Here is a 72,089-nt window from a genome sequence, read left to right as displayed (position 1 = left end):
GTTGCTGCTCCATTTTGCATTTCAATAAGCAGTGTATGATAGTTCCATTTACTCTACATCCCAGCCAAAGTTTGTAACCTTCCCAATTTTTTATTATAGCCATTCTCTTCATTAGTTGTTAGAGAAATGGAAGTCAAAACCATAAAAAAAAATAGAGTTGTTTTTTATGGTTTAGACTTCCATTTCTCTAACAACTAATGATGTTCAACATCTTTTCATCTGTTTTTTGTTCATCTATATGACTTACTTAGATAAATGAAGAAATACATTATATATTTTTAATTATCTTTTTAAAAATTTATATTATTTTTGGCTATATTGAGTATTTGTTGCTTCACACAGACTTTCTCTAGTTGTGGTAAGCGGGGGCTAGAGTTGCAATGTGTGGGCTTCTCATTGATGTGACTTCTTTTGTGGAACGTGGGCTTTAGGGCACACAGGCTTCAGTAGCTGCAACTTGTGGCCTCTAAAACACTGGTTCAGTAGTTGTAGGTGCATGGGATCAGTTGCCCCATAGCATGTGGGATCTTCCTGGACCAGGGATAGAAACAGTGTTCCCTGCGTTGCAATGCATTCTCAACCACTAGACCCCCAAGGATGCCCAATTAGGTTGTCTTTTAATTGTTGAGTCATAAGAATTCTTTAAATGATCTTAGGTATTAGACCCTTTTAGATAATATACTTCACAAGATTATTTGGAATTTTAAGTATTGTCTTTTCCCTTTCTTGAAAGTGTCCTTTGAAAGACAAAAGTCATATTTATCTTTTTTTTCTTTGAACTTTTTTTCTGTTATGCCAGAGAAACTATTGTTTAATCAAAAGTTATAAAAATTTCCATTGAGTCTTTTCTTCTAGAGTCTTATAATTTTAGCTCTTACATTTATGGCTTTCGTCCACATTGAGTTAAATTTTGCATATGGTGTAAAGCAGGCACTCATATTGCATCTGTTGAATGTGAATATCTTCTTTGCTAGCACCATTTGTTTCTTCTTGAATTGTCTTAGCAATTTTGTTGAAAACTGGTTGACTATAGATGTATGACTTTAAGTTCTCAATTCTATTTAATTGAACTATATTTATCTTTACTCCAGTAGAATAGAGTCATCATTATTGTGTGTGAAAGTTGCTCAGTCATGTTCCACTCTTTGGGACACCATGGACTGTAGCCTTCCAGGCTCCTCTGTCCATGGGGATTCTCGAGGCCAGAATATTGGAGTGGGTGGCCATTCCCTTCCCCATGGGATCTTCCCAACCCAGAGATAGAACCCAGGTCTCCTGCATGGTAGGAGGATTCTTTATCATCTGAGCCACGAGCAAAGCTCAGTCATCATTATTATAGCTTGGTAGTAAGTTTTGAAATAAAGTGCTAGTTCTCCAACATTGTTGTTTTCCAAGTTTGTTTAGTTATTGGGAGTTTCATGAATTTTCACATGAATTTTTGAATCACCTCATCAATTTTTACAAAAAGGTCACCTGAATTTCTGATAGATTGCAATGAATCTATATATAGGTCAGTTTAGGAGCGTTTAACAATAGTTGCTCTTCCAGTCAGTGAACATGGGATATCTTTCCATTTATTTAAATGTTTAATTTTTTTCAACATTGTTTTATAATTTTCAGCATAAAATTCTTATACTTTTTGGTTAAATTTCTCATAAGTAATTTGTTTTCGGTGCAATTGTAAAATTGTTTTCTTAACTTCATTTTATGATTGTTCATTGCTATTATGTAGAAATACAATTAACTTTTATATTTTGTTCTTGTATCCTTCAATCCTACAGAATTCGTTTACTAGCTCTAAGCTTGTGTGTGTGTGTAGGTTTGCAAGTTTTGTGTTGTAAATGAATTTCTAAGGAATTTTAATACATAATATCACATAACCTGCAAGAAGAAATGATTTTACTTCCTTTATAATCTATGTGCCCCAATTTTCTTTTACTTCTTATTTTCTCAGCAAGAATCTTAGTAAGATATTGAACATGATCAGTGACAACAGACATATTTTTCTCATTCTTGATTTTACAAGGAACATTTTCAGTCATTCATCATTAATTATGTTAATTGTGCGGTTATTTCATAGATGACCTCTATCAGATTGAGGATGTTGCCCTATATGCTTAATTTGATGAGCGTGCTTTTTATTTTTTTGATCATCAAAGAGTGCTCAATTTTGTCAAATACCTTTTCTTTACCAATTTAGATAGTCATGTTATTTTTCTTTTTAATATGTATAGTACATTGAGTATTTTTTAAAATTTTATTGGAGTATAGTTGATTTACAATGTTGTGTTAGTTTCAGGTATACAACAGAGTGAATCAGTTATACATATACATATATACACTCTTTCTTTAGATTCTTTTCCCATAAAGGCATTACAGAGTATTGAGTAGAGTTCCCTCTACTATGCAGTCGGTTCTTGTTAGTTAATCTATTTTTTGTACAGTGGTGTGTATATGTCAATCACAATCTCCCAATTTGTCCCTCCCCATCTTTTCCCCTGGTAACCGTGTTTGTCTTCTACATCTGTGACTCTACATCTGCTTTGCTATTAAGTTCATTTGTACCTTTTTTTAGATTCCACATGCAAGTAATATCATGGGAAATTGATATTTGTCTTTCTGTGTCAGACTTACTTCATTCAATATGACAATATCAAGATCCATCCAGGTGGCTGCAAATGGCATTCCATTCTTGCTTATGGTTGAGTCATATTTCATCATATATATATATAGACATTAAGGACATTTAGGTTGTTTCCATGACCTGGCTTTTATGAATACTACTACAATGAAATCGGGGTACATGTATCCTGTAGAACCATATTTTTCTATAGATATGTATGCCCAGGAGTGGGATTGTTGGGTCATATGTTAGCTCCAGTTTTCATTTTTTTAAGGAAACTCCATACTTGTTTTCATAATGATTGTACCAATTTACATCATCACCAACAGTATAGGAAGTTTCCCTTTTCTCCACACAATCTCCAGCATATGTTGTTTGTAGATTTAATGATGGTAGCTATTCTGATTGGTATGAATTGATATCTTGTAGTTTTGATTTGCGTTTTTCTAATTAGTGATGCTGAGCATCTTTTCATGGTTTTGGTATCAGGATGATGGTGACCTCATAGAATGAGCTTGCAAGTATTCCTTCCTCTCAATAGAGTATCCCTATGCAATTTTTGGAACAATTTGAAAAAGACAGGTGTTACCTCTTCTCTAAACATTTGATAGAATTTGCCTGTAAACTCATCTTGTCCTGGACTTTTGTATTTTAGAAGAGTTTTGTCATACTTTCAATTTCATTACTTCTGATTGGTCTGTTCATATTTTCTATTTCTTCTTGGTTCAGTCTTGGAAGATTGTACATTTCTAAGAATTTGTCCATTTCTTTTATTCATTTTATTGGCATATCCTTGCTTTTCATAGTTTCTGAAGATTCTTTGTACTTATGTGGTGTTCATTGTAGTTTCTCTTTTTTTCATTTCAAATCAAGAAAATTCATAATTTGAGCTCTCTCTTTTTTTCTTAAGGAGTCTGGCTAAAGGTTTATCCATTTTGTTTATCTTCTCAAATAGCCAGCTTTTAGCTTCATTGATATTTGCTATTGTTTACTTTATCTCTATTTACTTCTGCTCTGATCTTTATGATTTCTTTCCTTCTACTACCTTTGGGTTTTGTTTCTTCTTTCTCTAGTTGTTTTAGGTGTAAGTTTTGATTGTTCATTTGAGATTTTTCTTATTTCTTGAGATAAGATTGTATTGCAAAAAACTTCCTTCTTAGAACTGCTTTTGCTATTTCCCATAGGTTCTGGATCACTGTCATGTCTCTAGGTATTTTAGATTTCCTCTTTGATTTTTTCAGTCATCTATTGTTTTGTAGGGCACAAGGCTGTTGTTTAGCCTTCACATGACTGTGATTTTTTTTTTTCTTTAGTTGATTTCTGATCTCATAGTTCTATAGTCAGAAAGTGTATTCTGCCAATTTATCTGGTCTGTTATGTCATTTAAAGCCTGCCTTTCCTTATTTCTGTCTGGATGATCTGTTCATTTGTGTAAGTGGAGTTCCCCACTATTATTGTGTTACTGTTGGTTTTTTCATTTGTGGTTGTTAGCATTTGCCTTATGTGTTGAGGTGCTTTTATGTTGGTTGTATAAATATTTATATGCTTTTCTTAGATTGATCCCTTGATCATTATGTACTCTCCTTTGTCTCTTGTACCAGTCTTTATTTTAAAGTCTGTTTTAACTGATATGAGTGTTGCTACTCCATTTTGATTTCCATTTACATGGAATAGTTTTACCATCCCATCACTTTCAGCCTGTATGTGTACCTAGGTCTGAAGCTGGTCTCCTGTAGAGAGCATATATGGGTCTTGTTTCTGTATTCATTCAACCAGCCTGTGTCTTTTGGTTGGAGAATTCATTCCATTTACAGTAATTTTCAATATGTATATTCTTATTGCTATTTTAAAAATTATTCTGGGCTTGTTTTTGTAGATCTTTATTTCTTTCTTCTTCTTCTTTTTTTTTTTTCCTTGTGATTTGCTGCCTAATTTTAGTGTTATGTTTGGGTTTCTTTTTCATTTGTGTATATATTGTAGATTTTCAGTTTTCAGTTGCCGTGAGTTTTTGATATATCAATAAATATATAAACAAGATTGTTTTGAGCTGCTGGTCTTTTAATTTCCAATGCATTCCTGATATCCTGCATTTGAACTCTCCTCTTATCATGATAGAGTTTCTGCTGAAAAACACCTGATAAACTTATGAGGAGTTGCTGTATTTCACTTGTTGCTTTTCCCTTGTTTCTTTTAATATTCTTTTTTTGTCTTTAGTTTTTCTCAATATGATTACTATATATCCTGACATGTTCCTCCTTGGGTTTGTCCTGCCTGGGACTCTCTGCACTTCCTTGACTTGGGTCACTGTTTCCTTTTCCATGTTAGGGAACCTTTCAGATAATACTTATGCAAATATTTTCTCTCTTCTCTTTCTGGGTCCTTTCTCTCTCTTATCCTTCAAGGACCCCTATAATGTGAATGTTGATGCATTTAATGTTGTCCCAGAGGTCTCTGAGACTGTCTTAATTTCTTTTCACTGTTCTTTATTCTCTTCTGCAGCAGTGATTTCCACTATTCTGTCTTTTTTATTTCAGTTATTGTGTTATTTATCTGCTTGTTCTTTTCATCTAGGTGTTTTTTAAACAGTTCTTTTATCTTCTCCATTCTTTTCCAATATCTTGAATCATCTTTACTATCATTACTCTAAATCCTTTTCCAGGAAGACTGACTATTTCCACTTTACTTATTTGTTCTTTTGGGGTTTTATTTTATTTCTTCATCTGGGACCTATTCCTCTGCTGCCTCATTTTTTCTAAGTTTCTGTGATTGCAGTTTCTGCAGGCTGCAGGTTGTAGTTCCTGCTTGTGCAGTCTGCAGCTTGGTGAATGGGGTTAGTTCCCTTGTGCAGGCTTCATGGTTGGAGAGATTTGTTTTGGTTCACTAGTGGGTAGAGTAAGGTATCTTTCCTCTGATGGGCAGGGCTGTGTCAGGGGTATGTTTAGTGGATAGCTGTGCGTTCAGGAAGACTTAAGCAGCCTGTCTCTTGATAGGTGGAACTGTGTTCCCACCCCAGGCCTGAAGCATCCCAGCGCTGGAGCCTAAAGGCTGTTGAGTGGGGCCGGGTCTCAATGAGAAAATGGTGGCCTCCAGAGGACTCATACAAATGAAATACCCCTAGAACTACCATTTCTAATGTCTAAGTTCCTGCAGTGAGCCACCTCCACCCCTGCCTCATTAGGTAACCTTCTAATACTAGCAAGTAGGTCTGGCCTAGGGTCTTCTGAGGTCACTGCTTTTTCCCTTGGGTCTTGATGTGCATGAGATGCTATGTGTACCCTCCAACTGCCCTCTTTGTTCCCCAGTCCTATGGAGTTCCTCTGATCAAACCCCATTGGCCTTCAAAGCCAGATTCACTGGGTATTCATTTTCCCATTGCTGGCCCCCTAGGTTGAGGAGCAGACATCAGGCTCAGAACTTTCAATCCTGTGGAAGACCTTCTGTGATGTCTCTTCCAGTTTGTGGGCCACCCATCTGGCGGATATCAGATTTGATTTGATCATGATCACATCCCTCTTACTATCTTGTTGTGATTCTTTTATGTCTTTGGATACAAGATATCTTTTGGATCATTTCCATCCTTCTTTGTTGCTGTTGCTGATGGTAGTTTGGCTGTTTGCTGTGATTTTAGTGTCTTCCTAAGAAGCGGGAGCTCGCATCTTTCTATTCTGCCAACTTGTTTCATTCTATAATTTATTTTGTTATACATTTTGTGTTTTCTTCCCTGTGATTACTTGAATTATTATAGTATAATTCATACTATTAACTGAATTTCAAGTGTATAGAAAAATGATTCCAATATAGCTGCATTCCCTCTTCTTTGCATTTTTGTGTTCATATATATTATATCTGTATGGTGTTTCCATGAACATGTATTTCTGTACTGTCTAATGTCCTCTTGTTTCACCCTACCAACTACCCTATTTTATGCCCTCTACAGAAGCTTTGATAGGGACTAGTTTTTCCATTTCTTGTTCTTCTTTACATCTTAATTTCTCTCTGATTTACATATATATACATAGTTTGGATATAGAATTCTTAGTTGACAGTCTTATTTGATTTAACATTGTAAATGTCATCTCACTGCCTTTGGTTTCCATAATTTCTCATGAGAAAGCAGTTTTGAAATCAGAAGTCTTATTAAGGAGATCCTGAATGTGATGAGTAACTTTTCTCTTTTTGTTTTCCAGATTCTTTCCATGCCATATATTTTGAGACTTTGTGATGTATCCTGGTGTGAATCTCTTTAAATTCTTCCAATATGTAGGTCATTGAGCTTTACAGATGTGTAGATTGATATTTTCACCTGATTTTGGAAATGTCAACTATTTGTTTCCAATTATTTTTTTCTGTTTTTTGTTTGTTTGTTGCTTGTTTCTATTTTGTCCGTTTGGAACTCCCATTGTGTACCTATTGGTGGATTCAATTTTCACAGATCTCTAGGATTTTATTTTTATTTTAAAAAATTATTTCTTCAGACTGGATAATCTCACTTGACCATTCTTCAAGTTTGCTAATTAATTCTTCTATCTAGTTAAAACTGGTGTTCTGCTTTCTAATGAATTTTAAAATTTCAGTTATTATAGCTTTCAACTTAAGGATTTCTTTCTGACTTTTATGGTTTCTATTTTTTATGAAATTCTTTATTTGCTGAACCATCATTCTCATCCATTCCTTTAGGTCTTAAGATAGTTTCATTCTGTTCTTTGGATATAATTAAAATAAACAATTCAAATTTTTGTCTAGTAACTCCAATATTTGAGCTTCATGGGTTTTTCTTTATTACTTCTTTTTTTTCTGAGTATGGAATATCATTTCCTGCTTCTTTCAATAACATAATTTTCTGCTGAAAATGAAATTGAGCAGTTTCCTTTAAATAAATAAGGCTCAGATTGTTGCAACTCTAAATTCTAGAGTTCTGGAAAAAAAATAATTCTGACAAATTTCTTTCCAGTGTTCTTAAATTGGTTTTACAGATGACAAGAATTTTTATGGTCCTTACTCTGTTATAGTCACTGACATCATTCTCAAAATAGTATAATTGAATTTAAATTCCTTTAGTCAGATGTTGTAAGAGAAACTTTCACTATTCTTTATTGCCTTATGTATTGTACTTACTCATCCTACACGACCAGTCTATGAGAACTTTGAGTGTGCAGCTCTTTGTGTCTAGTATGAATGGTAAATTTCTAAATTACTATTCAGGTAATTTACAATCCAAAAATTATGAAGGTATCTACCTAACCACACACTTCCTAAAACTTAACACTATATATATAATTTTAAATTTTGCTAATTTGAAACTAGAAATGCTGTCATGCCTGCTTAAATTTGCATTTATGCAAGAAAGATTGGATTTGATGTGTTAATTTGTAACTTGTTTCTGTTTATGTTAATTGCTTGATCATACAGGTAGTTTTTTCTATAGTCTTAATTTTTGTTCATTTTATTCTATTAAACTACAAGATCCAAATTACAAACTATATTGTCAAACAGGGGTTATTGAATTACTACACAGAGAAATGTTTGAGAAGTTTCAAGCTAAATTTCTCAAAAACTCAAATTTGTAAAATATTTGGCATATTACAGAAGACATTTGCATATGAAAGCAGTCTGATGCCCCGACAGTATATATAGTAGATTGCTCTATTCATGACCTTGTTCTTCTACTATTTAACATCCATATTTTTTTCCTTTGCCTATTCTACTCTTTACTGATTCTCTAGCACTCTTTTCTACCTTAAGACTTCTGCATCCTCAGGGTATCTGTTGCTCTGTTCTGTTTGATACCCTCTATCTTTGTGTCATTCTCAGCAGCAGTTCATGTATTTCATTTAGTTGATATTCAAGCTAAGCAAGAGATATTTTATATGGAGAAGACTATAACACCCCAATATGAATCCTGTTTATTGCATAAAGTTTTCATAGTTTTCTGCCTCATAAGTTAGTGGCCATTATAGACAGTAGGATTTGTTAATGTGTCTTAACCAGGCAGTTTTTGTTAAGTCACTATGATAAAGTTAGGGTACAAAAGCAAAATGAAACTGTCAAATGCAGTAATAAGCAAACTAATAAATAAAATATTTTTATAGGATTGCATCTTTCATAGCACATCTAATTGTAATAATTATTTACTTGAGAATGTATACATGTGCACACTCAAATCAATACTCCTATTTATTGTATTTATATTATTTTGGTGAATAATAACTCTACACATTGGCGTAAAACAGCAACCACAATTATCTCAGTTTCCGTAGGTCAGATGTATGAGAATTAATTAGCTGTGTCCTCTGCGAAGTGTCTCATCAGTCTGATATCAAAATGTTGGCTGAGGTGATAATCTCATCTCAGATTTGAGATCTTCTTCCAAACTCACTAAATATTGATAGAATTCTGAAAAAAAAAAAAAAATTCTGCTATTGAAGTCTCTATTTTCTTGTGAGATATTGGCAAAGGACCACTTGCTATTTGCCACATGCCCCCTCCCCATAGGTCCTCCAACAACATCATAGCTTACATATTCAAGCCCAGCAATATAACTTCTTCTAACTCTGCTATAATAACCTTATATGTCATTATTCAATTATGGAAGTGTCTACCCCATTACCTTTGTCAAATAATGTAACTTAACCAAGGGAGTGTATATACCTATAAATTAACAGGGCCACCCAAACTCAAGGAGGTGTAGTTACATGAAGCATGTATACCAGGAGACAGGAATCTTTAAGGGTGTCTCTTGGACTTCCACCTATCAAAACTGTGTTTTTATTTTTCATCCATTATAATTTTATGTACAAGTTTAGGTCATTCCTTACCATCACTACAGTTGTCATTATGTCTCTCACAATATAAATGACCCCCTATTACTCTTGTTTGAACTCTAAAGTAGTTCTTTATTCCTTGATTTGTCTAAAGCTTCTTCATGCTGTTTAGAATGCCAAACACAACCATATCTACATGCTGTATGCCATCTAAACTGATACAATCTCCAAAAATTGCTTTCAATCTGATCGTAACTGCAGCATTTGAAGTACTATTTCAAATATGTATATTCAGACTGTCAGGTTAAAAAAAAAATGTGGAAAAGGAGAGTTATAAAAATGAGAAACTTAATGTCATTATTTTTTATCTTCTCTCTACAAATATAAATGTCTTAAACTTGTTATGAACTAAAACAAATAGGTATGGGTACAAAACCACAATTCTGGCACTAAATCAGTCTTCACAAAGTGAACACACAGATATAACCACCAACTACACTGAGAATATAATCCAGAATTTGTACCCCAGAAACTTCATTTGAGATCTATCCTATTAGTGTATTATCCAGAAGTAGAAACCATTTTAAATTCAAGGATCACAGTTAAGTTTATTTATCTTTATACTTTATGATATAAATGAAAATGAAATGATGGAGTATATGCTCTTTCATACCTGGTTCCTTATATTCAAACTTATGTTTATGAGATTTCTTTTGTCTTTTAAATACAAAGATTATGTTAAAGGGAAAAAAAGAATATTTCATTGTTAATTAAAATTCACCTTCAAAAATGTCTAGGACTTAGACAAAGGTCTAAGAGGACTTTCGTTTATCTCATTTTATTCCTTAGTTCCAGATCTCCAGTCTAATTTTAGCCTAAAGAGCATTCTGTTTTGTATTTTGTGCCAGGCAAAGGTAAGCAGTGTTAGAACAACTGTTTGTTTTCTACATGCTCTCTTAATAGAGTGAGGAAAATGTGGCAGAATGAATTATGTGTTTTTCCTTAGCCCACTAAACTCTACTTGTGACCAGTACTACATCAGAGAGACACAGAGTGGCTTTACACCTAGAAAAGTCATTAACTTTATTAATTAAAATGAGTGTTGTGTCATATTCCAAAGAGAAGTTTTGGTAGTTAAGAATAAAATTTAAAAAAAATACAAATTATTTCAATTCTGAAATTTATGTCAAGGCTGTCAATGCTCTTTTCTTAGAAATAGATTTTGTCCAGAAAATCAATTACTGGCTTGGCCAAAATGTTCATTTGTTATTTCTTTAAAGTATTATAGAGAAACGCTAATGAACTTTTTGGATTTTAAGAAATATATTTTTCCCTTAGTATCAAAACAGTAATAGTTAATATTTCATTTCTTTGTCTTCTTTTTCAAAAGGAGATTACTTACTACCCCTCATAAATTTTATCACTGGTAAGTACAACCTTCTGTAGAGCCTTAGAAGTGAATAGTTGCTATATATGTTAAAGGAAAGACATGTTACACATAATTTTTTATTTCTGCTCTTCCCTAGCAAGTTGAATATTCCCTAGGCTTGACTGTAATATAAACAAATCCAAAGGATACAAAATAGGTTTTTCTTCAATATCCAAGCTGATAGAGGATGTTATCCTTTTCTGATACTTTCAAAGATATAAAGCCATTAGCAAACAAAGTCAGCCTTGACGTGCTATCCAGTGTTTAGAAAAGCAACCACAATGCAGTAGTGAAGAGATTTGGTGGCTGAAAGATACTGGAAAATGAGTATCCACTTTTACTAAAGTTTATAACTGTTTCTGGAAAAAAAAAAAAAAAAAACTTCAAGTTTGGAAAATCATGTTTTCCCAAAGAGATTTGGCCTAAGATCTTTATCAGGTTATTTTCTGGGAGATTGGATGACTAATTCATGAGTTACTGTGCAGTGCGTTAGTTACTCAGTCGTGTCCAACTCTATGCGACCCCGTAGGCTGTAGCCCACCAGGCTCCTCTGTCCATAGGATTTCCCAGGCAAGAATACTGGAGTGGGTTGCCATTTCCTTTTTCAGGGGATCTTCCTTCCCAGTGATCAAACTTGGGTCTCCTGCATTGCAGACAGATTCTTTACTGTCTGTGCCATTAGGGGGCAGATAAGGAAGGTATGGGGAAAAAAATCCAAAGTAATCAACCAAAAAAAAAAAAAAAAAAGCCTTTGAATGCCTGCTTTTTTAATTCTCCAATGTAGTTATTAAGGCTAATAAATATTCTCTTGATTTAGGTACAATAAAACAAAGGGGCTACTTTCTTTTCAAGCAATCTCTATAGTTAGTCTAATTCTATTAACCCAAGGGAAACTTCATATCTCAAACAGAAAGTTTTCAAGTGACTATCCTATTGTAAAAATGTTCCAGAAGTCTTTTTCATATAACCTTCTAAATGTATACTATATTATTTCATATTTCCTTACAGATTTTAAAATTTATGTTCCAACCACAACCATTAATAAATGTAGAATTACTAAGAGGCTACAATTACTAAGTGTGAAGTATTACAGTCCACAGAGTCATTTAACTTATTACAGAAAAAAAAAAAGTTATACTTTAAAACAGGTCATATGTCTTCAACTTTTTCAATTTCCAGGCAGTTCCACATCACATTGTCTCCATGAACTTGAATTCCTTCCCTGTTATTTCTTCATGATATGGCAGTTGCTCACGTATCGTAGCTCCATGGAAATGATTCATATTTTATTCTAGCTTCTGTCATTTGCTTGACACAGCATTTCTAAATTAAAAGTGTAGTGGATATTAGCATTTTTCTGAGTTTTGGCATTTTAGTTGAGACAGTTCTTATGCCCCTTTTATTATATAAGAATTACTGTTCCTGACCCAATTTACAAAATTTTATTCTGTGAACCTATAAGTACAACATCCAGAAAGTATTTCCATTTTCACAAAAGCCTTTTAGGAGAGTAATGGCATCCATGCTTGACAAGCACTGCATTCAAACAAACTAAATCATAAGCCAAGTTGTGATCTTACACTGAAGTGGTACTCACTGCAAAATTCATATTGTCCTCAGGGCCTGTAACTAGAAATATATTTCTACTAACATATAAAAATGCCTGTTTGTAATAAACATGTATGTTCTCATTGAATTCTGACTCAGCTGACTTCCCCAAATTGAAAAATGTTGCTCCACATCTTCAACTTAAAATAATAGCTAAGCATTAAGATTGCTTTCCCTTGAGAATATTGGTTTAATGAAATAATGTCACGAACATTGAAAAGGTATATTAAAAAGCAGATTGGACAAATTTAACTTTTAGGTTAATTTTTAACTTTTTAATCTAAATAAAATATCATAAAAGTTGAAGATGGAAAGGCTATGATAAAATGTATAGTCTGGTTGATTTTATTTGTTTAGAAAAAAAAATCTGATGTTTTGGATTTCTTTTACTTTTACAAATTTCCGGGCAATTTGTAAGAGTACTATTTTTTAAAGTATCTTCTCTTTTTTCTTTATGCTATTAAAGCTTTTGCTAGTCAGTTGTGGGTACTAACAAATTGAAGGGGAAATAGAATTATTGATAAATCAGTTTTTTTTCAAAATTCCAATGTTTATTGTTCTTATTTTTAAATGTAATAAATGGAACACATAGTAGTAGAAGAACCTGCAGATTGATGGTACCCTAAGCACAACATCACCTTGCATCCAAATGTGTTTTCAAGTAAGGGTAAAGAGTACAGACTTTAAAGTTCAGGAGAATGCCAGTTTTGTATTTTGCCAGTTATTTGGGGTTATATTTATTTATCTACAAGAGAATAGCCTTCTTATTCTAGTAATGTTTACCTAGATATTTATAGAGCAAAACGTTTCAGGAGGCTTCTAAATTTTCACTAAAAAGAATATAAAGGGCAAATTCATAATTATATCTCTAATTTATTGAGCACTACCATGTCCTAGGCATTGTCTACTTTACTATATCTTAATTTCCAACTCTATCACATTTAAACATTTCTCATTCGATCCGTCTTACTATGTTTGAAGGCATCTCTTATGTTTTCACTGAACCAAAAATTAAGGCTTAGAAAAATTCATTTTCCAAATAGAACCCAGATTGTAAGTTACAGAACCAATATTTGTATGTAGAGCCATACATTTCTAAGTAATTTCTTTTAAACTATTTACTATTAAAGTTAGATACATAATTATATCTATGTATTAGATAACAAAATACATGGTTGTACATAATTGCACTAAATTTGGAATTTTATAAAACAGAGATTGGTGCCTCTTACCTGGTATAATTTTTTCAGGTTGATAATTATGAAAACTTTTTCTTCTCTGGTTGCCATCTTTTTTATAATCTCCCTATTTAAACAACCTCATAATTTCTTCTCTTACTGAAATTGAAGAAAAAAGAGGACTATTCTTATATAAGAAATACATTTCTAATAGTTTTTATTATAATGTATATATGCTTTTTGTGTGGATAAATTGGAAAAGACTTTTTTTTTTTTTAAAGTATAAGGTCAAAATCACCTAATGTCACTTGCTGAATGACATATGATCCCATTATTTATGTTGCTCATACACTTATAGAAAAGAGTTGGGTTACAGAATGAATTTAAGCATCTTTGACAGGGTATGTAGAACTGCCTTTGTTTTTTTGATAAAATATTTTCACAATATCAAAGGATTAAGGTGTTTGATATATTCACATCATAGTGAACTATACTAAATATCTCATGGTTTTAAGGTATGTGAGTAAAAAGTTTTGCAGTTGACTTTTTGTCAAACCTATGCAGACTTTAGATCACTTCAAAGACTATGCTGGAACTCACGGTAGGATCTCATTCAACTTAAGCTTTTATGTTATACAGTTTTAAAACATTTTTATTTTCTGATATTACCAAACATGGTAAGTTAAATATTGCCTTAAAGGCCAACTAAGGAGATTCTAAATTAGAGTGCCTCTATTAGTGCTTTGAAACCTGTGCAGAAATTATAGGGAAACCTGAAGCTTCAAAAATACCATACAAAAATATCTCAGTAATCATTTATTCCAGCTTTTATACATAATTATGCATAGCTTCTTGAGCATGCAGAACCTATTTTTTTCTATTTTTCTTTACAAATATTTCATGTAAAAAGTTTTGTAATAACCTTGGATAGGTTTAAAGAACATTTCATATTTTAGTTCTCATAATTGAACAGACATGAATTTAAGATTAAGAAACACAATTATTAAAATAATCACTAATTATACTTTATTAGTATTTCTTATGTACTGAAATAATTACTAAACTGTAAATTATTTCATATAATGATTTTTTGTGATGTTCATTAACTTACGTTTCTTTTGTAGTAAATTTTTGCTTACCTTTGATATTGAAGAAAGTTTATAAGTCCAAATGTGCATAATTGAACTACTTTACATTTTTAACTATTTTGCCTATGTCTTAGCCTCCCAATTAATTGTATACATGAAATAACTCTAGGTTTTTTATCATCCAAGTTAAATTTTCATTCAACCAAAAGGCATTATGGTTTAGACAAATGTTGACTATAAAGGCTATATGAGAAAAAGAAACACTGATATTGTACTGAAAATGGATTCACTAAAGCCTCCATGATAGAATGATAATATGATAGATCATGATATACAAATTTATATGTATTGATATTCTAACATTATATACAAAATATAATTGATCTATATTATCTAATTTTCAGAGTTTTTTTATTATAGTGATGTCATTTTTGCTTATGCATCTAAATATGTTTTTTTCAGATCATCTATAATATACATGGCTGTCAGGTTGGTTCCTTATTAGCCATCATTATAAGAATTTGTCTATATATGTTAATTTGAAATGAAACACAGCATCATTTAGAAAGAGTTTTATTAAAAACAGCTTTTAAAATGTCATTTATTGTAGTCAGTAGATCTTAAATATCAGAAACTAAAATTCTCATCAAAAATAAAGTATTTGTTGTCTGCAATAATATTAATTTTAATATTATGTTAGTTTTGCTAACTCAGTAGAATTAACTAGATGATTTCAAAATGAAAGAATATAACAAGGGATATAACAGTAATTATGAAATAATTTAAAAGAAATTGTTAGTACCTGTATGAAAAAAATGGGGTTTCCCTGGTGGCTCAGTAGTAAAGAACCTGCCTGCCAATGAAGGAGCTGTGGGTTTGATCTCTGGATAGGGAAGTTTCCCTGAAGAAGGGAATGGCAACCCACTCTAGTATTCTTGCCTGGAAAATCCCATGGACAGAGGAAACAGGTGATTTATAGACCATGAGGTTGCAAAAGAGTTGGGCATGACTGAGTGACTAAGACAACAACAACAGCAACATATGAATTCATACACAAAGTCCTTGTCCAGTGTTATATTTTTTTCCTGAAATTTAAATTATTTGTCAAACATAAAGGGTGTGGCCAGGGCAGCAGCAGGTGGAATGCATCCTCCACGGAGGCCAGAGAGCAACGGCTTCTGCAGGCCAAATTCCAGCCCATTTGCCCACCCCCCAAAATTTAGAAACTAAAAGGAAACAATAATATACAAAACAGCATTCCCTTAAACTGATTCCTCAAAAACAACTATTTGGGGAATATATATTAAATTTGAAGGGAGCGATGAGTATTTAAAAAGTATGTCAATAATAAATTCTGATTTTGATAAGCTTACTCTAGTCACGAAAGAGGATCTCATTTTTTCGGAAAAACGAAATGCTCAGTGAAACATTTATGGATAAATAAACATTATATTCTTTACTATCAAATTGTTCAGAAGGAATTAGTTTGATAAAGCAACCAACTGGAATAAAATGTAAATTTTTTTAATCTGGAAAAGGGATAAAGTTGTTCATTTAATTATTATAGTATTTTTAAATATTTTTTTCCTGAAGTGCAGTTGATGTACTACTTTGTGTTAATTTCGGATGTACAACAAATTGATACAGTTATGCATATATATATACATATATCTTTTGTTTTTCACAATTTTTCCCATATTGATTATTATAAGATACTGAGCATACTTCCCTGTACTATACAGTAGGTCCTTGTTGGTTATGTATTTTATACATAGTAGTGAGTATCTGTTAATTCCAAACTAATTTATCCCTTCTCCTCTTCCCCTTTGGTAACCATACTCTTTTTTTTTTTTCTTTTTCTTTGTCTGTGGGTCTATCTCTGTTTTATCAGTAAGTTCATTCCATCATTTTTTAAAGATTCAACATATAAGTGATACCATATGATACTGGAATTTACTCTAAGATCTAGAATAAGACAAGGATGCCCACTATTACAAAGAAATAGAAATAAAAAGAACTCAGCTTGGAAAAGAAGCAATAAATCCGTCACTGTCTGTGTGTGTGCTAAATCACTGTAGGCATGTCCGATTCTTTGTGACCCTATGGACTGCAGCCTGCCAGGCTCCTCTAACCATAGAGTTCTCCAGACAAGAGTCCTGGAGAAGTTGCCATGCCCTCCTTCAGCGGATCTTCCCAACCCAGGGTTTGAACCACATCTCCTATGCATCCTGCATTAATTGGCAGGTGGATTCTTTACCACTAGTGACACATGGGAAGTTCTGTTGCAGATGACATGCTGCTAAACATAGAAAATCCTAAAGATGCTACCAGAAAGCTACCTGAGCTCATCAGTGAAATTCAGTAGAGGCAGGATACAAAACTGATACATAGAATTCTGTCATATTCTTAAACACCAACAATGAAAAACCAGAAAGAGAAATTAAGGAAATAATCCCATTTAGCATCATATCAAAAACAATAAAATACCTAGGAATAAACATAACTAAAGAGGTAAAAGACCTGTACTCTGTAAATTATAAGATGTTGACGAAAGACATTGAAGATGACACAATCAGATGGAAAGTACACTGTGTTCTTGGGTTGGAATAATGAATATTGTTAGTGACCATACACCCAAGTTAATCTATAGATTTAATGCAATTCCTATCAAATTACTAATGGTATCTTTCAAGTTAGATTTGAAGAGTTAATCAAATAACTAATATTTTATAGGCTTATAAATAATAGCCGTTACCATAAAGATAGGAAAATACCACTAATTTTTATTTACTGTAAGAGGTACTAAAGCATTTTATTAGAGATTTGTGTCTAAAAACATAAACTATAAAATTAAATATGGATTCTAATCATGTTTTACCACATAGACACTCTGGGCCCATTGGCAAATTACTCAATCCCTCTTCATTCAGTCTCAACTCTGTTAAGTGGGTGCAATAAAAAACAAACAAACAAACAAACTTAAGTTTGAATAAATATATGCAAAATATTTAGAAGACAGATATTGTAGGGATCATACATTGTAATGAAAGTGAAAGTAATTTAGTCATGTCTGCCTCTTTGTGACCCCATGGGTTGTAGCCTGTCCAAGAATACTGGAATGGGTAGCTGTTCCCTTCTCCAGGGAATCTTCCCAACTCAGGGATTGAAACCAGGTCTCCCACATTGCAGGTGAATTCTTTACCATCTGAGCCACCAGGTAATAGTTACTATTAAAATAATATAATGAGTATTTTCTTCAATGGATATTTTATAGAGATCATCTGTACTCTCCACCATATCAAGTCTTGTTCTTTGCTATTTGTAACATTCACTGCCTAAGTACACATTTGTACTTTTCTCTGATATCAATTTATAATGTGTAGGTAATTTACACATTATTTATTCACTCAGCTATTCATTTATAGAATAATCTACTAATAGTATTTTGCCCATCTGAAGAAAGAAATCACACACAGACATGTACAAAATAAGAGATACTGCAGATAAAAATTCTAGTTGTTTCACCAAAGAAAATTAAAGGATGCTGAGTGAGAGGTCTTGGGAATGGGGTTAATAAAGAAAACCTAGAATAGAGGATATTTAAAGTGTGGCTTGAAGGATAAGGAGGCCTTATAAGTGGTGCTGTGATAAAGAATCCACTTGCCAATGCAGTTGATGCAGAAGACACAGTTTAGGTCCCTGGGTCAGGAAGATCCCCTGGAGGAGAAAATAACCCACTGAGTTTTCTTGCCTGAAAAATTCCATGGACAGAGGACCCTGGTGGGCTACACTCTAAGGGGTCTCAAAGAGTCAGATAGGACTGAGCATGTACACACTCCATTAATTCCATTGAAAAGTCAGTTCAGTTCAGTTCAATTGCTCTGTCATGTCCGACTCTTTGCAACCCCATGAACTGCAGCACGTCAGACCTCCCTGTCCATCACCAACTCCCAGAGTTACACAAACTCATGTCCATTGATTCAGTGATGCCATCCAACCATCTCATCCTCTGTCGTCCTCTTCTCCTCCTGCTCTCAATCTTTCTCAGCATAAGGGTCTTGTCAAACGAGTCAGCTCTTTGCATCAGGTGGCCCAAGAATTGGAGTTTCAGCTTCAATATCAGTCCTTGCAGTGAATACCCAGGACTGATCTCCTTTAGGATGGACTGGTTGGATCTCCTTGTATTACAATGGACTCTCAAGAGTCTTCTCCAGAAACATCAGTTCTTCTGGGCTCAGCTTTCTTTATAGTCCAACTCTCACATCCATACATGGCTACTGGATAAACCATAGGCTTGCCTAGATGGACCTTTGTTGACAAAGTAATATCTCTGCTTTTTAATATGCTGTCTAGGTTGGTCATAACTTTCCTTCCAAGGAGTAAGCGTCTTTTAATTTCCTGGCTGCAGTCACCATCTGCAGTGATTTTGGAGCCCAATAAAGTCAGCCACTGTTTCCACTGTTTCTCCATCTATTTGCCATGAAGTGATGTACCGGATGCCATTATCTTAGTTTTCTGAATGTTGAGCTTTTAGCCAGGTTTTCACTCTCCTCTTTCACTTTCATCAAGAGGCTCTTTAATTCTTCTTCACTTTCTGCCATAAGGGTGGTGTCATCTGCATATCTGAGATTATTGATATTTCTCCTGGCAATCTAGATTCCAGCTTGTGCTTCATCCTGTCCACTGTGTCTCATGATGTACTCTGCATATAAGTTAAATAGGCAGGGTGACAATATGCAGCCTTGACTTACTCCTTTTTCTGTTTAGAAGCAGTCTGTTGTTCTATGTCCAGTTCTAACTGTTGCTTCCTGACCTGCATACAGGTTTCTCAAGAGACCAGTCAGGTGGTCTGGTATTCCCATCTCTTTCAGAATTTTCCACAGTTTATTGTAATCCACACAATCAAAGGCTTTGGCATAGTCAATAAAGTAGAAATAGATGTTTTCCTGGAACTCTCTTGCTTTTTCGATGATCCAGTGGATGTTGGCAATTTGATCTCTAGTTCCTCTGCCTTTTCTAAAACCAACTTGAACATCTAGAAGTTCACAGTTTTCTAAAGCCAGAGGAACCAGAGATCAAATTGCCAAAATCCGCCGGATCATCGAGGGTAGGGGGTTTATGAATTGAGAAGGGGAAGAAAAGCATTCCCAGGAAGAATACCCAGTTCAGATCATGCTGATCAGATTGTCAAAACCATAAGATTTTAATATAAGATTTTTTAAAAGCTATAGCTGATACCGTCTTTCTTTTACAGTCTTCTCAAAAGATTCTGCTGCTCTTTAGATCTGTTTTGGATTTCATTGAGAGTACTGGACTTAACAAATAGAGATCTTAAGATTAAGTTAGTCAGTGTGCGTGAGGGGGCTGCAGATCAGAAGATCAGTCAAAGGTGATGCCAGTTATGAGAGCGCTGAGTGGTGGTCGGGCAGCGCTGGAGCTGCGAGCGGCCAAGAGGAGACCCCCGTGTCCAAGGGCAGAGAAACACTAGTAAGATGGTAGGCACTGAGTGAGGGCATCAGACGGCAGACAGACTGAAACCACAATCACAGAAAACTAACCAATCTGATCACATGGACCACAGCCTTTTATAACTCAATGAAGATATGAGTCACGCTGTGTAGGGCCACCCAAGATGGACAGGTCATGGTGGAGGGTTCTGACAGGGTGTGGTCCACTGGAAAAAGGAATGGCAAACCACTTCAGTATTCTTGCCTTGAGAACCCCATGAACAGTATGAAAAGGCAAAAAGATATGACACTGAAAAATGAATTCCCAGGTCAGTAGGTGCCCAATATGCTACTGGAGATCAGTGGAGAAATAACACCAGAAAGAATGCAGAGACAGAACCAAAGCAAAACAACACTCAGTTGTAGATGTGACTGGGGATGGAAGCAAGGTCCGATGCTGTAAAGAGCAATATTGCATAGGAACCTGGAATGTTAGGTCCATGAATCAAGCAAATTGGAAGTGGTCAAACAGGAGATGGCAAGAGTGAAATTCGACATTTTAGAAATCAGTGAACTAAAATGGACTGGAATGGGTGATTTTGACTCAGATGACTATTGTATCTACTACTGTGGACAAGAATCCCTTAGATGATGGAGTAGTTATCTTAGTCAACAAAAGAGTCCAAAATACAGTACTTGGATGCAATCTCAAAAATGACAGAATGAACTATGTTTGTTTCCAAGGCAAGCCATTCAATATCATGGTAATCCAAGTCTATGCTCTGACCAGTAACGCTGAACAAGCTGAAGTTGAAAGGTTCTATGAAGACCTACAAGACCTTTTAGAACTAACACCCAAAAAAGATATCCTTTTCATTATAGGGGACTGGAATGCAAAAGTAGGAAGTCAAGAAACACCTGAAGTAACAAGCAAATTTGGCCCTGGAGTACAAAATGAAGCAGGGCAAAATCTCATAGAGCTTTGTCAAGAAAATGTGCTCATCATAGCAAACACCCTCTTCCAACAACACAAGAGAAGACTCTACACATGGACATCACCAGGTGGTCAATTCCAAAATCAGATTAATTGTATTCTTTGCAGCCAAAGATGGAGAAGCTCCATACAGTAGTCAAAAACAAGACCAGGAGCTGACTGTGGCTCAGATTATGAAGCCCTTATTGCCAAATTCAGACTTAAATTGAAGAAAGTATGGAAAACCACTAGACCATTCAGGTATGACCTAAATCAAATCCCTTGTGATTATACAGTGGAAGTGAGAAATTGATTTAAGGGACTAGATCTGATAGCAGAGTGCCTGATGAACTATGGACAGAGGTTTGCGACATTATATAGGAGACAGGGGTCAGGACCATCCCCAAGAAAAAGAAATGCAAAAAAGCAATATGGCTGTCTGAGGAGGCCTTACAAATTGCTGTGAAAAGAAGTGAAAAGCAAAGGAGAAAAGGAAAGCTATTCCTATTTGAGTGCAGAGTTCCAAAGAATAGCATGAGAGATGAGAAAGCCTTCCTCAGTGTTCAATGCCAAGAAATAAAGGAAAACTACAGAATGGGAATGACAGGAGATCACCTCAAGAATATTAGAGATATCAAGGGAACATTTTATGCAAAGATGGGCTCAATAATGGACAGAAATGGTAAGGACCTAATACAAGCAGAAGATATTAAGAAAAGAAGAGGTGGCAAGAATACACAGAAGAACTATACAAAAAAGATCTTCACAACCCAGATAATCACAATGATGTGATCACTCACCTAGAACCAGACATCCTGGAATGTGAAGTCAAGTGAGCCTTAGGAAGGAACACAACAGACAAAGCCAGTGGAGGTGAAGGAATTCCAGTTGAGCTATTTCAAATCCTGAAAGATGATGCTGTGAAAGTCCTGCACTCAATATGCCAGCGAATTTGGAAAACTCAGCAGTGGCCACAGGACTGGAAAAGGTCAGTTTTCATTCCAATCCGAAAGAAAGGCAAGGCAAAGAATGCTCAAACTACCGCACAATTGCACTCATCTGACGCGCTGGTAAAGTAGTGCTCAAAATTCTCAAAGCCAGGCTTCAACAATACATGAACCGAGAACTTCCAGATGTTCAAGCTGGTTTTAGAAAAGGCAGAGGAACCAGAGATCAAATTGCCAATATCTGCTGGATCATTTAAAAAGCAAGAGAGTTCCAGAAAACACATATATTTCTGCTTTATTGACTACGCCAAAACCTTCGACTGTGTGAATCACAATAAACTGTGGAAAATTCTGAAAGAGATGGGAATACCAGACCACCTGACTGGTCTCTTGAGAAACCTGTATGCAGGTCAGGAAGCAACAGTTAGAACCGGACATGGAACAACAGACTGCTTCCAAACAGGAAAAGGAGCATGTCAAGGCTGTATATTGTCACTCTGCTTATTTAACTTATATGCAGAGTACATCATGAGAAACGCTGGGCTGGAAGAAGCACAAGCTGGAATCAAGATTGCCGGGAGAAACATCAATAACCTCAGATATGCAGATGACACCACCCTTATGGCAGAAAGTGAAGAGGAACTAAAGAGCCTCTTGATGAAAGTTAAAGAGGAAAGTGAAAAAGCTGGCTTAAAGCTCAACATTCAGAAAACTAAGATCATGGCATCTGGTCCCATCACCTCTTGGGAAATAGATGGGGAGACAGCGGAAACAGTGTCAGACTTTATTTTTTTGGGCTCCAAAATCACTGCAGATGATGACTGCAGCCAGGAAATTAAAAGATGCTTACTCCTTGGAAGGAAAGTTATGACCAACCTAGATAGCATATTGAAAAGCAGAGACATTACTTTGCCAACAAAGGTCCATCTGGTCAAGGCTATGGTTTTTCCAGTGGTCATGTATGGATGTGTGAGTTGGACTGTGAAGAAAGCTGGGTGCTGAAAACTTGATGCTTTTGAACTGCGGTGTTGGAAAAGACTCTTGAGAGTCCGTTGGACTGCAAGGAGATCCAATCAGTCCATCCTAAAGGAGATAAGTCCTGGGTATTCATTGGAGGGACTGATGCTGAAGCTGAAACTCCAATACTTTGGCCACCTCATGCGAAGAGTTGACTCATTGGAAAAGACCCTGATGCTGGGAGGGATTGGGGGCAAGAGGAGAAAGGGACGACAGAGGATGAGATGGCTGGATGGCATCACCGACTCGAGGGGCATGAGTTTGAGTGAACTACAGGAGTTTGTGATGGACAGGAAGCCCTGGCGTCCTGTGATTCATGGGGTCGCAAAGAGTCAGACACGACTGAGGGACTGAACTGAACTGAACTGATGCAGATGACACCACCCTAATGGCAGAAAGTGAATAAGAACTAAAAAGACTCTTGATGAAATTGAAAGAGGATAGTGAAAATGTTGGCTTAAAGCTCAACATTTGGAAAACTAAGATAATGGCCTCTGGTCCCATCACTTCATGGCAAATAGATAGAGAAACAGTGGAAACAATGGCTGACTTTATTTATTGGCCTCCCAAATCACTGCAGATGGTGACTGCAGCCAGGAAATTAAAAGACACTTACTCCTTGGAAGGAAAGTTATGACCAATCTAGACAGCATATTAAAAAGCATTGACATTACTTTGTCAACAAATGTCTATATAGTCAAGCCTATGGTTTAAGCCTCTTGAGAAACCTGTATGCAGGTTAGGAAGCAACAGTTAGAACTGGAGATGGAACAACAGACTGGTTCCAAATAGGAAAAGCAGTACATCAAGGCTGAATATTGTCACCCTGCTTATTTAACTTATATGCAGAGTACATCATGAGAAACGCTGGGCTGGAAGAAGCACAAGCTGGATTCAAGATTGCCAGGAGAAATATCATGAGTTTGAGTAAACTCCAGGAGTTGGTGATGGACAGGGAGGCCTGGCATGCTGCAATTCATTGGGTCACAAGGAGTCAGACACCACTGAGCGACTGAACTGAAGTGAGGAAAAATCTCAACTGTAAACAGTAGAAAGAGTTTAGCCACAGGAAATTAAAATGCCACAGAAAAGGTTTAACAGGGGACATGACCAAGAAACATGACCTCTATAAACAATGGTATAAAAGTTCATTAAGTGATATAAAAGATTTGAATAAATGAATAGATACATCATATCTTTGGGTAGGAAAACTATAATGCAATATGGCTGACTCCTAAATTTACTGTATTTTAATCCAAACCCCATAGGATTTTATCTCTAAGTTTCTCCAAAATCATTCCAAAGTACATTTAGAAAAGATAAAGCAACTATATGACTGGAACAAATAAGCTTGTGTTGATTATTTGTATCATTTATAAATATTTAAATTCAGCTAAAGTATAATAAGATAGATTTAAAGAGTTACACACACAAGGAAATGAATTGTATGAGCTTAGGAAAGCATATACTACATAAAATATCGAGGCAAACTCACAAAGGGAATGAGTATCAACTTCAAAAAATGATTAGACACACACCCTTTATATTATATATACATATATGTATACATATTTCATGTGTGTGGTGTCTGTTAGTCGCTCAGTTGTGTCTCCTTGCAACCTCATGGAGTGTAGCCCTCAAGGCTTCTCTGTTCATGGGATTCCTCAGGCAAGAATACTGGAGTGGGTTGCCATTCTCTTTTCCAATATATATTATATACTCTTTACCTAAAAAGTAGGCCATTTACAATATCAGAAAATTAAAATATCATCTAGTCATATAGAAGGATAATAGTCTAAGATAAAAATTATTATAATTGCACAGACACTATTCATAGTTACATAATAATTTTAGCTTGGTATATATCAAAAGTATACAAGGAACAGACAAAATATAAATATTCAATGTATTCTCATATAAACAGTTCATATTTGAAAATCAATAATAAAAAGAAAAATGTAAACTTAAAAGAAAGAACTGAGATGTATAATTCCTTTGCCTACTAAATTGATCACAATTGCAAACTTAGAATAACCAATATTGGTGAAGATTGATTGAAACTATTACTTTCAAAAGAGTTGGCACTAAAACTAAAAGTATGTTTATCCTACTCTTCTCACTATTTAGAACAAATTAAAAGTATTAGAACTTGTTGAACATATACTACTAAAATTAATATAATTTTTATTATATTGATCATTGTAATATCATATAGAACATCCTCAGATTATAAAGACATAAGGAGTAGATATAAAAAATAAAATTTGATCCTTTGAAAACATGTGATCAGTCAAAAATGAGAGTTACAAAAACAATAAAATGTCAATGTTTATGAAAGATACTTTGTGCGTATGTAGGAGGGAATGTACTTACAGATAATCTGAAAAAGTGATAGAAGTTATTTTATTACTCTGAACTTTAGGGGCTTTGTCTATTCATAAAGCTAACAAGATTTTTGTGAGCACAAGAGAAAAAAGAGAAATGTTTGACACTGGAATACATATAAAAGCACATTTAGAGCATATAGTAAAGAATCTACACCTACTTTAAAAAATTACTTTCCTTCACCATGTTTTTTATTGGCAATCTTATATCCTATACTTTTACACAACACTTTAGATTCAGAGTTTAACACTGTAAGCATTTTTCCTACTTGTATAATGCATACAGTGTTAAATTCATGGTTGTACACCTCACTTGAATCAACCAAGAAAATATATCTTTTTAATTTTTAGATCACACCTTCCTCATCTGTTTTATAATGAAAATTAAACTAGCCAATAAGCAGTATATCAATCTTTCCAGGATCGAGCTGTCTCTGTTGTGGTTTAAAATGCATTTTTAGTAAGTCGACAATTTAATAAACTAGCACTGAACAAGGAAGAGAATTATCTAATGTGTTAGACACATACAGTACTTTATTATTTTTTATAATAAGAAGAGGTGGTCAAATATGCCCTAAAGCAGGGAGAATTTACAAGATCATTATATATATATATATGATATCATATATATCATATATATACATAATGATACATATAAATATATATATATACAAATCAATATATATATATATTGATTTCTTATTCAGTAAGCAATTCTCTGACAAAAACTTGATTTTTCAAGTACCTAAATGTTGAGAAAGGATTATGCTATGGGATATTAACTGGTATTTAAAATATTGAAAATCTGTAGGTCCATTCATGTGTTCATTTCCATTTTAATTGTTCAGTCAGAATCCTGTAATTTTGAGTAAGAATCAATTCCTAAAGCCTAATAGAGTTCAATGTTCCAGTTTGAAAATCTGAGAACCCTAGCCTGGTCTTGATATCAGTACATTTCCACCCACCACCAAACACCAATTTTTAGTATAGGTAAAGGATATATTTCCTGACTCTTTCAGAAAAACTATGTAAATAAGCTTGAAGTTCCTTAGATCTACCTTCCAACTCTACCTTCCAATATCTTCAAACATTGGAGACAATGTTTCCTTCATTTGAGGAAAACCTTGAATCTGTTATTTCCCAGACTAGTGTTCTATCTCTCTCACCTTCTAGAGTCACACATATTCTACAGACTTTGTTTTTAGAACCAAAAATGAAGTTATTATGACTGGTCAGGAGAGATTTGTTTCATTACACACAGTTAATAAGAATTAAAATTCTATTGATTTAATGCATGTACCAATGGCTTCTCTACTTAAGATCCATTCAGACATTATAAATCAGAAATCAGTTTTGACAGGTCTATTATCAATCCCAGATTTCAATATCCACAATGAATTACAGCAAACTAAAAACAGAGATTTGCTTTGTTTGTATCACTTCCCCATTAAAATGCTATGACAAGGTGGCAGGAGAGCTATTTTTATTTTGCTGACCAGCACTTCTCTCTCTCAATCAGTAATATTTGTATCTAATTTATATAAAGCTTTATTCATATTGGATTTGATAGCATTGATAGTTATGTGTATTTCAAATATATGAGTCATAACCTAAGACTGGGCTTCCCTTGGTGGCTCAAACAGTAAAGAATCTGCACGCAATGCAGGAGACACGGGTTTGCTCCCTGGGTTGGGAGGATCCCCTGGAGAAGGGAATGGCACCCCACTCCAGTATTCTTGCCTGGAGACGTCCATGGACAGAGGAGCCTGATGGGCTACATTCCATGGGATCACATAGCGTCAGACACGACCGAGTGACTAACACACATACACAACCTAAGATTAAGTGTTCAAGAAACTGAAGCAATTCTTACAACAGATTTCAGGTGAAAAAAGTAGCTTCACAAATTCTATTTTGTGAAAATAAAAGAAGAAACTACCTTAAATCCATGGAGATAAACTGAATTGAATGTGCTAAGTAGCTGACCCAAATCTTGAGACTAATTTACCAGGTTTATAAAAATACCTGTAACTTCTTTTCAATTGAGTAAACATATTGTTTCATTTAAATAGCACATTATTATTTCCAAACTATTGTTTATATTTTTAAATATTAAAATAATTAGTAAGATCCAAAAATAATTTAGTAAAATAATAAAATAAAATCTAAAAATAATTTATCCTACATCATATCTTCTATTAGGAATTCTATCCATAAAACATCTCAAAAATTCTTCAGTTTTTCTCAGCATCTTTTCCATGTACAATTTAATTTGCTTTACACAAGAGTGGTATAACTCAAGGTCACCAAGTTATTAGACTTATAGACTGAAGGACCATAAAGGTGCATCTCAGAATATTTAAGTCAATTTCAGCAAATGAGAAAACTAATGAAGGAACTGACATATCAATCATAAAAATAAAGAGAAAGGGAATGCAATAACCTAATTAATAATCCAATTGAAATATTCATCATTACAAATGAAATAAAATAATTATTGGCTCTGGGTTGATTCCAGACACTTAAAAATTTGACAATTTACCAGCACATTAAAACAGTCATTATTTACTGTAAACACATTTATACATGCCTATAGTAAGCTTTTTAATTCCTATGAAGATGTTGTATCTGTGTATGTCTGTTGGACAACCTTCAGATCTGTATTAGCTAATTATTTCATAGTGTAGGCAGTGCATTTCTGGACAAATTTTCAGGATGTGCAATATTATATATTAACCTATAAATAACATATAAAAATCTTTAGAAATTATGGAGATAGACCTGCTTGAGGGCATAGAAATTGAAATTACCTTGTCTATCCTGAGAGAGAATGGTCGTTGACTTCCTATTAGCTAATTAAATGTATCTTCATAATAAACAAAGAAAGAATGAAGCCAAAGTATAGATTATGCATGCAAAGCTGAAAGACTATTGCCCTATTAGATTTAAACTTGAAAAGGCAAACTAAAAGACTGTAGTAAAATTTTGCCACTTTTCCTCAATATTTATTTGATAATTTATGAGACACAAGCATATGCATATAATTTTATAAAACAAGGTACAGTATATGTGTGTATGCATATATACATTCACATATATGTGTGTTTATATATACAGACATACATATTTTTCACAAAACCAGTTAATTGTTTTTGAGGTTTTGTTTGTACCTCTTTTCTCATTCCCATTCTAACAGGCATTGCTGTTTATGTCTGGACACTGATGTTAACAACTTTCTAATAAACATTTTCATATTTTTCATGCTTATGTACTTTTATTAAATTAGAGACACATACACATATGAACCTATGCTTTTTGTATCTTGTTTTTACCCCACTTAACAATATCTCTGAAAATCTTGCCAAATAATAGATACTATATTGTGTCTAACATGCTTTATGATATGGGGGATCATATGGTATGGCTCACCAATTTTCTTTGATGGCATTCACCCAGATTATGAGTTTTAACACCATAAAAATCACAAAATATCCTTGTATACATGTCTAGTTTTTTAATTCTTAGATGGTAGATTCTCAAGGAACGAAATTACTGGGTTCACAGAGTAAAAGAACCCATGCATTTATAGAATACAGTTTTCTTGCAAAGTGAAATCTATCATTTTTATTGTTTATTTTTAGCTTAATATGCTATCATTAATCTTGCTTCATTTGTCAGACTGCAGTATTGTGTAAAGAACTCAGGTGACAGCCTCGTTTTTCTTTTCCTTAGATTTCAGGAATTCTATAAGAAAATATCTTCAAGCATCTTCTAGCTTCAACTCAGTAAACCTTTTAATAGAGAGAAGCGATTCTCCTGCAGTTCACACAAAATGTCTTTGGCAATTTATGTCTTAGTAAAGCACTGTTTCTTTTCTCTGGACTTTCTATATTTATAGGTAGAGCCAGCTGAATCTATGCTCCAAGTTTCCTTTTTACTTTGACATTCTCATCTTTTCCTAATGTTGTTTATGTTATGAGAGAATTACTGAGTTTTGTCACTCAGTTCACTTAAAAAGCATGCAATATAAACTAAAAATTCTTCTTGGATGTTCATGATTTTTCGGTCCAGAAAACCTATAAAATGCAGTTAAGGTCAATACACACTTTCAAACACTTTAAAAGACAAGAAAAAATTGAAATATGTATTCTTTAATAAAGGATTAGGGAACTTCAGTTCTGGTTGTGTTTCAAGTGGCCTGCCAAGTAAAATAAGAGAAAAATGAAACAAAAACAAATTATGAAAATGGAATGGGAACAATATCAGTAAACATATAAATACTTATCAAAATTTGTTCTCTAATTTTTTTAAGAAAATTCACTTTTTCCTTCCCTTTGGCTTACTAGTATTTTAAATGTAAACAATTTACTATAAAAGAAATCTAGGTTATATTGTATAATTTAAAAATAGGCAAATATCACAACATATTAATATGAAGAATGTGAAGGGAATCCAAAGTTTAATGATATAAACAAAGCACAAGATGTGCATTCTAAGCTTGATTTTTGGGATATTAATAAAATTTGTCAATCTAATCAAAAATTTAAGTTTATATATATTATATAGAGGTGTTGAAATTTTGTAATTGAAAAATTAATTTCTAAGTGGTTTAGTACAATTTTTCTCTAAAGAGCAAACCAAAACTTTTAATTAGAAATTAAAATAGTAATTATACTCATAATTATTTATTAATAATAAAGTCACATTGCTAATTAATTTCAATGGGAAATTTATAATATATACAAAAAATTAAGATTTTTTTAAATGAAAAATGTTCACAATGTGGATTTTTTTTTACTAGAGTAAGTATTTTGTCATATTTTCACTAAATTATTTTTTACTTCTTCAGAAATATTTGACAGTTCATGACAAAACCAATGTGGAATCATTTAAATTATCTAGCTGACACTAGTTTTTAAATACGAGTCATTTTTTTATCCATGCAATTCTCATTCAGTTTATAATTGTATCTTATTCTCAAATTTCCAGTGAGTTTTATTAGTTGACTATTCTTCAGTGCAAAAACACATCTGAATTATTTTTTTTAGTAATTATTTTGTTACTTAAATTTTGAAAGCATAAAATATTCCTAATCTATGTAATTCTTTGGGTACTCTGTGTCATTTTGAATAGGTTCACACTATGATTGTAAATAATATTCATGAATGTAAAGTATGCATATATCCATGTATGTATCCATGTGTTTGACACACAAATACATATATATAAATAAATTAATGATACTAATGTATGTATATAGAAAGTGAAGATAGAAACTGCAATAGAATTGTATTCATGTGAAACATGTAAATATAATCTTTTTGGATTTCTTTCAAAGATTAATACATAGTTTGGAAAGTTATATTTTTTTTCATTTATTTTTATTTGTTGGAGGCTAATTACTTTACAATATTGTAGTGGTTTTTGCCATACATTGACATGAATCAGCCATGGATTTACATGTGTTCCCCTTCCAGATCCCCCCTCCCACCTCCCTCCCCACCCCATCCCTCTGGGTCTTCCCAGTGCACCAGGCCCGAGCACTTGTCTCATGCATCCAACCTGGGCTGGTGATCTGTTTCACCCTTGATAGTTTACTTGTTTCAATGCTGTTCTCTCAGAACCTCCCACCCTCGCCTTCTCCCAAAGAGTCTAAAAGTCTGTTTGTACGTCTGTGTCTCTTTTTTTGTTTTGCATATAGGGTTATCGTTACCATCTTTTTAAATTCCATATATATGGAAAGTTATATTTATTTTATATGTATCTTGATATACTGATAGTTGTGAAGGAAATAATATTTAAACTTGCATGTAAACTTAACTTAGATCATTTTTCTGTTTTCCAAAGAAATTGTTCACATTTTAAATAGGTAAAGAAAATGAAGTTTTCATTGATGAGAGATAAAACTGAACATACATGATTCTGAAAGAAAGTTTATATGGTAGGATATATAAGTCTAGAGAATACAATCCCAGCTAATAAAATAGTCATCTAACATATAACAGTGCAACTGTAGAAAAGATGCTACATTTTACATTTACATATGTAATGCACATTTTCACTTTATGTGTCTATTATTTCAGTTTTGACCTACAACTGTCAAAATTTTATATACATTTAATTTATGGATATCTGGTTTTTATAATTATGCTTTTTTACAATACCTTCTCCAGATGCTTATTTTAATAATTAAGAAAATCTATTGGCATTTTGCTTTATATTATGCTTAGCCACTTTACCATATTATCTTAAGAACTGCCATTTTTAAATTAGAATTTCTTCAGTTTTTCAAAAGTCAAATTATCGGTGAAACACTATAATTTTTCTTCTTCTTGCTCCTTGGAGATATTTTTAAAAAAGTAATGGTGGTAGAAAACTTATGTGTTCCTGACTTTAAATGAAATTTTAATTTTTTCTACTAATGTAGAGAATTTTTATTAAGATCTCCTAATAAAAATGTATTAAGTATTTTATGTACATAAGATGTATTAAATATTTTATGTACTTAAATGTAAAAAATGTATTAAGATTTCATATTGCTTTTATAGAAATCCTTTTACCACATTTATTTAAGAAATTTCTATTTGTATATTCTTACACATTTAAAACTAGGAATGACTGATTTTTACAAATAACTTTCATAGTTTACAATATGATCACAGGTTTTTTCCACTTATTTATACAATAAAATTATTTTGCTTTAGGAATGCAAAAATTCACAGAATTAATAAAGATCATTAATGAAGTTGGCCAAGCGACATGGTTTTACAAAGCTTCTGTTAGCTCTGTTTGTATGATTTTTCTAAACTTAAATTTTTGTTTATTATATTTTTTGAGCCAGAATGATGCCCTTGGTATTTTTACCAAATACTAGGTACTATGTCAAACATTTGAAAGAACTAATACCAATCCATCTCACACTGTTGCCACAACAGAAAAAGAAGAAATACTTCTAAACACATCTTACAAATCCAACATTATCTTAATTACAAAAATCAGACAAGAATACAGAAAGGAAAATAAAATTATAGGCCAAATTCCCTGTTGAACATAAATGTAAATATCTTCAATAATAATCTAGCAAGAGAAATCATTAATACATTAAAAGGATTACACAACATGGTTCAGTGGGATTTATTTCATAGATGAAAGAATGGATCAGTATCGGCAAAATAGTAATCAATGTGATGACTACATTAACAAAAAGAAGATAAAAAACAAACTATTAGTTCAGTTCAGTTCAGTTCAGTTGCTCAGTCGTGTCCAACTCTTTCTGACCCCATGGACTGCAGCACACAAGAACTCCCTTTCCATCACCAACTCCCAGAGTTTACCCAAACTTATATCCATCAAGTCAGTGATGCCAACCAACCATCTCATCCTCTGTCATCCCCTTTTCCTCCTGCCTTCACTCTTTCCCAGCATCAGAGTCTTTTCCAATGAGCCAGCTCTTCGCATCAGGTGGCCAAAGTATTGGAGTTTCAGCTTCAACATCAGTCCTTCCAATGAACATTCAGGACTGATCTCCTTTAGGATGGACTGGTTGGATCTGCTCGCATTCCAAGATACTCAACACCACAATTCAAAAGCATTGATTCCCTGGTGCTCAGCTTTCTTTATAGTCCAACCTTCACGTCCATACATGACCACTGGAAAAACCACAGCATTGAATAGATGGACCTTTGTTGGCAAAGTAATGTCTCTGCTAATATGCTTCCCTAATAACTCAGTTGGTAAAGAATCTGCCTACCACTGGAGAAGGGATAGGCTACACACTCAAGTACTCTTGGTCTTCCCTTGTGGCTCAGCTGATAAAGAATCCGGTTGCAATGTGGGAGGCCTGGGTTAGATCCGTGGGTTGGGAAGATCCCTGGAGAAGGGAAAGGCTACCTACTCCAGTATTCTGGCCTGGACAATTCCATGGGCTGGTAAAGTCCAAAGAGTCACAAAGAGTCAGACACGAATGAGCAACTTTCACTTTCATTTTTATTTTTAATATGCTGTCTAGGTTGGTCATAAATTTCCTTCCAAGGAGTAAGCATCTTTTAATGTCATGGCTGCAATCACCATCTGCAGTGATTTTGGAGCCTAAAAAAATAAAGTCTGACACTGTTTCCCTTCTATTTGCCATGAAGTGATGGGACCAGATGCCGTGATCTTATCTGAATGTTGAGCTTTAAGCCAACTTTATCACTCTCCTCTTTCACTTTCATCAATAGGCTCTTTAGTTCTTCTTCACTTTCTGCTATAAGGGTGGTGTCATCTACATATCTGAGATTATTGATATTCCTCCCAGCAATCTTGATTCCAGCTTGTACTTCTTCCAGCCCAGCGTTTCTCATGATGTACTCTGCATATAAGTTAAATAAACTGAGTTACAATACACAGTCTTGACGTACTCCTTTCCCGATTTGGAACCAGTCTGTTGTTCCACGTACAGTTATAACTATTACTTCTTGACCTGCATACAGATTTCTCAGGAGGCACGTCAGGTGGTCTGGTATTCCCATCTCTTCCAGAATTCTCCACAGTTTCTAGTAATCCACACGGTCAAATGCTTTGGCATAGTCAATAACGCAGAAATAGATGTTTTTCTGGAACTCTTGTTTTTTCGATGATCCAACGGATGCTGCATGTTTGATCTCTGGTTCCTCTGCCTTTTCTAAAACCAGTTTGAACATCTGGAAGTTCACAGTTCATGTATTGTTGAAGCCTAGCTTGGAGAATTTTGAGCATTATTTTACTAGTGCGTGCTGCTGCTGCTGCTAAGTCACGTCAATTGTATCCAACTCTGTGTGACCCCATAGAGGGTAGCCACCAGGCTCCCGTCCCTGGGATTCTCCAGGCAAGAATACTGGAGTGGGCTGCCACTTCCTTCTCCAGTGCATGAAAGTGGAAAGTGAAAGTGAAGTCGCTCAGTTGTGTCCTGATTCTTCGAGACCTCGTGGATTGCAGCCTACCAGGCTCCTCCGTCCATGGGATTCTCCAGGCAAGAGTACTGGAGTGGGGTGCCATTGCCTTCTCCAACTAGTGCGTGAGATGAGTGCAATTGTGTGGTAGTTTGAACATCATTTGACATTGCCTTTCTTTGGGAGTGGAAGGAAAACTGACCTTTTCCAGTCCTGTGGCCACTGCTGAGTTTTCCAAATTTGCTGGCATATTGAATGCAGCACTTTGACAGCATTATCTTTTAAGATTTGAAATAGCTCAACTGGAATTCCATCACCTCCACTAGCTTTGTTCGTAGTGATGCTTCCTAAGGCCCACTTGGATTCACATTCCAGGATGTCTGGCTCTAGGTGAGAGATCACAGCATCATGATTATCTGGGTCGTGAAGATCTTTTTTGTACAGTTCTTCTGTGTGTTCTTGCCACCTCTTCTTAATATCTTCTGCTTCTCTTAGGTCCCTACCATGTCTGTCCTTTATTGAGCCCATCTTTGCATGAAATGTTCCCTTGGTATCTCCACTTTTCTTGAGGTGAGCTCTAGTCTTTCCCTCTTGCCTAGAGAATTCTGTGGACAGAGGACCCTGCTGTCAACAGGGTCGCACAGTGTCAGACACAACTGAAGCGATTTAGCATGCATGCATTGGAGAAGGAAATGGCAACCCACTCCAGTGTTCTTGCCTGGAGAATCCCAGGGACGGGGGAGCCTGGTGGGCTGCCGTCTATGGGGTCACACAGAGTCGGACACAACTGAAGTGACTTAGAAGCAGCAGCTAGTCTTTCCCATTCTATTATTTTCCTCTATTTCTTTGCACTGATCATTGAGCAAGGCTTTCTTATCTCTCCTTGCTATTATTTGGAAATCTGCATTCAAATGGGTATATCTTTCCTTTTCTCCTTTGCTTTTCACTTCTCTTCTTTTCACAGCAATTTGTAAGGCCTCCTCAGACAACCATTTTGCTTTTTTGCATTTCTTTTTCTTGGGGATGATCTTGCTCCCTGTTTCCTATGCAATGTTACAAACCTCCGTCCATATTCATCAGGCACTCTGACTATCAGATCTAGTCCCTTAAATCAATTTCTCACTTCCACTGTATAATCACAAGGGATTTGATTTAGGTTATACCTGAATTGTCTAGTGGTTTTCCCTACTTTCTTCAATTTAAGTCTGAATTTGGCAATAAGGAGTTCATGATCTGAGCCACAGTCATCTCCCGGTCTTGTTTTTGCTGACTGTATAGAGCTTCTCCATGTTTGGCTGCAAAGAATACAATTAATCTGATTTTGGAGTTGACCACCTGGTGATGTGCATGTGTAGAGTCTTCTCTTGTGTTGTTGGAAGAGGGTGTTTGCTATGATGAGTGCATTCTCTTGGCAAAACTCTGTAAGCCTTTGCCCTAATTCATTCCTTACTCCAAGGCCAAATTTGCCTGTTACTCCAGATGTTTCTTGACTTCCTACTTTTGCATTCCAGTCCCCTATAATGAAAAGGATATCTTTTTTTGGGTGCTGGTTCAAAAGGTTTTGTAGGTCTTCATAGAACCGTTCAACTTCAGCTTCTTCAGCATTACTGGTTGGGGCTTAGACTTGGCTTACTGTGATACTGAAAGGTTTGCTTTGGAAATGAACAGAGATCATCCTGTTTTGTTTTGTTTTGTTTTGTTTTAAATATGGAACGCTTCACGAACTTGCATGTCATCCTTGCCCAGGGGCCATGCTAATCTTCTCTGTATCGCTCCAACTCTAGTACATGTGCTGCCAAAGCGAGCACCATCCTGTTGTTTTTGAGACTGCATCCCAGTACTGCATTTCAGACTCTTTTGTTGACTATGATGGCTACTCCACTTCTTCTAAGGGATTCTTGCTCACAGTAGTAGATATAATGGTCATTTGAATCAAATTCACCCATTCCAGTCTATTTTAGTTCACTGATTCCTAAAATGTCAATGTTAACTCTTGCCATCTCCTATTTGCCCACTTCCAATTTTCCTTGATTTATGGACCTAACATTCCAGGTTCCTATGCAATATTGCTCTTTACAACATCGGACCTTGCTTGCATCACCAGTCACATCCACAACTGGGTGTTGTTTTTGCTTTGGCTCTGTCTCTTCATTCTTTCTGTAGTTATTTCTCCACTGATCTCCAGTAGCATATTGGGCACCTACCGACCTGGGGAGTTCCTCTTTCAGTGTCCTATGTTTTTGCCTTTTCATACTATTTTGTGGTTCTCATGGCAAGAAAAATGAAGTGGTTTGCATTCCCTTCTCCAGTGGACCACTATTATGTTAGTAGATGGTAAAAAGGCATTTAATATAAGTCAGCATCCATTCATGATAAAAACTCTCAGTAAAGTGGTATGGAAGGAACATAATAAAGGCCTTATATGACAAGACAACTAACGTCATACTCAATGGTAAAGAGCTAGAAAGTTTTTCTTGTATGATCTGGAGCAAGACACTCTCACCACTTTTATGCAACATGATTTTGAAAGTCTTAGCCAGACTAATTAGACGTGGGGGTGGGGGGGAGAATCCATGTTGTCAAGGAAGAATTAAAACTCACTATCTGCAGATGACAAGGTATAATATACAGAAAACCTTAACAAGTCCACTGAAAACTGGTAGAACTAACCAGTGAATTCAGTAAAATTAAAATATACAGAATCAATACACAAAAATTGTCTTTTTATACACAAATATGAACTATTAGAGAAATTAAGAAAACAATTCCAGTTATAGTTGCCTCAAAAGCAATAAAATACTTAGGAATAAATTTTACCAGGAAGGTGAAAGGCCTGTATATACAGAAAATTACAAGACATAAGTGAAATCATTTGAAAAAGAGCCAAATAAATGGGAAGATATTCTATGTTCATAATTGGAGGAATCAATATTGTTAAAATATCCATACTACCTAAAGCAATATACAAGTACAATGCAATCCTTATTAAAAACCCAGTGCAATTTTTCCTAGATATAGTATAGTCCTAAAATTTGTACTATATTACAAAACTGTATTAATTTACTTTTAAAATTTTTATTGTAATTTTAAAAGTGTGGTATTTGCATAGAAACAGATATATTGATCAATGGAACAAAATAGAGAGCCCAGAATTAAGCTTACATATATATATGGTCAGCTAGTTTATGACAAAGGAGCCAAGAATATACAGTGGAGAAAAGACAATTTCTTATAAATTGTGTTTGAAAAACTTATACCCACATGCAAAGTAATGAAACTGGACCATTATTTTACACCATACCAAAAAAAAAAAAAAAAAAAAAAAGAACATATAATGTGTTAAAGACTTCAATGTAGAACATGAAATGAACTCCTAGAAGACAGCATAGGCAAAAAACTTTGACATAAATCATACCAATATTTTCTTGAATCTGTTTCTCAGGGCAAAATAAATAAAAGCAAAAATAAGCAAATGGGATCTAATTAAACTTAAAAGCTTTTGCACAGCAAAGGAAACTGTCAACAAAATGAGGAAAAAAATTACCTGTGAAATATGAGAAAAGATTTGCAAATAATACAGTTGACAAGAGGTTAATAACCAAAATATACATTCAGCTCATACAACTCAACTTCAGGAAAGAACAACAACAACAACAAAAAAAAAACTGAATCAAAGAATGAGCAGAAGGCTTGAATAGACACTTATCCAAAGAAAACATACAGATGGCTAATAGGCACATGAAAAGATGCTCAGTATCACTAATTATTAGAGAAATTCAAATCAAAATCACAATGTGGTATCACCCCACACCTGTCAGAAAGGTTCTCATCAAAAAGTCTGCAAATAACACATGTTGCAGAGGATGAAGGAAAAGGGAAACCTGGTACATTGTTCATAGGAATGTAAACTGATGCAGCCAGTGTGGACAACAGTAAAAAATAAAAATTAAAAAAATCTAAAAATAGAACCAGTGTACAATCCAGAAATTCCACTCCTGTATATCTAGAAAAGCAAAAGCCCTAATCTGCAAAGAAACATGAACCTCATTGTTCATAGCAGCACTATTTATAATAGCCAAGCTATCATGGAAACAAGCCAAGTGCCCATCAACAGACAATTGGATTAAGAAGATGTGATGCGCACTCGCACACACACACACTCACACTCACACTCACACAGAGTGGAATATCAGCCACAAAAAGAATGAAATGCTGCCATTAGGAGCAACATAGATGGACCTAGAGAATATTATGCTTTGTCAAATAAATCAAAGACAAGTACCATATATCACTTGTATGTGGAATCTAAAAAACAGTGCAAATGAATGTATATACAAAACAGACTCACAGAGATAGGAAACTTGTGGTTACCAGAGGGGAAAGCGAAGGGGAGAGGGACAAACCAGGGGTATAGAATTAACAGATACAAATTATTACATTTAAAATACACTATATCCATCATCTTCTAATAACCTATAATTGAATATAATATGCAAAAATACTGTTGTAAAACAAATATACTTCATTTAGAAAAGACTTTGAATTAATAGACACTCCTCTATTTGTATTCCTTTCACTATTAAGTGGAAATCTCAAGATTTTCCTATGCAGCTTAACTAGTAAAGACTCCCTAAATATAATACTTTAAGGGATGTAGATATCAGTAAAAATGTGTACTTTTAATTGTATACAACTAAAGGAGAAGGGGACGACAGAGGATGAGATGGCTGGATGGCATCACCGACTCGATGGGCATGAGTTTGAGCAAACTCAGGGAGTTTGTGATGGACAGGGAGGCCAGGCGTGCTGCAATTCATGGGGTTGCAAAGAGTCGGACACGATTGAGTGACTGAACTGAACTGAACTGAACAGAATAGTCAAGCTTGGCTTAAATACACACACACACACACACACACACACACACACACACACACACACACACATTAATGTTGCTGTTGTTATGTAGTTGCTAAATCGTGTCCAACTCTTCTGTTACCCCATGGACTGTAGCCTGCCATGCTCCTCTGGCCATGGAATTCTCCAGGCAAGAATATTGGAGTGGGTTGCCATTTCCTTCTCCAGGAGATCTTTCCAACCCAGGGATTGAACCTGAGTCTACGGCATTGACAGGCAAATTCTTTACCCCACAAGGGAAGTCCATACCAACTAATAGATTTGTAATAAAGGAAATGTTTTAACATACAATGTATTTTTTTTAAGAACATGGAGCACGAGAGGCAAAAATAAGCATAGCTTTCCTTAAGACATATTTCTTTACTTCTTACTGTCAGCAGAACATCTAGGTAAGTCATATTTTTCCAATTATTTACATTAATATAATAAATGTTGAATGAGTCATGTTATCTAAATCTCCATTTCTAATAAGCAGCATTTTCATCATATAATGTAAACTTATGATTCTATTCATTTAACACAAATTAAATTTGGTTTCTGTCCATGACATTTAATATAAATCTTTGCTTCCAGAACTTGATGATTTTTGCCAAATATTGTCACCTCATTTGCCTTGCCACAAGAGTGTAGAATCTTCGACTAAGCAATAATTATCTCAGTGAAACTTTAACACTGTTTTCCCTCTGCTTCTTTTTCCAATATATTCTACATTTGATTCAAAATATGGCTTTTGATACTATTACCTTTTCCTAAGATCATGTTACTTAATTCATTAAAGTCTGAAGACATAATATTTGAGTATGAAAGATTCAAATTTTAGTTTAAAAGCACAGAGGTAGCATTTATGAAGTTATGGAAGGAAGGAGTGGTTGTTTTATCTTTTGTGTAGAACTGGATTCATTTAATTTGTAGTCTCAGAAATTTTAGGTAAATTATTTTTTCTGTAAAATTGCTTGGGTCTGAGTCTATTTATTGAGGATGATACAGTCCATTATACATTTTGGAAACTGTTCTTATAAGATTTTATTTCACTGACTTCCAGCATAAGCTATACAGTAAGGCGTATGTCTGTACTAGATCACAGGGCTTTTTTTGACCTCAGGTAAATTTAAGAAGGGTTATAGCTGGGAAATCCAGAAGAAGTGCAAATAAAGGATTCTCTCCCTTATGTATTAGGAGATATATATATATATATATATATATATATATATATATATATATATATATATAAAATACATGAAGCCACATGCACACATGTGCTTTCTCTCTTACCTATTTTTGAAGTTTTCCAGGATTATAGGAATGAAATAAGCATTTGTGATTTGTTGGGTTTTGTTGAAAGCTTGTCCTACTCTTTTTAATCATATAGACTTTCCTTAACTTCAACAATCCCAAAAAATAAATTCATGTTGCAGTCGTAGTCAGTGAAAACTGGTCTAACAGTTTAAGTGTTTCTCTGGTGTTTGAGTGATTACTGAAAAACTAAAATTGTTCTAGTATATTGCCTTCTATTTTATTAATTATCTTCTTCATTTTTAGAGCACTCAATACATCAGAGATGGGTTTGACTTTTCTATTATTGCTGATTATCTTTTACTTCGAGGACTTATATTCTTCTAAAATTTAATGAATCATGTTACTCATTAGTAGATGAAACCAGAAGTATTTGTACTAATCTTTCACCTTATTGTGGACTGTTTCACTATGACTATGGCTTTTCAAAAACAGTCATAATAGTTCCTGGTCATTATTTGACTTTATAATCAAATACACAGTCTCTCTCAGAAATCTTTCTGTATTCTAGTGAAACAGGTCAAAGCAACTGCAAGCAACTCATTTATTTTTCAAATGATATAACTGATTGAAGAGTTTGGCTTCTGGTTAAAAACCTGTATGTGATTTTTTCAGACCTGATATAATAGGCAATTACAAAGGCTTTATCAGACAGACCTCACCAGGGAAATCTGCCCTCCCCACACCAGACTCGGGCACAGCAGGCTCTCAGGGCAGTTGCAGTCAAGGTCTCAGGCTTGCTGGCTGGTCACAGTCTTTGCATTATTTAGAGTCTCAGCCTGGGTACTTTTATCCCTAGGTCTCTCCATCTGAGGCCTTCAGCTAGGCTCCTCTTCAGCTGTCTCTGCCAAGAATTCCTTAAGGAAATCTTGAAGATATTTTTCCCCACTCTGACTCAGTACCCAGTACTTTTCCACACCTCACCCTGCTCCAGCCCCCCACCCCGAGTTCAGTAGCCTAGAGTCCATAGACCTACCAGAGCCTTTTGTCAGCGGAGCCCTCAACAGTCAAGGGTCTTACACCTGTGCTGACCCACTAGCCCCTCCACCTGTCTATCCTTCCTTGGGGGAAAATGCTCAGGGGAGTCAGTCATTCCTCAGTTTCAGATGCTTGCTTATGGCATCTCAGTAAGTGATTAAAGGCTTAAAGTTTGCTGCTTTAATTGCTACTCCCTCACCTGGCAACTCAGCTCTCTCCCCAGTTCAGCTGAGTTCCTGACACTGGCATGTAAAGATATGAGCTCCAAATCCTGGTATAGGTCTAAGACTAGAGTGATTCTAACAACTCAGATTTCTTAGAGGAAGTGAATTTCACTTCTCTGAACCTTCCTAATTTAGCATTGCTAACAGTAAACCATTTTCAGAACTTCTACTAACAAAGGGGGTGATATAAATAAAATTTCCACCTTGCCTCTTCATCAAAGCACAATAGAGTCTCAGTCCCTTCAGAATACCATATATATAACAAAAAATACCGTAGATTGAGTGGTTTAAAAGCAACAGAAACTTTTTTTTTTTTTCATGGTTTGGGAGAATGGGAAGTCCAAAATCAGGGTGCAAGCACACTAGAGTTACGGCAGGAGCCCTCTTTGGATTTCCAGAAGAGGGATTTCCAGACTGCTGACGTCTAGTATTCTCACAAGTTGAGAGACAGTTAGTGAAGGGTCCTCTGACTCAGGGCATTAATCCCATTCATGAGGGCTCCACCCTCTGGTAATCTGATCCTAATTGCCAAAGACCTCACCTCCTAACACCATCACATAGAGGGGCATAGTTTTGACTTATGAATTTTAGGGGAGCATAAACATTCGGTTCATAACAGAGCCTAGTAAAATGCTTCTAAAGAAATTCACTTAGCCTAATGTACCTTCCCTAACCCTACCTGCTCCCTTATACACTTATCTTAGTTCTCTATTTTTTAGGAAGAAAGCAAACCCAATACTTTGAAGACCGATTTCATTTGTCTTTCTTAATACTGTCCTGCAAAAAATATGTACTTTGGCTAAAAGTACATTTTATTCCTCTTTCTTAATGTCCAAATCTTTCTCTTTTCTTTAGCACAATTTTCCAGTGAGGACTCATTCAAAACTAGAAACTATAACAACAGCCATATGGATTAGCCTTCTTTCCAGCATCTTCCACTGACTCCATGATGGATTTTATTATTTAAAATCAAACATCCTTATTGATCTCTGACTCTCCTCAGGAGCTTTAAAAATCTTTGGCGCCAAACTGAAGGTAGTTTTTTAGTAGAAATAGACAGACATTCAATTTGTAAAGGCTTAAATTAGGACTCAAAGAATGCAACTGTTTACCTAAGGCTGGAAATCCTTTCCCAGAATCAGTCATCCATGTATTAATGCTTTGCTTGTATCCATAGCATTAAAGGGCTTACTTAAGGCACATTAAGGAACTCTCTTGCCTTGGAATGCTTCGATCCTTAACTCAGATATGTTATCTCTATAAACATTTTATAGACTTAAACTTTCCTGAAGTTTTGAGGTTCAGATAGATATCATCTCATGAATTCAACTTTTTTTATCCCACTTTAGTTTCTCCTTTGTCATATTTTGTTCAATTGTATGAGGAATTATTCAGCTTTTGCTCTGTCAAAATCTGGTCCCACATGCCCACCCTCAGCCCACTACACACACATAGGATGTCAGAATTAGACCATTCTTTCCTTGAATTATTAGATATTTTCAGTATTATACATTTCTTCTGCTATCAGTATGGCAACAGAAGTTTGAGGGCAAAGGAAAACACTCACGTGGTGATTTCAGTTAGGTTGCCTTCAAGTTATTTAAATGAGAGGGAAAAACAAAGCAAAGGATATGCCTGATTCCTGATTCCATACTTCATGAACTCTAAAGAAGCCTAATATTTTAACTCTTTAAAAAAGGGTTTAGGGAGAACAAGAGAGGAGGGTAAAGATATCAACAATGTCATGTATCAGATTGTAGTTAAAATTAATTTCATTTTATAATAAAATATATGCTCTGTTTAGGGAATATTTGCTCTAAGGACAGGTGGAAAAAGTGAAAACTTTTGCCTTTTGAGTAGAAAATTTGAATACAACTTACTATAACTTTCAACTCTAAAAAATACATAGCTCAAAATCTATGGAATGAAAAATCTTTAAGCTAAAACTCCTATGATACCTTTGCTTAATCTAGTGTTTTTCACCTGGTTTGGTGAAATTACCGCTTATCCTAAGACATGGTTCATCAGTTTCCACAGGTCTCAAAGTGCTTTTTTTTAAGTTGTTTTGGAATGTATTCTAATTTTACACTGCCATTTCCTATGGTTGCTTAGCTTAGAAAATCCAGAGGCAGGTGTTTTATTGGCTCCATCTTTCAAATATTCATATTTTTATGGCTTCAAGACACTGATTTTTTCCTTATTCAGCTCAGAGTATGCATTTTGTTTATAATGTATACTGTTTATTTTGTTTCATTACTGTCTTGGGTCACTTCTTTGTGGTTATTTATATTTAAACACATGTGTCTCTTAGGGAGTCAACTCCATTATTAGCCACTAGAGCAAGAATTGTTTCTTATCTCTACCACTACAACGAGGAGACACATAGGGCTGAGAGATAGTGATTGGTAGCTGTGTATATAAAATGAAAAACAAAATTAATCCAGTTTGGAAATAATTTTTAAAAATAAAGCACTTCATTAACATGACATTAACATGATTTACTGATCAATCTTTTTCCAGATATACTAAAAAATGCCACATGGCATATTTTTTCTCTCTGTCTCTGTTATAAATTGCTTTAATGAAGGAATATTTACCAATATTCCAAAATAAAAATAGTAGTAAAGTCTAGAAAAAAAATATGATATACTTATTTGTTATAGACTACAATCTTTAATTACTTCTTACAGATAATTGTTACTAGCAATTACATGTTACAGATTACAATCTTTACTTGGGGAAAGGTAGGAAGAAAGATAGGACTTAATGTACCTTTATATAATATGAGGGTTTTGATGGCTCAGAGGGTAAGGGATCTGCCTGCAGTGCAGGAGACCAGGGTTCAATCCCTGAATCAGGGAGATACCCTGCAGAAAAGAATGGCTATCCACATCAGTATTCTTGCCTTGTTGAATCCCATGGACAGAGGAGACTGGTGGGCCACAGTCCATGGGGTTGCAAAGAGTCAGACATGACTGAGCAACTAATCAGAGGCTAATCTGATAAAAGCAGAATGCTTCTTGAACTGTATATTATAAGTCTGGCCAAAACCAGTAGGGTTTGTCTATCACTAATTCCTTTCATTTTAGTGATTTAATGTTCTCTTTTCATAATTAAAAAAAATAAATCTCTGTTCATGTCAATTCTCCATTCCAAATCATTAATACAATCCCCACTGAGTATAGACTGAAATTTAAATTAATAACTGAATAGTCCAGGCTTCCACATTCATATTCTAGTCTGCTTTTACAAGTTTTAGTCTCACCTTTCATTGTCATGGGTTCCATACTTCATCTAAACAGAACTGTTTAGATTAGCTATTTTCCCCACTGTTCTTCATTTGGGTTTTCATATACTGGCCCCTTCATTTAAAAGATTAAATATTGCCTCTAACAGGTGATTACCATGAAACTTTCTAAAACTTTCACTTGAAAGAAATTCCCACAAATTTAGTGCTTATATTCTATCTTGTTTGTTTAAATTTGTCCACCATCTCTTCCATTCTTCCATTAGAAAGTAAACAGCTGAGGATAGGGGCCACAAGAAACCAATTTTTGTATTTCAAAAATGTCTGACAGAAGATAGTAGCAAATGGATAGGGTTTTTACTTAACTCTATTGTATTCTTTTATGGTTGACAGAGGGTAAGTTTGGGGGAAGGCATAGTTAGGGAGTTTGGAACAAACACGTGGCACTCTGCTCAATGATATGTGGTAGCCTGGATGGGAGGGAGTTTGAGGGAGAATGAATACATGTATATGTATGGCCAAGTCCCTTCATTGTTAACCTGAAACAATAAAAACATTATTATCTGGCTATACTCCAACACAAAATAAAAAGTTGTTTTTTGAAATCTATTATTAACTATGTTCCTTCTTTGGAGAGGAGAACACTAGAATCACAGGCGTAGATCTTCAAAAGTATACATGCAATGTTCTCGGACTAAAATTGTAATTCAGTTTGAATCTGAACCAAAGCCCCTCTATTAAAAACAAATAAACCAAAAATTACCGTTAATTTTGAAAGTCATTCTAGTATCAAGAGCAATGATATAAGAAATTTAAATATTCTGTGGGTCAAGTTGTATTTTACATTATTTGGAAAGTTTTCTCTTAATTATGTAAGTAAATCATGGTCATTATTTCATAAATGAAATAACTGATGACAAAAAATATGGAGAGTGACTTCTGTACACACACCACAAATGCACTTTTTTTTGAATAAAATGAGATCAAACTATTTATACCATTTATATTTATTTTATTAAAGAACATACTTTTCTATTTTTATAAGTATATGCATCTATCATTATTTTATTGGTTGCATAACATTCCTATATGGATGTATTGTAATCAGTGAGTGTATTTATGTTAATATTTGGATTGCTTTCATTGTTCCAATATTATAAATAATGTACCAAGAGCTATTCTTACACAAGCATCTTTATCACAATAATACCAGCTTGGTATTACTGTCTGGTAAGAGCAAGAGTTTTGTAAATGAAAGAAAATGTGAAGGTTTTAATTAATGAATTAATTTTAAAAAGTGAAACTTTGCATACTTAGAAGTTTTTGTTTGTTTGTTTGTTTGTTTTTTTAAGATAAAGTGCTGGGGCCAAAGTGTACGTATATTTAGTAAGAAAATAATAATATTCTTTCCTAGACCTTACTACTTCACTTTTCTTTGGGGAACTAGGTAAACACTGACATGTATTTCCATATTTGCATTCTTAACATTAGTATGACAAGAACTGTTTGACAATACTCATTCCCCTCTGCTATTAACTGAATGTTAGAATCCTCCCAAAATTTATGTTAAGACCTAGTACCCAATGTAATCCTGTTAGGAAGTGGGGCCATTGGGAAGTGTTAGGTCATGAGGGTGGAGCTCTCATGAATGAGATTAGTGTTCTTATGAAAGAGATCCAACAGACCTTCCTAGCCTCTTCTGCATGTAAAGTTACATTAAGAAGAAAGCTAACATGCAAAAGCAGGATCTCATTGGACATGAAATCTGCTGCTCCCACAGTCTTGAACCCCACAGCTTCCAGAACTCTGAGGAGTAAATATTAGCTATTTGTAAGTCTCTCATATATGAAGCCACCCATATACAAAAATCCTTAAAATCCTTCAAGCCAGGCTTCAATAGTATATGAACCAAGAACTTTCAGATGTACAAGTTGTATTTAGAAAAGGCAGAGACACTAGAGATCAAGTTGACAACATCCGTTGGATCACAGGGAGTTCCACAAAAATACCTACTTCTGCTTCATGGACTATGCTAAAACCTTTGACTGTGTGGATCTCTACAAACTGTGGAAAATTCTTAAAGAGGTGGCAATATCAGACCACCTTACCTGTCTGTAGAGAAACCTGTACGCAGGTCAAGAAGCAACAGTTAGAAGCAGACGTGGAACAATGGACGGGTTCAAAATTGGGAAAGCAGTACATCAAGGTTGTATACTGTCACCCTGCCTACTTAACTTCCATGCAGATCACATCATGCGAAATGCCAGCTTGGATGACTCAAAGCTGAAATCAAGATTGCTGGGAGAAATATCAATAACCCCGGATATGCAGATGACATCACCCTAACAGCAGAAAGTAAAGAAGAACTAAAGAGCCTCTTGATGAGGGTGAAAAGGAGAGTGAAAAAGGCGACTTGAAACTCAACATTCAAAAAACATCCAGTCATGTCACTTCATAGCAAATAGATGGGGGCAAAAGTGGACACAGTGGCAGATTTTATCTTCATTGACTCCAAAATCACTGTAGATGGTGACTGCAACCATTAAATTAAAAGATATTTGCTCTTTTGAAGAAAAGCTATGACAATACTAGGCAGCATATTAAAAAGCAGAGGCATCCCTTTGCCAACAAGGGGCTATATAGTCAAAGCTATGTGTTTTCCAATAGTCATGTATGGATGTGAGAGTTGGACCATAAAGAAGGCTGAGAATTGAAGAATTGATGCTTTCAAACTGTGGTGCTGGAGAAGACTTGAGTGTCCCTTCGACTGCAAGGAAATCAAACCAGTCAATCCTAAAGGAAATCAACCCTGAATCTTTATTGGAATGACTGATGCTGAAACTGAGGCTCCGATACTTTGGCCACCTGATAAGAAGAGCCAACTCATTGGAAAAGACTCTGATGCTGGGAAAGATTGAGGGCAGGAGGAGAACGGGGCAACAGAGGATGAGATGGCTGAATGGCATCATGAACTCAGTGGACATGAGTTTGAGCAAGCTCTGGAAGACAGTGAAGGACAGGGAAGCCTGACTGCTTCAGTCCATGGGCTGCAAAGAGTCATACATGACTTTGCAACTGAACGACATATATCGTATTTCTTTTATAGTAGAGAGGAGGAACTGACACATCTTCTAAACAATATACATTCCTATCCATTTTAATATATGCCAATCTCAAAAATCATATTATTTCATTCTTTTTAAATTGCATTACTCTGATTCCATAAATATTTGAGGAGTCTTTCATATTTTTACATGTTTCTTCTTTTCTTGGTTTATGCATTTTACACAGTTTCCTGATGACTTATAATAAGTTTCATTTAATTAAATATCAGTGTTTTTCCTTGTAAGTGGAAAACTCAAATTCTGTTCATTTCCTTCTATTTTCAATGCTTTTTGATATACTGTTTATTATTTAATGCTATACTTCAAGTTTCACAACTTTGGTGTTGTGTTTGAAAGTTGAGGCCTCCACTATATTCTTACTCTATTCTAAATTTATATAAAGTGCACTTAAAATTGAATAGTGAGTTAACCATCCATTTCATTTTAATTCTGAAATCTCTCTCCAGTTCTTTTGGAGTACAATTTTATCTCATCTTTGTATCTCATCCTGCCTCATTATTTTTTAATAAACCTCAGTCTGTTCCTAGTCTACACCAATAACTATTTTTCCTGTTAGGGAATACCAATCTACCCCTTTTAACCCATTCTTCTCTTAGTTTCTTGCCTAATAGTTTTAAAGGAACAATTGTATTATTTCCAATTAATAGTTTATGGAAATACAAGAAACAGTTTATGGAAAAGTAAAATACTCACTGTATGTATCCGGTGCTATACCAGGAGCTGAGCACAAAGTGAGTGGTAAGCTTAGCAAACATATTACTGGGCCATGGAGCACCTCTTTTATATATTGTATGTTTTATCAATTTTATAAATATTATATATATATATATACGTTCTTCCCCAGAGTAAGTTAATTTATTAAAAGAGATAACTTAGTTACCTAAAATTCATTTTTAATGTAACATAAAAATGCAGTCCATAAAGGTGTTTCTTAATATCTTTTGCTATCATTAAGTGCATACAAAGACTGAGCTTATTGTTAAATATAGCAAAATAAAACGTGTATGTAGAATATCAGTGTATATATGGAAAAATGTAGCTTCAATATTTATATTGGAAAGTATTGCCTCCTTTTATATTTTATAAGTTAATGTAAAATAGTGTTATGTATTTGGATCTTTTTATTCTTACTAGACTTTTCTCCATTTACTTTTCTTGCAGCAGCTGAGAGAAGGCTTTGAAATCTCAAATGTTAATCGTGGATTTGGTATTTTCCCTTACAATTTGTTGCTTTCCTGATAGCTCAGCTGGTAAGGCATCTGCCTGCAATGTGGGAGACATGGGTTTGATCCCTGCATTGGGAAGATCCTCTGGAGAAGAGAATGGGCCCATTTCGAGTTCCACGGACAAAGGAGTCTGGCAGGCTGCAGTCCACCGGGTCACAAAGAATCAAATCAGAACGACTGAGCGACTTTCACGTTACTTTTTTTCACTTCCTACAATTTGTCGGGTTTTTTTTTTTCTTCTTCTTCTTCTTCTTCTTGTATTTTCTGTTAATGAGTATATATACACTGAACATTTGTATTTCTTCTCGATGAATATTTCCTTTACAATAATAAAATTATCTCTGTTTATTCTGTTTTCCTTCAGGTCAGCTTTGCCTAATAGGAATATATCCACTCTGACTTTCTCTTGATTAGTATTTGCATAGCATAACTTCAAGTTTTTAATTTTTTATTTTTTTTTCATTTATTTTGATTAGTTGGAGGCTAATTACTTTACAATATTGTGGTGGATTTTGTCATACATTGGCATGAATCAGCCATGGATTTACATGTATTCCCCATCCCTATCCCCACTCCAACCTCCCTCTCCACCCCATCCCTCTGGGTCTTCCCAGTGCACCAGGCCCGAGCATTTGTCTCATGCATCCAACCTGGGCTGGTGATCTGTTTCACCCTAGAAAATATACATGTTTTGATGCTGTTCTCTCTAAACATCCCACCCTCACCTTCTCCCACAGAGTCCAAAAGTCTGTTCTGTACATCTGTGTTTCTTTTTCTGTTTTGCATATAGGGTTATCATTACCATCTTTCTAAATTCCATATATATGTGTTAGTATACTGTATTGGTCTTTATCTTTCTGGCTTACTTCACTCTGTATAATGGGCTCCAGTTTCATCCATCTCATTAGAACTGATTCACATGTGTTCTTTTTAATGGCTGAGTAATATTCCATGGTATATATGTACCACAGCTTCCTTATCCATTCGTCTGCTGATGGACATCTAGGTTGCTTCCATGTCCTGGCTATTATAAACAGTGCTGCAATGAACATTGGGATGCACTTGTCTCTTTCAGATCTGGTTTCCTTGGTGTGTATGCCCAGAAGTGGGATTGCTGGGTCATATGGAAGTTCCATTTCCAGTTTTTTAAGAAATCTCCACACTGTTTTCCATAGCGGCTGTACTAGTTTGCATTCCCACCAACAGTGTAAGAGGGTTCCCTTTTCTCCACACCCTCTCCAGCATTTATTGCTTGTAGACTTTTGGATAGCAACCATCCTGACTGGCGTGTAATGGTACCTCATTGTGGTTTTGATTTGCATTTCTCTGATAATGAGTGATGTTGAGCATCTTTTCATGTGTTTGTTAGCCATCTGCATGTCTTCTTTGGAGAAATGTCTGTTTAGTTCTTTGGCCCATTTTTTGATTGGGTCATTTATTTTTTTGGAATTGAGCTGCAGGAATTGTTTGTATATTTTTGAGATTAATCCTTTGTCTGTTGCTTCATTTGCTATTATTTTCTCCCATTCTGAAGGCTGTCTTTTCACCTTGCTTATAGTTTCCTTTGTTGTGCAAAAGCTTTTAAGTTTCATTAGGTCCCATTTGTTTATTTTTGCTTTTATTTCCAATATTCTGGGAGGTGGGTCATAGAGGATCCTGCTGTGATTTATGTCGGAGAGTGTTTTGCCTATGTTCTCCCCTAGGAGGTTTATAGTTTCTGGTCTTACATTTAGATCTTTAATGCATTTTGAGTTTTTTTTTTTTTTTTTTTTTTTTGTGTGTGTGTGTATGGTATTAGAAAGTGTTCTAGTTTCATTCTTTTACAAGTGGTTGACCAGTTTTCCCAGCACCACTTGTTAAAGAGGTTGTCTTTTTTCCATTGTATATCCTTGCCTCCTTTGTTGAAGATAAGGTGTGCATAGGTACATGGATTTATCTCTGGGCTTTCTATTCTGTTCCATTGATCTATATTTCTGTCTTTGTGCCAGTAGCATACTGTCTTGATGACTGTGGCTTTGTAGTAGAGTCTGAAGTCAGGCAGGTTGATTCCTCCAGTTCCATTCTTCTTTCTCAAGATTACTTTGGCTATTCAAGGTTTTTTTTGTATTTCCATAAATATTGTGAAATCATTTGTTCTAGTTCTGTGAAAAATACCATTGGTAGCTTGATAGGGATTGCATTGAATCTATAGATTGCTTTGCGTAGTATACTCATTTTCACAATATTGATTCTTCCAATCCATGAACACGGTATGTTTCTCCATCTGTTTGTGTCCTCTTTGATTTCTTTCATCAGTGTTTCATAGTTTTCTATGTATAGGTCTTTTGTTTCTTTAGGTAGATATACTCCTAAGTATTTTATTCTTTTTGTTGCAATGGTGAATGGTATTGTTTCCTTAATTTCTCTTTCTGTTTTCTCATTGTTAGTGTATAGGAATGCAAGGGATGTCTGTGTGTTACTTTTATATCCTGTAACTTTACTATATTTGTTGATTAGCTCTAGTAATTTTCTGGTAGAGTCTTTAGGGTTTTCTATGTAGAGGTTCATGTCATCTGCAAACAGCAAGAGTTTCACTTCTTCTAAAAATATGGAATGCTTCACGAATTTGCGTGTCATCCTTGCACAAGGGCCATGCTATTGTTCTCTTTATCGTTCCAATTTTAGTATATGTGCAGCTGAAGCGAGCACAACTTCAAGTTTTTTAAAAACATTTTGCAGCTTTATAGTTTATGTACATCTATTGTAAATAGCACGTAGTTGGGCCTTGCTTCTTAATCTGGTATAATAATTATTACTTTTAAGAGGAGTATTTATTCCTTTTAAATTTATACTAATTATTTATATGAATAGAATTAATTTTACCATCATACTCTTTATTTTGATATTTATATATTCTCTTCATTCCCCTCTCTATTCTACTTCATGTGGATCATTTTTTTTTTTATGTTTTAATATTCCACTGTATCTCTACTATTGATTTGGCAACTATATATTTTTAATAAATGTATATATGGCTACCTTAGAGTTTGTAATATCTTTAGCTTACCATTGTTTACCATCAGAAAATATTACACTTCACTGGCTTTCTTGATAGCTTATTTGTTAAAGAATCCTCCTGCAATGCAGGAGACCCTGATTTGCTTTCTGGGTGGGGAAGATCCACTAGAGAAGGGATAGGATACCCATTCCAGTATTCTTAGGCTTCCTAGCTGGTAAAGAATTGTAATTTAGCTGGTAAAGAATCCACCCGCAATGAGGGAGGCTTGGGTTCAATCATTGGGTTGGAAAGATCCCCTGGAGAAAGAAAAGCCTAATTACTCCAGTATTCTGGGCTGGAGAATTCCATGGACTCTATAGTCCATGAGTTCACAAAGAGTCAGACAGGACTGAGCGACTTTCACTTTCACATATAGCCTAAGAAACTGACAAAAGAGAGTTTAAATGAATGGATGACAGTCTCTCAAGTAGCTTGGGGAGTAATGAATAAAGCTAAAAAATTATGACCCCCACCACTATCTTTTAACAGGAAGCCATTGTTCAGGCCACATTAGTCAAACAAAATAAAGCCCTCGATGGCTGCCGGGTCTCTATTATATAGATGATTTACCTGCTTAGGCTAAGATTGATATAAAACATTTGCAGAACATTCTTGTTTTAAGATAGGCTTGGGTTCAAAACAACTATAACGATTGTTTCTTACTAACAATTAACTGCAAAGTTTATCTTTGAATTTCATTTTTTCCCACCCAAAATTAGAGAGAAATGAACCCACTTCATATAAAAATGAATTAAATAAAAAATATTATGAACAGTATGTGGGTGCATAATAAATATTCATTCCATTTCTGGACTTGTGATTCTTTTCTATCTGAAAATTTAAAAGATAAAAGGTGGAAAAGAAATTGTGTTAATTTGTTTCTCACATTTATTTATAAATTGTTTTGGGGAAGATTTTATAGAAACCTCTTTTTTGAGGTGGAACTTGTATATGCTTTATGGAAACCTCTTTTTTGAAAGGTGGAACTTGTATATGCTTTATAATTACATTTTTTATAATAAATAATTTAAAATTTACTATTGTTAGAAGTAGGTATCTAATCTGGGTTGATTTATATTTAGCATTATAATATTAAGACAAAGAGGTATTGGATTAGATTGTCTCTATCCAATTAAATTGTGAATATTTTAAAAATAGAATAGAAGCTGATAACAAATCCATATTTATTTGTCAGAAACTTTGCAATAACTAACATCAACTATGTGTTGCTTGTTTTTTTATTTTCTTTTTGCAGGTAATTTTATATTCTTCTTTAAATTTCATAGACAAAGTAGTTAAGCTCCAGTCAGTCACTTAGCTAATTGTTTATCAAATCCATCAATCTTTTAGGCATCAATATTTTTCACCTGAATTAAAAGTAGTGGTTCTTTGAATCATTCTATTGATTTTTTGGCAATGAACTAACAGAGGATATCCTAACTAATTGACTCTGCTTAATATTACTTTGTTCATAGCTGTTGTCTCTGTCATTCCAAATGGATAATTTTCTCACCAGACAAGGTTCAATCCATGAAAATGTCCAATTATCTAGCACTCAATCTTAGAAATATGTGCATCTGAAGAGGATGTAGGGGAAAAGGAACCCTCCTATATATTTTCTAGAAATGTAAGTTGGTACAGCCACTGTGCAAAACAGTATGGAGGTTCCTCAGAAAACTAAAAATAAAATTGCCAAATGATCCAGGAATCTCACTAATGGGCATACATCCATACAAAATTATAATTCAAAAAGATACATGTATCCCTATGTTCATAGCAACATAATTCACAATAACCAAGACATGAAAATAACTGTCCATTGATATGTGAATGAATAAAGATGTGGTACATATCTACAATGGATTACCACTGGCCATAAAATGGCTTTAGCCATACAATTAAAAAAATAAATAAATAAAAGAAATGTCATTTTCAGCAATAAGCATACAACTAGAGATTATAATACTCAGTTCAGTTCAGTCTGTCGCTCAGTCGTGTCTGACTCCTTGCGACCCCATGAATCACAGCATGACAGGCCTCCCTGTCCATCACCAACTCCTAGTGTTTACTCAAACTCATGTCCACCAAGTCGGTGATGTCATCCAGCCATCTCATCCTCTGTCATCCCCTTCTCCTCCTGCCCCCAATCCCTCCGAGCATCAAGGTCTTTTCCAATGAGTCAACTCTTCGCATGTGTTGGCCAAAGTATTGGGGTTTCAGCTTCAGCATCAGTCCTTTCAATGAACACCCAGGACTGATCTCCTTTAGGATGGACTGGTTGGATCTCCTTTCAGTCCAAGGAACTCTCAAAAGTCTTCTCCAACACCATAGTTCAAAAGCATCAATTTTTCGGTGCTCAGCTTTCTTCACAGCCCAACTCTCACATCCATACATGACCACTGGAAAAACCATAACCTGGACAGACAGAACTTTGTTAGCAAAGTGATGTCTCTGCTTTTTAATTTGCACAGTAAGTGACACAAATCAGAAAGAGTGATAAACAGTGTATGATATCACCTATGTGTAGAATCTAAAATATGACACAAATGAATATATCTTTAAAACAGAATCACAGGTTTAGAGAACAAACTGGTGATTGTGAAGGGTGAAAGAGTTGGGAGAGTAATAAAATAGAAGCTGAAGTTAGCAAATGTAAGCTTTTATATATAGGATGGCTAAACAACAAGGTTCTGCTATACTGCACAGGAACTATATTCAATATCTATGATAAACCATAATGGAAAAAGAATATAAAAAAAGAATGTGTGTGTATATATATATATATATACACATATATATATATGTGTAACTGTATCACTTTGCTATACAGCAGTAATTAACACAACATTGTAAATCAACTATATGTCAATAAAAGATACTAAAAAGAAAATTTTTAATGGTTTAGAATGTAATAATTCTATCAGAAGCATCATTTGAAAGCTGTAGAAAAGTTAGAGGATCGCAGATAATTCTTCAAATGTTTTTTGAAACATTCTGTGGTACATTTTTATTTGAATTATTAAACAATCTGTTCATTTGCTGAATAATTTGAAAGTAGTTCTTTTAGTTATAAATATAGAATTCACAGTAGTTAAAAAAAGAAATATGTGCATCTGTGAACATCTTATGTGGAAACCAGAAGTACCTGGTAGGGTCTTTCCTCTTAGTTCACCTTAGCTCATGGGCCACTAGGTCAGTAGGGATGTGCTCTGTATACCGCTCCAAGTACTTTTGACATTTTGAATACTTTAATAATTTTGAAAATTATATTTTGTCCTTTCCAATCTCACAGAAGATTGCAGCATCAAAAGTTCAAATGTTTGGCACAAGCTGTTGGAAATGTGTTTGGTGCAAAGAGGTGGGAAAAGACTTTTTCGAAGGAATGACCGTGGGATCCAAAGTTCAATTTTTATGTGATCTTTATGGCCTCTTCTCATTATTTAAATGACTGTGTGCTGTTTATATAATTTCATTTGTCTTTATTTATTTATTGTTTTTCTCTTTAAACAATGAAGGTGTTCGGTAAACTATGTAGAAGTTTATGTAGTGAAGGTTTTACCAGAACCCTTTCCCAGGTTCACACATAGAGATGTAAATCATATAGGAGATACTCTCCTCTTAGCAGAGCCACTGTTTGGAATAAATGCCAACATTTTAACTGATATTCTTTTACTTTCTCTTTTTGGAAAATATAGTGCAATACAAATGAGTGAAATATTTGGAGATGGAAGTGGCAGACTGTGACAAAAGGTAAAGAGATCACTTATGTTCTAGGCTCTACATTCTTTATGTCTCTCCATTCAAAAGAGATATAGAAATACGTTTTATTTTGGATAAAAAATATGCAAGTGCTTTGTGAAATAACAGTAAATAAACATAACACTACTAACTTATTACATACCTAAAGAAAGTCATATTTTTAAAGTTTCATATACAGCTTGCTCTCTGAGGAAATGCAGGAAGAGTGACATTGTGGGTGATTTGACATTGTCTTGATACCTACACTGGCACTGCATATATTCTTGCGTTTCCCCCCTGATATTATATCAAATAAAGAAGTTTTATAAAACAAATTGATTGCATTTTAATGTATTGAACTTTTACTCTGGCTTATCTTAACAAGTCACTACCTGCCATTAGGCCAACTCAGAAAAAAAAGCAAAAATACAAGGAGCCATTATACTGCTGAATATTGTTTACAGTGAATTACTGCAGTGATAGTTCCATTTTCACTGATAAAACAAATAAACCAAAGAAGTATTTTGCACTTAATGATACCCCAGGGATCAGGGTTAAAACGTGCATTCAACCTAGGCAGTCAGTCATTCTACACCATTTATTCCATGTAAATAAATCACATTCCCATTAAAAGGAAAAGCCAAATGTCACATGGGGTGAAGAGAATGATTCTTCAGGGAAAAAGTAAGAAATTAATTTTCCTCAAATATAAGAGGCAGAGACAAACAAATGAGATCAGTTAATTTGAAAGCCAAATAAATACTTTAAACAATATTTCAGCCTTTTAGATGAAATATTTATTAAATATGAAGAGTTAAGAGATAAAATTGTAGAACGTTAGATTTTACCTTTATTATATAATAGGTTTATCTTGTATGTATTTTGAAATCTTTTTTGTTTCATTTTCCTTTTTTTTTTAATATTTAGGCACTCATATCATTATAAACCGTGCACTATTATAAGATGTAAAATGGATAATATGGAAATATACCTAACACATTTCTTGATATACAGGCATTTGTTTAATATGAAGGTTTGGCTAGATTATCTTTAAGGGTGAATTAAAGCTCAATTTTTATCTTAAAAATTATACTTATACTTATAACTCACACCTCTTCTTATGATACTTTATATCATTTTAATTAAATGTATTAGCACTTTTGTTATTTTCTTTTTACTTACCAGGAGTTCATATGATTTAAAATGTGTTTATTGACTATATGCTTTTGATTTCTAAGAACCTCCAGATTTACAAAATTTTCTCTAGAAAACTATCCATAATATGGAAATGAGAGGCAAGAAATATATGAAAATAATCTTGAATTTTTATTTCACCTCCTGAGGATTCATCAAGATAATATTTTCTAACATTTCATGCAAACATTCCTCTAATCTCCTTGACTTCAAGAAAAAGACTAGATTATTGCTTGATTACATGAAGTTAGCACAGGCAAATCTGGATTAAAAGAACCAAATCAGTGTCATTTTTCATAAGACTGTTGTAACTGTTGTTAGGGTAATTGTTGAAAATATTACAATTTATTTTATATGATGGAAGTACATTTCTGCATCACTGACATTTTCATCTTGGCACCTATCAAAAATTTAGATGAAATGGAAATATATTTTCAATGTAAGTATACAAATTACATTAACCTGACAAGTTTTAAAGATCTTTAAAAAAAAACCTGACAGTGAATATGATTGTAGATTTAGAGCACAGAAGATGGAAGCATTCATACTTCAAAGAGCATATTCAAATTCCAGGTTCAAGTTGGAACTTGTAGCTTCTAGACTGATTCTTTTTTTCTTTCTTTTTCATACTGACTTAAAAAAATTCAACCTAAGTGTTGTGAGTAAAGTTTTATTTGGGGCAATATGAGGGCTATAGACCAGAAAATAGCATTTCAGATAGCTCTGAGAAACTGCTCCAAAAAGGTAGGGGAGAAGGTCAATATATATGTGATTTTGATGAAGTAAAATCATGTAAGTAATCAAGCATGTATTCCCCCATACCTTTATTTTTTTAGAAGGTTTCTGCTAGTCACAAGGAGCAGTTGTCACCAGGAAGGATTTTAGTGCTTTTCTAGATATAAGGAGATATAAAAATTGGGCTCATAAAATCAGGTATATAACTATCTGCAGACCTGTTCTGCCAGTTGCCTCCCCGCCCCCACAAGCACAGAGTGCCTCATTTCTGCTTTCCACCCTGAACTCCTCACAGTGGGTGTGGAAAGTCAGCAGCTACAGCGGCACATGTTTTAATACTTGCAGAGGTAGAGGACAAATGCCAATGGCAAGTGCCAATTTGTAGTTGACATTCACAACTCAACATTGAATACTGTAAAATCATGCCAGCCAACAATAAACTTTCACATATTATATCTGAAAATAAAATGGAATCTATCTTCTCAAAATATGAGGATGACTATATATAAGATCTGAGTGAACATGAAGCCAATGCTTAAAGTTTTGCTCTTGCGTGTTTGACTTTATAGCACATGGAGCCAACACAACCTGTATTTGTAAATAAAGTCTAATTGAAAGTTATGTTCATTTACTGATATATTGTCGATGACTTTTCATTATTAACAGCAGAGTATGGTAGTTACGTTATGTAGTTATGGACTGCACAGGCAAATTTACTGTTTGTCTCTTAAGAGAAAGTTTGCAAACGGAATAGGTTTTGAATTGTTTTGTCTAGTTTTAAACTTAAGTAATGGACTCCTTGCTTAGTATTAGTATAATAAATAAAAAATTACGATACAATGTAATGGAGGCCAAATGTAGATTAAGTCATATGCACTCAGAGATTTTTCAGATGAAGAGAACCCAACGACTTTTGAGTTCATGCTTAAGTGGTATTGCATTAAACATCCATATTTCATTGATTACATTGGGCTGGCTATTTGAAAAGACTTACTAGACTACATAGTATAAATCCACATAAGGCCTTATAAGGTTAAGAGATACAGTAAGGGACAGAAAGCAAAGGCAACCTCATGGGAGCCCACCTGACTTCTAGGTGAGTCCCCAGGATCTTTTCTTGATTACCCAGGATGTGCTTAATGCAAAGAATTTGATAGTTTAAAAAACATATGAATGCTTTCTCTCAGATGAACAAAGCATAAAGTTACAACTTTTTCCAAACACCTAAAGAAACAATCTCTATAAAATGATTTTCCTTATAAAATAATTTAATTTAAAGCTCCAGAGATCAGAGGTCAAGATGCTCTTATGTGACACAGAAATTTTCAATTTTAATAATACTAATAATAATTCAGGGCAATATAAGACTCTTGACTGCCTAGATCTTGGCAAAAACCCATTAGCAGCTTAAGCAGTGATAGTCATACATAAAGTTGTAACCTAGAGGAATTAATTAATTTAAATCATCTAAGAATTTCATAATCTATGAAAGATTTAAAAACTCTTCTAGTTTTAGAATTTAATTTGATATTAAACATAAATAGAGTACTCACTTTTACTTGTATTAGTGTATACGTGTGTGTGTGTGTTTAGAGAAGTATGATCTTTTTCTTAAGTGCTCGTCTGTGTGGGATTTCCATTAATTGCCCCCTTGGTGCTTTCTTGTTGGTAGTCCTTGATGATGATTAAAATTTGAGTCTTTTCATGGAAATCAGTAGTATCTACAATGAGTCTCTCAAAAACACGATTCAGGAGCACTGTAGGACTGTTTTGGGACATTGTATTAGGTGTAAAAATTATTGGATTCCTGCTCTGACCAGTGTTTTCTCTTATGAATGTTTTACAAATCCAACGTAGATCAATCCTGTTGCATCTGGGGAGTCAAGAAAATAAATCCAAGAAATTTTTGTTCCTTCACTTTACTATTAGCATCATTCCATTGGTGTTATTTTACTGTATCAATCATTCCCAAATACATGGAGCAGCATGTTTGCTTTCCTTGAAACATGAAGCAGAGATATCTGAGTTTCTCATTTTATTTTTATACTTTACCACATTAATTCTCTAAATCCAAGTTAATTCCAAAAATTACCTATGATAAGTAACAGAGATGAAAGATTCATGAGAACTGAGAACACCCCTATTCCTTATTTTTCAATATCATGAGGAAAAGACAACACTACACTGCAAAATACTTAATTTTTCTGTGTTTATAGACATTATTCTAGTGACTAATTTTCCAGGACAAATCAATTGCTTCATAATACCAGATATCTTTCCATTTTGTGGGTGCTTTAAAAATGATCACCTTGCTCTCTTATCTTTGATTCAGGTAGAGTTAACTATGAATATGAATATAAGTCTTTAATAGCTATTCTTATTTCTTTGCTATGAAAAATAGATAACCTCTGCCGTATAAAGTGAATATAATTTTTAAAAATCCCCCTGCTCTCTTTGAAACTCTTGCCAAGTCCTATAGGGAAACAAATTATTTTCATGTCATTCATGATTTAACATTTATTTCTTGTTATTATATTTTTTATGTTGCTTAAGCAAAAGTTTTGACTTAGTAAAATGATACTACATGTAAAGGTAAGAATACAAGAATGATCATGAATATTCCTGCCTTTCATACGAGTTTTTTTAAATGATTTTGTCAGCTGCTTTTAAATATGCCTCATAGTTACAGAGTCAAATTTATTATGTGAAAATATTTATGAAAGTTATTGCAATGAAAATGAAAATAGTAAAGCACATTGTTATGCATGAATACTATTTTGTTGTTTCTTTTTCAAGAATTAGCTATGTAAATTATTTAAGCTGTTTGTTTTTACATAACTCTCTTATTATCATTTCTACTATTTTTTTCTCCATAACAATTGTTACTTGAACTGCTTTATCTGAAATCTGATACTTAAAAATCAGGATTAACATGCTCTAACATCCTGCTTACTTTAAGAAGCACATAAATTTAAGTTCCTTTGTTTTTAAGGCTCTGTACAGATTCCTTTCATGTTCTTCCATTATCAGTTTGAAAGTTTTTATTCTCAATAATAATGTCCCAGAAACACTAGTTAAAATTTATGCACTTCTGCCAGTTGAATGTTTACTGAGTAACCTTCAACTTATAATGAATAGTTTTTAAAATAAAATGTGATAAAACAAATATAAGACCCAGTTATCCTTTCATACTTCTCCATTCTACTCTTTTGGAGAACTCTGAAGAACTTGTAAAGAAATACTTTTTAGGAAGAAAAAAAATACAGAGATTGATATCAGATAAAAGGACAATATTAACTCAAATAAGCAAGAAATGAATATTTACTTCCTCATACACACATGCTTCTTCTTTATCAAAAATTCTAGTTGATTTACTTTATTTTGCCAGTAAATTTCACACTAATGTTTCCATAACATCTTTGGCTTTGTTTACATTTTGGAATGATTTCAATGTTGACTCAAAATATAGTTTAGAAAGAAATTATTTCATGTTATAATTGCCTTCGTAAATTTAATCTTATGATTTTTAACAGATGAACACGTGGTCAATATAACTGTATACCCGTGACTATGTTTCTTGGTAGAATTGAAACATTAATATAGATAGTAAAATGTTTCAATTCTGCCAGATAACATAGTTACCTATAGTATACACAGTTTCTGTATAACACACAATATCAGTTCATTTCAGTCACTTGGTGTGTCCAACTCTTTGTGACCCCTTAAACTACCTGTGCATTGATTGGATGACTCTTATTTAAAATACTGATTTTTATTTCCAATATTAGCAGCAAAATAATGTTACTTGTAAACTGACTCATTCTGTTGACACTAATTCACTACTTTTTTTTTTTTTTTCCCAGTGAGGTAGAAACTTAAAAGAAGAGTAAAAGGAAGTGGGTACCTGCTGGATTCATGCTCTTCTGGCTGAGTCGTCATAGCTCATCATATCAAATACTCTTGCTTTGAGGCTCTCAATTTCCTTGCCTTCTTACATCTCTGGCACACATGCTTCTGTAAAACTATCCCTAGATTCTTAAACCATCTCACTTATGCCTATTCCTCAATCACTAAATAACACTGGAGAAAGTCATAATCTTAAGCAATTTGTTGACACTATGCATTTTCCTCCAAACTTAGACCAGAATCAACATGTAATAACCATTAAATCTATTTCCATCTATGAGTACTGATATCTCCAATCTTTACTAGTCTTGGTAATCCTCTTTAGTCCACAGCTTTTCTCCTCAGTTTCAACACATATCCTCCTTTCTCTACTGAGAAACCCCAAATTTCCTTCAGGAAAACAGTTGCTTATAGAAACACAGGAAATCTAATATCCTGGTCAATGAATTTTGCAGCCATAGCAATAGCTGTGAATTTTCCTAAAATATCTTCTGTTTTTTAAATAATTTCAATATTAAGGCTGCACAAAAGTTTGATTATAATTTCCTCTCTAGGACTGGATTGTCCAACATAAAGGTAAACCTTTTTCTATCAAATAAAAAACAACTATATATAGCAAACACCTAATTCAAATACCCAATTTCTCTCTTAATGATAGGATATAGCGTGAGTATCCACTCCAGTATTCTTGCCTGGAAAATCCCATGGACGGAGGAGCCTGGTAGGCTGCAGTTCATGGGGTCGCTAAAAGTTGGACACAACTGAGCGACTTCACTTTCACTTTTCACTTTCATGCACTGGAGAAGGAAATGGCAACCCACTCCACTGCTCTTGCCTGGAGAATCCCAGGGATGGGGGAGCCTGGTGGGCTGCCGTCTATGGGGTCGCACAGAGTCGAACACGACTGAAGCGACTTAGCAGCAGCAGCAGCGTGAGTATATTAAATAATTTAAGTAATGCTGTAGCATTAGTCACAATAGCCAAAAAGTGGAAACAATGGAAACATTCATCAATGATGAAATGATAAACAAAATATGGTATATCTGTAGAATGGAATCGGCTTCCCTTGTGGCTCAGCTGGTAAAGAATCCACCTGCAGTGCGGGAGACCTGGGTTTGATCCCTGATTAGGGAAGATCCCCTGGAGAAAGGAAAGGCTATCCACTCCTGTATTCTGGCATGGAGAATTCCTTGGATTGTATGGTCCATGGGGTCGCAAAGAATCGGAAACGACTGAGCGACTTTCACTTGCTATAATTGCTTGTACAATGGAATATTTTTCAACCAATAAAATGGAACAAAATACTGTTATATACTGTACCATGCACAGATGTGAAAACATGCTTAGTGAAAAAAGTCATGCGCGTAGGTCACATATTGTGTGATTTCATTTACATGGAGTGTCTAGAAAGAACCCACCTACTAATGCAGGGGACCCGGGTTCAATCCCTAGGTTGGGAAGATCCCCTGGAGGAGGAAATGGTGACTCACTCCAGTATTCTTGCCTAGATAATCCCACGGACATAGGAGCCTGGAGGGCTACAGTCCATAGGTAGTAGAGTCGGACATGACTGAAGCGATTTAGCACGCATTGGTAAGAGACAAAAAGTAGATTAGTGGTTGCCTGGAAATCAGGGAAGGGGAAAAGAAATGTAACCTCTTATATAGGTATCAATTTCTTTTGGGGATGATGAGAATGTTCAGAAATTAGTGGTGGTATTTGCATAACCTCATAAAACAGAAAACCACTGAATTTTACACTTTGGAATGGTAAGTTTTATGGTGAATAAATTGTATCTCAAATTTTTAAATTGGAAAACAAACAGTGTTTTAAATGAACATGTATTTGCTTATATAGGTCTTTTAACAACTCTCTTAAAAGTGTGTGGTATTGCATAGTTTCTCATGCATAATTCTCTAAAATCAAAAGTTAGTAAAAGAAATAAAAATTATAAATAGAATGACATCCTATCTCTCTAACTGGCATCTATCCACCTGCCCATCTGACATCCAACTATCATCTAATCTATCAATATATCATCAATCTCCATCTATCTTTTTATCTATCATATATCAAAATAAAATATGGGAAACTACAATCATGTTCTCAGTAACTTTGAGAACTGATGATGTAGGTATTTTAACATTTATACTCCTGTTGATAACTTTACTTATAAATGTGTTTTAAGCTTTCTGTTTTGTTCATCTTTAGCTACTCCTTGTTCCCACATTTTAGAATTGTGCAGTCTGCAAAGACGTGATGTCCCATTAACCTGTCAGTTGAAAAAGATTTGTGCAGATGAAAGTTCATGGGATTTGTCTTTAGAGATCCATTTCAGTAAATTATATAAAATATAGACCAGGTAAAATGGCATTTAGAAATACGTGGATATCTATTTCAACTAATAAATCAGGTTTTATTTATGTATTCCAACCACATGGAAGTCATAAATGTAAGTGTGATCCCAGAAATGAGTGCTATTACAATAAAACATTCTGCAATAAAACAATGCACAGCAAAAATATAAAAATGTAAAAACCGATTGTGCTCTTGATGCCTAATTTACCAACTTTTCAGGTCAGCAAAATTTTTGAAGATTCATTTCTCTTTTAAGTCTTTTTAACAAATACTACTTAGAATACATTTGACCAAAATGACATACTATTTCCCTTCAAGGTCATAGACTGAGTCAAATAGAGGAAAGGGTATACTGAAAAATGAATAAATGATCTGTGGCACAGTTTAATATTGGGCTTCCCTTGTAGCTCAGATGGCAAAGAATCTGTCTGCAATGCAGGATTCAATCCCTGGGTTGGGAAAATGCCCTGGAGAAGGGAATGACAACCCATTCCAGTATTCTTGCCTAGAGAATTCTATAGACAGACCATGGGGTCACCAAGACCTGGACAGGACTGAGCAACTAACACACACATGTGGTTTAATAGAAGCTTATATGTGTGTTTTTACTGTGAAGTTACTGTAGCACCCACACCCATACTCCTATTCTCAGATAAGTAATCTTGTGGAATATTTTCTTTTATAATTTTTTTTCTTATATAAACTGAAAATATAAAGAAGAAATCAGAGTTGAATTGCAAAGCCTGTGATCCATGTGTTCTCTCAATTAGGGGAATATCCTGGGCAAAGAGAAAAAGGTCATGAGATTTAATTTCCCTGTCTGTGGTAAGTGTACATATGATGAAATAGACTATTTTGGGCTAGAAAGAGGTACTTATAAATTGAATATTCATAACAGGATTATCCTTTCTAAAAATTTCTTGAAGAAAATAAACCCTGAAGCTAAGGATTTATGGGCATGGTTTTCTGGGAAATGTCATGTAAGCTGAAGTATAGACAGGTTTCATAAGCTAAATGTTCCCTGATATCTAGGACACTAACCCGTGAACCTCTGCCCCTCTTTTATTCTGGGACAGAGTTCATATCTAAGTCAGTAAAGAAGGACACAGAAAACTACCCTAAATGCCCTGATGTCTCTTTTCTTTGTCCATTCTGCGTAATTACCTAAATTCTTAAAGTTATTAATACATTTTGATACTATCTGAGATCTCCAAGTTGTTTTAGTCTGAGCTGACAACTTTTTCCTTAGCGTAAACTCAATATGAAATATGTATAATTAGTGTTGAATTTAAATACTCCCCACCAGTTAGTCAGATCTATAAAGAGAGACTCAAGGTTAGACTTGTTCAAATTTTGTCATCTTTTATATTAAAAAAAAATAAAATAAAACCCCAATAACCATCTGAACTAATGGATACAACAGGCATACAGAATGTATATTAAAAATGCAATGAAGTATCATTGCCAACTCTGGGTAAAAACATGTTACCCAGCAACTGAGTAAATTAACCAGAAAAAAAAAATGTTTACAAACATTTCATAACTTTTTATTTTTTTGGTTATAACTATCATTCTAAGTTCATTAAAAGTTGAGCATAATCGCTTTCCAATGTACAGTTTCCCTCGTTAAGCCTAATGTATGGCAGATTTTTTTTTTTAGTTTAAGTAGAGTTGATTTATAATACTATATTAGTTTCAGGTATACAACACAGTGATTCACTAATTTTATAGATTATACTCCACTTAAAAGTATTGTAAAGTATTGACTATATTCCCTATGCTGTAGAATATACCCTCTGGCTTATTTATTTTATGACGAATAAATAAATATGGTACTTCTTATTCTGCTACCTCTGTCTTGCCCCTTCCCCTTCCTCTTCCCACTGGTAACAACTAGTCTGTTGTCTGTGTGATGATTTGTGTTTTGCTATATTCATCCCTTGGTTTTATTTTTAGATTTCACATAGAAGTTATAACATAGAGCATTTGCCTTTCTCTGATATACCATGAACATGTTCAGAACACTTACATTATCTACAGTTGGGCAAAATAATCTAACACAAAGTTTATTTTATAACAAAGTGTTGAATATACCATGTAATTCACTGGGTATTGTGCTGATTTTTTTTTTTTTTTTTTTTTTTACCAAAATAGCTATATGGATACAGAATGGTTGTAAGTGTACCAGTTGTGATCACATGATTAATTGGGAGTTGTGGCTGCAGTAGTCAACAATTATGAGTACTGGACCATGAACTAATGTGCTAACACAGAAAATGATCAAGATTTAAAACATGAAGAACAGTTTAAACTGAGTAAGTATTATTTCTTACCATCGTAATGTTGACAAATCTTAGGTCAAACCATATTTCCTGGACTGTCTATACGTTGTTAGCAAATACTTTTCTTCCAGTCTGTAGGTTGTCTTTTCTCTTTCTTAAATGTATCTTCTAAAGAACATAAGTTTAACTTCAATGAAAACATTTTTTTTTTCTTTTGTCAATTGTAGTTCTACATAAGAAACCATCCCCAAATCCAAGGTTATAAAGGTTGGCTAATAAGATGTCCTGTTATACCGTTGTTGATTAACTTTTACATTTATCTCTTTGAATTATTTTTTACCCATTTTGAATTAATTTTTGCAAGATAGGGATCCAAATTCATATTTTGCATGTGGATATCCAGCTGTCAATTATCATTTATTGAACAGAAAATTTTTCTTTCCATCATATTGTGTTGGCACCTTTGTCAGAAATCAATTGACCACAAAGATTTTTTTTTTTCTGGATTTTAAACTTAATTCCACTACTTTACATTTTTGTTCTTGTGGCAGTACCATACATTCTTGATTACGGTAACTGTGCAGTTATTTTGAAAAAAAAAATGAGCCCTCAAGCTTATTCTTGTTCTAGATTGCTGTGGTTATTCTGGGCCTTTTACATTTTTAAATGAAGTTAAGTGTCAACTTGTCAGTTTCTCAGAAAAGGGTGCTGGATTTTGATGGGGACAATGTTGACTCGGGGTAAATATGAGAAGGACTGCCATCTAAATTTTAGATCTTCTGTGGCGTTAATATGAGATGTTACTGCATTTGTTTAGATCTTTAAATTATTTCTATAATGTTTTGTAAACTGAACATTCCAATCAGCTTACATTCCTGTCCCAAAGAAAGACAATGTTAAAGAATGTTCAAACTACCTCACAGTTGTGCTTATTTCACATGCTAGCAAGGTAATGCTCAAAATCCATCAAGCTAGGATTCCACAGTATGTAAACTGAGAACTTCCAGATGTTCAAGCTGGATTTAGAAGAGTCAGAGGAATCAGATCTCAAATGGCCAACATCTGCTGTATCATAGAAATAGCAGGAGAATTCCAGAAAAAATCTACTTCTACTTAATTGCCTATGATAAAGCCTTTGACTGTGTGGATCACAACAAACTGTGGGAAATTCTTCAAGAGATAGGCATACCAGACCATCTTACCTGCTCCTGAGAAATCTTTATGCAGGTCAAGAAGCAACAGTTAGAACTGGACATGGAACAACTCACTGGTTCAAAACTGGGAAAGGAGTACATCAAGGCTGCATATTGTCACTCTGCTTATTTAACTTATATGTAGAGTATTATCATGTGAAATTCCAGGCTGGATGAAGCTCAAACTAGAATCAAGATTGCAGGAAAAGTATCAATAACCTCAGATATACTGATGACACCACTGTTAACGGCAGAAAGTGAACAGGAATTAAAGTGCCTTTTGATGAAAATGAAAGAGGAGAGTGGAAAAGCTGGCTTAAAACTCAACATTCGAAAAACAAAGATCATGGCATCTAGTCCCATCATTTCATGGCAAATAGATGGGGGGAAATGGAAACAGTGAGAGACTATTTTCTTGGGCTCCAAAATCACTGCAGATGGTAACTGCAGCCATGAAATTAAAAGACTCTTGCTCCTTGGAAGAAAAGCTATGACAAAGCTAGACAGTGTATTAAAAGGCAGAGCTATCACTCACCAACAAACGTCTTTCTAGTCAAAACTATGTTTTTTCCCAGCAGTCATATATGGATGTGAAATTTGAAACATAAAGAAGGCTGAGAGCCGAAGAATTGATGCTTTTGAACTGCAGTGTTGAAGAAGACTCTTCAGAGTCCCTTGGACTGCAAGGAGATCAAATCAGTCAATCCTAAAGGAAATTGACCCTGAATATTCATTGGAAGGGCTGATGCTGAAGCTGAAGCTCCACTGGACCCATTGGAAAAGACTCTGATGCTGGGAAAGATTGAGGGCAGGAGGAGAAGGCGGTGACAAAGGATGAGATGGTTGGATGGCTTCATGGACTCAGTAGACATGAGTTTGAGCAAACTCCACGAGATACTAAAGGACTGGGAAGCCTGGCTGCTGCAGTCCATGGGGTTGGAAAGAGTTGGACGTGAATGAGCGACTGAACAACAACAAATAATGTTTTGCAGTGTTCAGAATGTTTTTTACCTTTTTAAAATTATTCTGTTGATCCTATTGTAAATGCATTTTTTTCTGCATTTCATACTATTCACTGGCACTGTAAAGACATACAATTGATTTAGTAAATTAATCTTGCAAAACTGCTAATCTGGCATATTAGTTCTAATTGTGTTTTTGTAGAGTCTTTAAAGTAGTCTGCATATAAAATAATATTATCTGCAAATAGAGACTTTTTTTTCCTTTCCAATAGAGAACCATGCCGACTTGCTATACCTACAATTTCCAGTATAATGATGAACTAAAGTGATAAGAGCAAAATTCTTTATCATTTTTCTGATCATAGAGAATAAATAATGTCTTTCAACATTAAGAATAATGAAAGCTGTGGTTTTTTTCATCAACGCTTTTCATCAAGTTAAATAATTTCTCTTGTACTGCTAGTCTGTCACGTGTTTTTATTATAAAAGAGTATTATACTTCGTCAAGTGGTCTTTCTATATCTATTGTGACCACTATACAGTTTTCTCAGATGTTAAACCAACTCTGCTTCCCTGGGCTATAATCCATTTGGTCAAGATGTATAGGGCACATTGCTGGTATTCAACTGAGGACTTTTTGTATGTATATTTTTAAGATGTATTGTTATATATTTTTCTCTTCTTTCAATGTCTTTGTGTTTTCAGGGTAATATTGGCTCCATAGAATCATTTAGGAAGTATTTCCTTCTTTCCTAACCTTTATAAACCTTTGTTCCAATATATGTTTTTTCTCTCCTGTCTTTTAATATTGTCGTACAAATTATAACTTTCTATTTTACAAGTATTGCTTTAAGTAGTTGCATTTCAAATCAGACAGAAGATCAGACTATCAAACAAAAACATGTTTATACTGCTCTTTATAAATATTAACATATGCAATTACCTTTACTGATTTTCTCATGTAGTTTTTCACTTGGATTCTAGTTACTGTAGACGCTGTAATCTTGTCAGCAGATTGCTGTCGTTTTTGGCAACACCTTGGAATAAAGCTTTCTTTCTTTTTTTTTTTTTTTCCCACAGAATTAAATACTGAGTCAAATCAAAACACCACAACATGATGAAAATGGAGACTTTTCAGGTTGTTGCTAGTTTGGACAAAATATTCACTGTGATCTGGAGATGGGGCTGTTAATGGGGCTCTGAAAGAGATGAATACTCTGGCTGCGAGTTTGCTGGTTTTCATGGCTATTGTGACAAAAAGTTAAAGCGGGGGGAGAGTTTGCTCACAAGTTGGAATTCCATCAACACTGCTATCTTATCAAGGTTTTGTAGTTTCTCTTGGATGCAAATCTATCAGTGTGTGTGTGTGTGTGTGTGTGTGTGTGTGTGTGTACGTGTTTGGTTAATTTCCAGAGTTCTGAAATAGTTGACTGTATCTGTTTTGCCAGTATTGTTGCTTTTTGGGAGAGAGACTCATTTGGCCATTCTGGAAGTCAGCTTTGAAGTATTAGATGTTTACTTGTTTTTATTCAAGAAATTACTAATGTCTCTTTTGTAATTTTAGGATAGATTGATATATTAGTTCACTAGAGGTTACAGAAAGCTATAATTTTAATCATCATTTTAATCATCCCATGACTTTATCAGTTATAGACTGGGGCACAGAAAAAGAGATAGAAATAGAATATAAAGTTGACCCTTAAACGGTGTGGAGTAGAGGTGCCCAACCCTCCACATATTCCTCTCCACAAATCCTTATTTAATTTATAGTCAACCCTCTGTATCCTCAGTTCCACATCCATGAATTCAACCAATCATGACCTGTGTAGTACTGTAGTATTCACTATGGAAAAGAAAAAAGAAAATCCACATGTAAGTGGATCCAGGTCAACTGTATAAACATATCCATTATTATTTGTCAGTTTCTAAAATGAATAGCTGATTTTCTAGCACTCACCAGAAATTACCAATGAGAGGTTTTACTTGTTTTGTTTTGCTTTGTTTTCTGTTTTTGATTTTTAGTATATTACAAATTCTTGTGTTAAACATATTTGATACATTTTAACCAAATCTGCTTAAATGCTCAAACTGTTTCATTTTTATGGTGAGGCAGGGGACCATCAAGTTGGTACCTGAGACATTTTGACATAACCACAGTGTTTTTGTTAGTTTTTGTTTGTTTGTTTGTTTAATACTTGCCTTGGTGTACTTGCCACTTCTCCAATGGTCTCCTTGTTCTTCCTTTTATGAAATTTATATTTAGAGACTATCATTTGCATGTTAGGATTGCTTTATTACTATTAAACTGGACATGGTTTCCAACCATTTTAGAGACATAAATAAATTTTTTTGAAATACATTTGTATGTGTGTGTGTGAGTGTGTGTGTTACTAAAGAAAATTAGTAAAAGTTAAACAGACAAGAAAGACTACTGAAAACTGTTGCAATAAGGCAAAAAGATTAAACACAACTTCCTTGAAACAAAAGGCAAGAGTGTTTTTAATTGCTAGGATGAGCTGTTGCAAAAGAAGTGGAAGACATTGCTGAGGTTGGTCAATGTCACTAGGACGTCTGTGTTTGCTCATTGGTGCTTATCAAAGTCATGCCCCTCCCCTCTCCAGAGACTGAGAGATACGGACTCTTTGCTGATGATTACATTTCAGATAGATGGCTCTCAGGTCCTTGAGAAAGACATCTCTGGGTTGTAAAACTGGCAAGATACTGGGAGATTTACATCTTGAAGGGGCAGAGGAAGAATTTACAACTGAAAGCTTTCTAAAGTAAATGGTCTAAGAAAAGGTAGATCTGTGCATATAGTCAGAAAGAAACCTGTTTTAAGTACAGTGAAGCTGAGAGGGCATTAAGGTTGCCTTGATCAATATTCATACACATCCAAGTATATACATAATGAAATAATATGTATATATGATATCACATAAAAGACAAAATATGTCATGAGTACATCATAACATTTTCAGGGCATATTCAGTCCTTTTCCCTTCAATAAAAATCCTAGTTCACAATAATATCACCATAACTACATTTATTTTTCTTTCAAATGCACATACAGCTGTCCCAGAATAATAATTATGGAACTACCACTGAATGAGATTAATTCTGAAGACATATTAAATTATAATTTCAATTCTTTTTGTCCTCTAATTCATATATAGCTAAATCATGGTATTGCAAAATCACTTGAAAGATTTTTTCCTCTGTGGTAAACCAACTCAGTATAAAGTTGATTTGCTTTAATTTTTTATATTATTTTTTATTTTTGAAATAACCTTCTTAATGCGAAGTCTTTTCTTGG

The 72,089-nt window shown here is 34.4% G+C and overlaps 2 non-coding genes across 2 annotated transcripts; both read right to left on the bottom strand.

Annotated features, from left to right (window-relative positions):
• Positions 1 to 36,065: 36,065 nt before the first annotated feature.
• Positions 36,066 to 36,172, bottom strand: LOC133058948 (U6 spliceosomal RNA). Its single transcript, XR_009693456.1, has one exon. It is a non-coding gene; the product is annotated as a U6 spliceosomal RNA (small nuclear RNA).
• A 15,780-nt stretch (positions 36,173 to 51,952) lies between these two features.
• Positions 51,953 to 52,059, bottom strand: LOC133058949 (U6 spliceosomal RNA). The gene has a single exon (XR_009693457.1). It is a non-coding gene; the product is annotated as a U6 spliceosomal RNA (small nuclear RNA).
• Positions 52,060 to 72,089: the final 20,030 nt, after the last annotated feature.

The sequence above is a fragment of the Dama dama genome, chromosome 6, assembly GCF_033118175.1.
Source record: "Dama dama isolate Ldn47 chromosome 6, ASM3311817v1, whole genome shotgun sequence".
Taxonomy (NCBI): domain Eukaryota; kingdom Metazoa; phylum Chordata; class Mammalia; order Artiodactyla; family Cervidae; genus Dama; species Dama dama.
The sequence above is the reverse complement of the archived record's forward strand: the minus strand, read 5'-3'. Positions and strand labels throughout refer to the sequence as shown.